This window comes from Canis lupus, chromosome 18 (assembly GCF_011100685.1).
Source record: "Canis lupus familiaris isolate Mischka breed German Shepherd chromosome 18, alternate assembly UU_Cfam_GSD_1.0, whole genome shotgun sequence".
Taxonomy (NCBI): Eukaryota; Metazoa; Chordata; class Mammalia; order Carnivora; family Canidae; genus Canis; species Canis lupus.
This window is the reverse complement of record NC_049239.1, coordinates 40,778,023-40,850,111: the sequence shown is the minus strand read 5'-3', so window position 1 is coordinate 40,850,111 and position 72,089 is coordinate 40,778,023. Positions and strand designations below refer to the sequence as shown.

The 72,089-nt window shown below is 36.9% G+C and overlaps 4 protein-coding genes and 1 pseudogene across 4 annotated transcripts; all 5 read right to left on the bottom strand.

Moving 5' to 3' along the window:
• Positions 1-18,389: 18,389 nt before the first annotated feature.
• OR4C11 (olfactory receptor family 4 subfamily C member 11) lies at positions 18,390-19,322 on the bottom strand. The gene has a single exon (XM_038562472.1). The coding sequence runs from the start codon at positions 19,320-19,322 to the stop codon at positions 18,390-18,392; it is 933 nt and encodes a 310-aa protein (XP_038418400.1).
• Positions 19,323-28,367: 9,045 nt separating this feature from the next.
• Positions 28,368-29,300, bottom strand: OR4C11D (olfactory receptor family 4 subfamily C member 11D). Its single transcript, XM_038562471.1, has one exon. It carries the CDS (start codon positions 29,298-29,300, stop codon positions 28,368-28,370), a length of 933 nt encoding a protein of 310 aa, XP_038418399.1.
• Positions 36,087-37,017, bottom strand: OR4C62P (olfactory receptor family 4 subfamily C member 62, pseudogene; annotated as a pseudogene).
• On the bottom strand, positions 54,125-55,057 carry OR4C11I (olfactory receptor family 4 subfamily C member 11I). The gene has a single exon (NM_001389030.1). The coding sequence runs from the start codon at positions 55,055-55,057 to the stop codon at positions 54,125-54,127; it is 933 nt and encodes a 310-aa protein (NP_001375959.1).
• Positions 55,058-67,499: 12,442 nt separating this feature from the next.
• Positions 67,500-68,432, bottom strand: LOC483568 (olfactory receptor 4C11). Its single transcript, XM_038562470.1, has one exon. It carries the CDS (start codon positions 68,430-68,432, stop codon positions 67,500-67,502), a length of 933 nt encoding a protein of 310 aa, XP_038418398.1.
• Between the last annotated feature and the right edge of the window lie 3,657 nt (positions 68,433-72,089).

Genomic DNA, 72,089 nt, shown 5'->3' with positions numbered 1-72,089 from the left:
TGGACACTCAACCAATGGAGCCACTCAGGCACTCCTCAAAATTTTATGTTCTAAAATAATATTCTACATAATATTGTTTCTAATCTTAATTTCTAATTGTTGCAATTATAGAAGTATGTATGGTATTTTATCTTTACACTGCATCTTGTGACCTTACTAAATGAACTAATTAGGTCCATTAGAATTTTTGTAGGCACTTAACATTTTCTGCCTACATAATCAGGTCATCTTAACATAAATCTATTTTGACAAATTGCTTCTTCTTTTCCAATCTGCATGTCTTTACTTCTTTTTCTCATCTTACTGCAGTGACTAGAATATAAGGGACAATGCAGAAAAGAAATGATGGGTGGACATGGTTGATTTGTTCCAATCCTAAAAAAAGAATTTACTCTTAAATAATATAATACTTGTAGGTTTTATAGATATGCTTCTTATCAAGCTGAAAAAATTCTTTTCTTCATTTGTTAAGATCTTCTTTTTTAGATTTTATTTATTTGAGAGACAGAGTAAGAGAGAGAGCATGAGAGTGAGGTGAGGGGTGGAGGGAGAAGGTGGCTTCTGTACTGAGCAGGGAGCCCAATGCAGGGCTCAATCTCAGGACTCTGGGATCATGACCTAAGCCAAAGACAGACATTTAAATGACTGAGCCACCCAGGTGCCCCTGTTAAAGTCTTTTTTTAATCATAAAAATCAATAGAAATTTATCCAATGATGTTTATATCAACTTGAAATGACCTTTTAATTCTTCATTCTGTTAACTTAGTGAATTACATGGATTTTTAAATGTTATATCAACCTTTTATTCCTAGCATAAATTCTACATCATCATGGTTAATTATTATTTTTAAAGCAGCATCGATGGATTTGGTTGACTGGTATTTTGTTTAAGATCTTTGAGAATGAGTTCATAACGGATGTTTGTCATTTTTTTTTTCTTGTAATATGAATTTGGCATCTAGGCAATACCAACCTCATATATTAATTGTGTAGTATTCTCTCCATTTTCTGAAAGACTTTGTGTAGAACATGTATTATTTTATTTCTGGAGCCCATACAATGCTTTTAAATTTTAGGATTAACTTTCCATTTGACAAAAAGGGCTATTGATATCTTTGTAAAGGTTGCATGAAATCTGTAGATCACTTGAGGAATATTGCCATCTTATTTTATCGTAGTCTTCTAAGCCATGAATATGAACTGTGTTTCTATTTAATTAGGTCTTCTTTAATTACCCTCAAAAGTATTTTGTGGTTTTTCACAGAAAGTCTTTCATTCTTCCATTGCAGAATTATTTATAAAATCTAAGGTATGAAAATAACCTTACTATCCATCAATGGAGAATGGATAAAGAAAATGTTCATTTGCCATTCTGAAAATGCTGGGACCCTTAAGTATTATGCTAAATCTATTCTGTTTATGTTCCATAAGTAGAACGACAAATGCTGCATGGCATGTTGCACATCTGTGTACAACATGGTTTACTGAATATTTGAAACCCACTCTTGGGTCTGATGCTCAGAAAAAAAAGATGCCTTTCCAAATATGACTGTTCATTAACAATGCACCTGGTCACCCAAAAGCTCTGATGGAGATATTCAAAGAGATTCACATTTTCATGCTAATGTACATCTGTTATATTATATGGGCAAGGATTGGTTTTGATTTTGAAATCTTATTATTTAAGAAATACATTTTGTAAGGCTATAACTACTATAGATGGTGATTCCTTGATGGATCTGGGAAAAGTAAACTGAAACCTTCTGAAAAAGATCCACCATTCTAGATGCCATTAAGAACATTTGTAATTCACGGGAAGAGATCAAAATACTGACATTAATAAGAGTTGGAAAGTAGTTGATTTAAACTCTCATGAATGACTTTGAGGGGTTCCAGACTTCAGTGGAGGAAATAATTGCAGATGCGGTGGAAATAGCAAGAGAACCAGAATCCGAAGTGGAGGATGAGGATGTGACTGAATTGCTGCAATCTCATAATCAAATTTCAACATGTGAGGAGTTGCTTTTTATGGGGGAGCAAAGAAAGTGGTTCTTGAGATGGAATCTACTCCTGGTGATGATGCTGTGAAGATTGTTGGAATGACAACAAAAGATTTAGAAGAGTGCATAAAATTGTAGATAGAGCAAGAGCGGGGTTTGAGAGGATTGACTCCAGTGTTCAGAGAAGGTCGACTGTGGGTATAATGCTATCAAACAGTATCTCATGCTACAGAGAACTCATTTGTGAAAGGAAAACTCAATCAATTCAGCAAAACTCATGGAGAGAGAGAGGCAGAGACACAGGCAGAGGGAGAACCAGGCTTTCTGCCTGCTGCAGGACTCAATCCCAGGACCCCAAGATCACGACTTGAGTCAAAGGCAGACACTCAACCACTGAGCCACCCAGGTGGCCATACAGATCGGATTTTTGTCTCACTGTGCTGCATTACAGTGTTGAATAGAATGGTGATAGAAATGAGCATTTTGTCTCATTCTTGTTGTTAAAGAGAATGTATCTAACTTCATCCCTCTAAAATAACATTTTATGTAGGATTTTTAAGAAATATTATTTTTAGTATTAGGCAAGCTCCTTTGTATTAATATATTTTTGAGTTTTAATGGCCCCCATTAAAGTTTTAATGGCCCCCTTATTCATGGCCCCCACAACATTTTTATGATGAACTTGTAAGTTTATCACATGCTGTTTCTACATCTATTGAAATATATACTTGTTTTTTCACTTTTAATTTCCAGCTTGATGACATATTTTTCAAGTTTCTAATAATAAACTATTAAAGAATATCTGGGATAAAACTTGGTGATGGAACATTGACTTTTTATAAAGTTAATTTAATATATTATTAAGATTTTTATAGTGAACCTCAGAAGGAAAAGGATCAAAGATTAATTGTATTTCCTTGTAACCATAGCCTTGCAAAATGAATTAATGATAGTTTCATTTTTACTCATTTATGAGAAACTGTAAGAGAGTGGAATAATCTATTTTGAAAAACTATGGTAAAATCTTATAAATCCATTTGAGACTGGTATTCCTTTACTGGATTATTTTTGTTTAACTCTAGTTTTACTAGTTATAGACTAGTTATCTTCTGTATTTCTTCTCCGGTTAGTTTTGTTATAATTTTTTTGTAGAAACATGTTTTTCTGTTTATCCTTTAAAATTATTGGCATTTGGTTGTTGATAATGTTTTATATTTCTCCTTTCCATTTTTACCAATAGTTATGTTATTCTTCACTAAATACTATATCTTTTTCTTTTATATTGATCCATATTGTTAAAACTTCAACTATTTTGAAAGGCTTTTCAAAGATTCAATGTCAAAATTTATTATTTCTTTTGTATTTTTCTTTTTAATTTTCACTTTGATTTGCCTATGTGTTCTCCATATTACTTTTTGATGGGCTCCTGTCTTCTAATGATATATTCTTTTTCAGATTTTCTCTTTTCTAATTTTCTAAAATATTAAAATATTCAAAATATCCAATTTTCTAATATTTTCTAAAATATTTAAGTTATAATTTTCTTCAAAAGTACCACTATTCCTATATCCTATAGACTTTGGCAGACAGTATGTTCCTTATATTTCAAGTATAGGTAGATTCTTAAATTTCCAGTGTGATTTATTTCTTAACAAACTAGATATTTTGCAAAGTATAGTTTTAATTTCCAATATTGTGCTTGTCTGTGTACTTACGTTCATATTTACCTATATGTATATCTACTTATACCTTTTATTGTACTCAGAGTTTTGTAGAATGTCACATCTTTAAATATGGTGAAGCTTTTAAAGATAATCTAATATAATTATTATATGTATATCCCATCTGTGCATACAAAATAATTTTATGTATATTCCATCTATATATCCTTGTTAGATGTATAGTTATATATTATATATACTATATATAATATATATGATGTATATATCCATATACTTTTAAGTTCTATTGTTCAGATCTTTTATACCCTCTATACTTACTGCCTTCCTTATGCATCAATAATTGAAAGAGGAAGGTTGAAATCTTCCAGTGTCAAGGTACATTCATATTTTTCTTCATATGAATTTTTTTTTTTTTTTTTTTTTTTTATTTTTTTTTTTTATTTTTTTTTTTATTGGTGTTCAATTTACTAACATACAGAATAACACCCAGTGCCCGTCACCCATTCACTCCCACCCCCCGCCCTCCTCCCCTTCTACCACCCCTAGTTCGTTTCCCAGAGTTAGCAGTCTTTATGTTCTGTCTCCCTTTCTGATATTTCCCACACATTTCTTCTCCCTTCCCTTATTTTCCCTTTCACTATTATTTATATTCCCCAAATGAATGAGAACATATAATGTTTGTCCTTCTCCAATTGACTTACTTCACTCAGCATAATACCCTCCAGCTCCATCCACGTTGAAGCAAATGGTGGGTATTTGTCATTTCTAATAGCTGAGTAATATTCCATTGTATACATAAACCACATCTTCTTTATCCATTCATCTTTCGTTGGACACCGAGGCTCCTTCCACAGTTTGGCTATCGTGGCCATTGCTGCTAGAAACATCGGGGTGCAGGTGTCCCGGCGTTTCATTGCATTTGTATCTTTGGGGTAAATCCCCAACAGTGCAATTGCTGGGTCGTAGGGCAGGTATATTTTTAACTGTTTGAGGAACCTCCACACAGTTTTCCAGAGTGGCTGCACCAGTTCACATTCCCACCAACAGTGTAAGAGGGTTCCCTTTTCTCCACATCCTCTCCAACATTTGTTGTTTCCTGCCTTGTTAATTTTTCCCATTCTCACTGGTGTGAGGTGGTATCTCATTGTGGTTTTGATTTGTATTTCCCTGATGGCGAGTGATGCAGAGCATTTTCTCATGTGCATGTTGGCCATGTCTATGTCTTCTTCTGTGAGATTTCTGTTCATGTCTTTTGCCCATTTCATGATTGGATTGTTTGTTTCTTTGGTGTTGAGTTTAATAAGTTCTTTATAGATCTTGGAAACTAGCCCTTTATCTGATATGTCATTTGCAAATATCTTCTCCCATTCTGTAGGTTGTCTTTGAGTTTTGTTGACTGTATCCTTTGCTGTGCAAAAGCTTCTTATCTTGATGAAGTCCCAATAGTTCATTTTTGCTTTTGTTTCTTTTGCCTTCGTGGATGTATCTTGCAAGAAGTTACTATGGCCGAGTTCAAAAAGGGTGTTGCCTGTGTTCTTCTCTAGGATTTTGATGGAATCTTGTCTCACATTTAGATCTTTCATCCATTTTGAGTTTATCTTTGTGTATGGTGAAAGAGAGTGGTCTAGTTTCATTCTTCTGCATGTGGATGTCCAATTTTCCCAGCACCATTTATTGAAGAGACTGTCTTTCTTCCAATGGATAGTCTTTCCTCCTTTATCGAATATTAGTTGCCCATAAAGTTCAGGGTCCACTTCTGGATTCTCTATTCTGTTCCACTGATCTATGTGTCTGTTTTTGTGCCAGTACCACACTGTCTTGATGACCACAGCTTTGTAGTACAACCTGAAATCTGGCATTGTGATGCCCCCAGATATGGTTTTCTTTTTTAAAATTCCCCTGGCTATTCGGGGTCTTTTCTGATTCCACACAAATCTTAAAATAATTTGTTCTAACTCTCTGAAGAAAGTCCATGGTATTTTGATAGGGATTGCATTAAACGTGTATATTGCCCTGGGTAACATTGACATTTTCACAATATTGATTCTGCCAATCCATGAGCATGGAATATTTTTCCATCTCTTTGTGTCTTCCTCAATTTCTTTCAGAAGTGTTCTATAGTTTTGAGGGTATAGATCCTTTACATCTTTGGTGAGGTTTATTCCTAGGTATCTTATGCTTTTGGGTGCAATTGTAAATGGGATTGACTCCTTAATTTCTCTTTCTTCAGTCTCATTGTTAGTGTATAGAAATGCCACTGACTTCTGGGCATTGATTTTGTATCCTGCCACGCTACCGAATTGCTGTATGAGTTCTAGCAATCTTGGGGTGGAGACTTTTGGGTTTTCTATGTAGAGTATCATGTCATCGGCGAAGAGGGAGAGTTTGACTTCTTCTTTGCCAATTTGAATGCCTTTAATGTCTTTTTGTTGTCTGATTGCTGAGGCTAGGACTTCCAGTACTATGTTGAATAGCAGTGGTGAGAGTGGACATCCCTGTCTTGTTCCTGATCTTAGGGGAAAGGCTCCCAGTGCTTCCCCATTGAGAATGATATTTGCTGTGGGCTTTTCATAGATGGCTTTTAAGATGTCAAGGAATGTTCCCTCTATCCCTACACTCTGAAGAGTTTTGATCAGGAATGGATGCTGTATTTTGTCAAATGCTTTCTCTGCATCCAATGAGAGGATCATATGGTTCTTGGTTTTTCTCTTGCTGATATGATGAATCACATTGATTGTTTTACGGGTGTTGAACCAGCCTTGTGTCCCAGGGATAAATCCTACTTGGTCATGGTGAATAATTTTCTTAATGTACTGTTGGATCCTATTGGCCAGTATCTTGTTGAGAATTTTTGCATCCATGTTCATCAGGGATATTGGTCTGTAATTCTCCTTTTTGGCGGGGTCTTTGTCTGGCTTTGGAATTAAGGTGATGCTGGCTTCATAGAACGAATTTGGAAGTACTCCATCTCTTTCTATCTTTCCAAACAGCTTTAGGAGAATAGGTATGATTTCTTCTTTAAACGTTTGATAAAATTCTCCTGGGAAGCCATCTGGCCCTGGACTCTTGTGTCTTGGGAGGTTTTTGATGACTGCTTCAATTTCCTCCCTGGTTATTGGCCTGTTCAGGTTTTCTATTTCTTCCTGTTCCAGTTTTGGTAGTTTGTGGCTTTCCAGGAATGCGTCCATTTCTTCTAGATTGCCTAATTTATTGGCGTATAGCTGTTCATAATAGGTTTTTAAAATCGTTTGTATTTCCTTGGTGTTGGTAGTGATCTCTCCTTTCTCATTCATGATTTTATTAATTTGAGTCTTCTCTCTCTTCTTTTTAATAAGGCTGGCTAATGGTTTATCTATCTTATTAATTCTTTCAAAGAACCAACTCCTGGTTCTGTTGATCTGTTCCACAGTTCTTCTGGTCTCGATTTCGTTGAGTTCTGCTCGAATCTTTATTAGCTCCCTTCTTCTCTTGGGTGTAGGATCTATTTGCTGTTTTTTCTCTAGCTCCTTTATGTGTAAGGTTAGCTTTTGTATTTGAGTTCTTTCCAGTTTTTGAATGGATGCTTGTATTGCGATGTATTTCCCCCTTAGGACTGCTTTTGCTGCATCCCAAAGATTTTGAACGGTTGTATCTTCATTCTCATTAGTTTCCATGAATCTTTTTAATTCTTCCTTAATTTCCTGGTTGACCCTTTTATCTTTTAGCAGGATGGTCCTTAACCTCCATGTGTTTGAGGTCCTTCCAAACTTCTTGTTGTGATTTAGTTCTAATTTCAAGGCATTATGGTCCGAGAATATGCAGGGGACAATCCCAATCTTTTGGTATCGGTTCAGACCCGATTTGTGACCCAATATGTGGTCTATTCTGGAGAAAGTTCCATGTGCGCTTGAGAAGAATGTGTATTCAGTTGAGTTTGGATGTAAAGTTCTGTAGATATCTGTGAAATCCATCTGGTCCAGTGTATCATTTAAAGCTCTCGTTTCTTTGGAGATGTTTTGCTTAGAAGACCTATCGAGTATAGAAAGAGCTAGATTGAAGTCACCAAGTATAAGTGTATTATTATCTAAGTATTTCTTCACTTTGGTTAATAATCGATTTATATATTTGGCAGCTCCCACATTTGGAGCATATATATTGAAGATTGTTAAGTCCTCTTGTTGAATAGATCCTTTAAGTATGATATAGTGTCCCTCTTCATCTCTCACTACAGTCTTTGGGGTAAATTTTAGTTTATCTGATATAAGGATGGCTACCCCTGCTTTCTTTTGAGGACCATTCGAATGGTAAATGGTTCTCCAACCTTTTATTTTCAGGCTGTAGGTGTCCTTCTGTCTAAAATGAGTCTCTTGTAGACAGCAAATAGATGGGTCCTGCTTTTTTATCCAGTCTGAAACCCTGCGCCTTTTGATGGGGTCATTAAGCCCGTTCACATTCAGAGTTACTATTGAGAGATATGAGTTTAGTGTCATCATGATATCTATTCAGTCTTTGTTTTTGTGGACTGTTCCACTGAACTTCTTCTTAAAGGGGAATTTTAAGAGGCCCCCTTAAAATTTCTTGCAGAGCTGGTTTGGAGGTCACATATTCTTTTAGTTGCTGCCTGTCTTGGAAGCTCTTTATCTCTCCTTCCATTTTGAATGAGAGCCTTGCTGGATAAAGTATTCTTGGTTGCATGTTCTTTTCATTTAGGACCCTGAATATATCCTGCCAGCCCTTTCTGGCCTGCCAGGTCTCTGTGGAGAGGTCTGCTGTTACCCTAATACTCCTCCCCATAAAAGTCAGGGATTTCTTGTCTCTTGCTGCTTTAAGGATCTTCTCCTTATCTTTGGAATTTGCAAGCTTCACAATTAAATGTCGAGGTGTTGAACGGTTTTTATTGATTTTAGGGGGGGATCTCTCTATTTCCTGGATCTGAATGCCTGTTTCCCTTCCCAGATTAGGAAAGTTTTCAGCTAGAATTTGTTCAAATACATATTCTGGCCCTCTGTCCCTTTCGGCGCCCTCGGGAACCCCAATTAAACGTAGGTTTTTCTTCCTCAGGCTGTCGTTTATTTCCCTTAATCTATCTTCATGGTCTTTTAATTGTTTGTCTCTTTTTTCCTCAGTTTCCCTCTTTGCTGTCAACTTGTCTTCTAGGTCACTCACTCGTTCTTCCACCTCGTTAACCCTCGTCGTTAGGACTTCTAGTTTGGATTGCATCTCATTCAATTGGTTTTTAATTTCTGCCTGATTAGCTCTAAATTCTGCAGTCATGAAGTCTCTTGAGTCCTTTATGCTTTTTTCTAGAGCCACCAGTAGCTGTATAATAGTGCTTCTGAATTGGCTTTCTGACATTGAATTGTAATCCAGATTTTGTAACTCTGTGGGAGAGAGGACTGTTTCTGATTCTTTCTTTTGAGGTGAGGTTTTCCTTCTAGTCATTTTGCTCAGTGCAGAGTGGCCAAAAGCAAGTTGTATTGGGAAAAAGAGAACAAGAGAGGAGAGAAAGAAGGAAAGAAAAGAGAAAGAGAAAAAAAAAGGGAAGAAAAAGAAAAAAACGAAAAAAAAAAAAAAAAAAAGAAAAAGAGAAAGAAAAAGGAAGGAGAAAAAAAGGGGGTGGGGGAAGGAAACAAATCAAAAAGCAAAACAAAACAAAAACAAAAACAAACAAACAAAAAAAGAACCACCGGGGAGTATCTTCTGATTATGTGTTCTTTAAGTCCCTTGGCTTCTCCTGGAAGTTGTCAGTCTAGCTGGTGTTCTGGGGGAGGGGCCTGTTGTGCTGATTTTCAGGTGTTAGCAGTTGGGGGAGCTGCTGTGCCCCTGCCTGGTGCAGGGCTCAGTGGGGGTTGTTTACCCCGTGAGGCCGCAGGAGGAACAGCCCCAGTGGCGGGGCAGCTCTGGAAACCTGGATTCAGCCCCCGCAGTAACTCCAGAGCTCTCCGTCCTGCTCCAACTCCCCGCGAGCCCCTTTCCGCCCGGGAAGGTCGGTGCAGCTCCTGCTCCTCCGGGACGGGGCTCTCCTGTCCTGGGGACACTCGCCCCGGCCTCAGCCCGGCTCCTCGCGGGGCCCCTCCCCCTTGGAGGCCTTTGTTCCTTTATTTCTTTTCCCCCGTCTTCCTACCTTGATAGATGCTCGAACTCTTCTCACTGTAGCATTCCAGCTGGTCTCTCTTTAAATCTCAGGCCGAATTCATAGATTTTCAGGATAATTTGAAGGTTTTCTAGGTAGTTTGGTGGAGACAGGTGATTTGGGGACCCTACTCTTCCGCCATCTTGCTCCTCCCCCTTTCTTCATATGAATTATCTAAACTTATGTATTTGAAGGCTAGATTATTAAATGCATCCATGAGAAAGGGTCATGCCACAAGAAGACAGAACCAAATGCCATAATTTGAGGATAGTATTGGAAGAGGTTATATTCAAGATGTGGATAGTTGTAGGAAAATCACAAGGAATATACAATGTCCTGGGCTAGTGGAATTGAGTACAGCTGAATACAGTAGGTGCACAAAAGTGGCAAGCAGAAGTACAAATGAACAATGAATAAAAAAATATAAAGTAAAATTAGACTTACATGGATCTAGTATGAACCCATGTGGATTGCTGCTATGAACAAAAGACTACAATTCACTCAATTGGATTTACTCAAACAATGTAAAACAAAAACAAAACTAAAATAAGGAAAATAACTAATTGTGCATCATGGCATTTTCCAAATTCTAACTGATACCCTACTATTAGATGATACCTAGTAACACAAAACAATGTATAGGATTTCAAAGTTTCCAATGGATGTAACTATTGAGAATAATTTCAAAATCTTCATGCTAATGGCAATGACTCTATGTTGATGGGTAAGATATTAATAATCTTCTATAATCTCTTTGTATATTTAACTCAGATGATGTGAACAATTAAAAAATTATATGTACATATATATCTCCAGTCTTTGAGGAAATTATTCTAGAAGAGGAGAGAGAGAAAATAGATATCCACATTACATCAGTACTATAACATTATAAAAATATTGAATCATTTAGGCAATAACCTTCCAGGGACAAATCAAGGGGTGCCTGAGTGTCTCAGGCGGTTAAGCATCCAACTCTTGATTTCAGCTTAGGTCATGATCTCTGGGTCCTGGGATTCAGTCCACCTTGTCCTCCATGGTCAGTGGGGAGTCTGCTTCCGGATTCTCTTTCTCTCTCTTTCTCCTTCTGATCCTCCCCTTGCTCTCTTCCTCAAATAAATAAATCTTAAAAAAAAAAAAAAGAAATATATCAAGTAAGACTCAAGAGCATCTATATGACCCCTCTACTAATACAGACTTTATTTTTCAAATTATAATCACAAGCACATTGGCTACTATAAGATACCTGTGGGAGGTTCCCCCCTCAGGACCCCTTCATGCTTTAATTCATGGTATTCCCAACAATGTTTTCCTGAAAGCTCCTTTGGATGCAAGATTCACAGGAGAGTCAGAGGTGCATCACATCTGTTTGCTGTTACATGGTACAGACACAGAAAGTAAAAAGAAATGCCTGAAAGATTACTTTGACATATATATTGTTTATAATATATATAAGATACAGAGAAAATAATTTTAATGTCCATAAATCTTCATTTTATAAAAATTTGATCTCATAATTTAAATTTTTAAATTCTTCCGTAATAATTTTGTTGGTGGTTATTTTTAAGACAGTACATTCAGGAAAATCTTGAGTGCAATTGATGACAGTTTTAAGCCTTTATTTGTATTTTGAAGATAGTATCTAGGTGTAATGAAAAAATAGGCACTTACAAATCATATGGCTGAAATCAATGGTTTAGAGGTAGACCTCCCTCTTAGTACTTGTGCAATCTTGGACTCAAGTTTCCTTATTTGCAAAACAAGGACAATAATACAATAGTCCCCTTTACTCATGGTTCATGTTCCATGGGGTCAGTTACCTGCTGTCAAGCATGGTTCAGAAGCAAATGATCCTCATTTGATGTCTTGTAAGGTCAAGAGTAGCTAACACTACCTCACAATGCCTACCTCATTTACCTCACTTCATCCCATCATGTAGGCATTTTATCATCTCATATCATCACAAGAAGAAAGGTGAGTACAATAAAGGTGAGTGCAGTATGATATTTTGGGAGAGAGAGGGAGAGACAAAGAATAGGGAAAGGGAAAGAGAAAAATGCACAGGGATAGTTTATGGAATTTTTTTTTCCAGAAGATTCTCAGGAGAAACTTTATAGGAGCTGCTTTGAAGGATCTTTTTCTATATTGATCTACATTTTCACAACTGATTTTTAAACATTGTAGGTTGATCAGCACTGGATCTTATGTTAAGAGATGATGAGGTTTGCACCACTGTTAAGGACACACTGTAAACCAAGAGTGCGTTTCCTATGGTTTTGATTTTTTTTATTTTTGTTCTACGATTTTAATGAAAAGCTACCCTGGGATTTATATATGTCCTCTAACTGATCATATTCTTCTGTGTAAACAAATGTTAGGCTTGGATATTCTCCATTTATATATAAAGAAGTACTTTGCTAAGCTCTATGTTGAACCTAGAACAAACTTATTCCCAAGTCAATGTTTTTTTCCTTATCATAATATAAAATCTTCATCCTATCCCCTCTGGCAGAATACAAAATACACAGTTAAAACCAGTTAATTGATGAAGAAAATTCTGATATCTATTTTTTATACAACTGTTTTTCCTCTCCAAATATTTTTGGGAGTACTCTTCTGTGGCCTTGACAGGTAAGAATTTCAATTATGTAGAATGAATAAATTTTAGAGATCTAATATATAGCATGGTCACTATAGTTAACAACGCCATAATGCATACTTGAAATAACAAAAAGGATAGATCTTAAATAAAATCTTACACACACACACACACACACAGACAAATGCACAATGGTAATTATATAGAGAAAAATAGAATGCTACTTAGTTAGATTGTGGTGATGTTTTCACATTATATGTATATCAAAATAACATTTTACAACTGAAATATATATATTTTTGTATGTCGATATGCCATCTTTGGAACACTAATGCAGGCACTAAGCTTCATTATATTCCAGAAAGCAAAAAGTAGTGAGAACAGTGAAAATGTGATATTTTAATGAACTTATTTTAAAATAATCCTTGACAGGAAGAAAATATTGGTATTGAAAAGGTTTTCCAGGTAAATAATGAAATGAAGAATTAAACCTGCATTCTTGTAACAGTTACTAGCATGTGGTACCTTTGAATACACTGAAATCAAGGAGTTTATTTATTTATTTATTTCAAAATGGATATTTAAATTCCATTTAGTTAACATTCAATGTAATAAAAGTTCCAGGTGTACAATTTAGTAATTCAACCCTTACATCAACACTCAGCTCATCACAAGTGTATTCCTATTTCCCATCATCTATTTAACCCATCCTCCTACCCACCTCCCCTCTGGCAACCATCAGTTTATTCTCTATATTTAAGAGTCTATTTCTTTATTTGACCCCTCTCTCTTTTTTTCCTGATAGTTATTTGTTTTGTTTCTAAATTCCACATAAGTGAAATCATATTTCTATGAGTTGCTTCACTTAGCGTAATACTCTCTAGCTCTTTCCTTGTCATTGCAAATGACTATTGCAGGTAAAGCTTGTATAAACATCTGGGTGCACATATCCCATTGATTTAGTAGTTGTGTATCCACAGAAATCAATTAATTTTAAAAATTCATTATATTACACCTGGCATGCCCATATTCAAGGCATGGCTTTTAATCCTTCTGGTCACTGTGAGCATCAATATTCTATTGGCAACTCTAACTTGTGAATAGACACTATTTATTGAGAAAGGACAAACAGGAAAGAAAGTGGCTTCCTTTTTTTAAGATTTTATCTTATTTATTCATGAGATACAGAGAGAGAGAGAGAGAGAGAGGGAGAGAGAGAGAAGCAGGCTTCATGCAGGGAGCCTGACTTGGGACTTGATCTTGATGCTCCTGGGTCTGCAGGATCAGTCCTTGGGCTGAAGGTGGCGCTAAACCTCTGAGCCACCCGGGCTGCCCAAGACAGTGGCTTCCTACTGCTAAAGTAGGTTCTCTCTAACTTAATTAAATAGAGACAAGCCAAATGAGCTTTTATGGATGTTTCTGGTACTTCCTTTCAATCCATCAATAGAACCCAAATTTATGTGAAATAATACGCATTTTCCCCCTCCTTTTTTCGATCGATCTATCTATCTATCCATCATCTATCAGTTTATTTATTTAGAGCCTTTAAGTATGATATAGTGTCCCAGTCATTGGGATAAACTTTAATTTATCTGATATGATGATTGCTACCCCAGCTTTCTTTTGAAGACCATTTGAATGTTAAATGTTTTTCCAACCTTTCCTTTTTTGGCTGTTGGCGTCCTTTGGTCTAAAATGAGTCTCTTGTAGACAGCAAATAAATGGGTCTTGCTTTTTTATCCAGTCTGAAACCCTGCGTCTTTGTGATAGGATCATTTAGCCCTTTCACGTTCAGAGTTACTATATAAAGATATGAATTTAGTGTCATCATAATACCTATTCAGTCCCTGTTTTTGTGGATTATTTCTTTGTGTCCTCTTTTTTTACAGGGTCCCCCTTCTTATTTCTTGCACAGCTGAAATAGGTTTGGTGGTCACATATTCTTTTAATTTCTGCCTATCTTGGAAGCTCTGTATCTCTCCTTCTATTCTGAATGAGAGCCTTGCTGGATAAAGTATTCATGGCTGCAGGTTCTTCTCATTTAGGACCCCGAATATATCCTGCCAGCCCTTTCTGGCCTGCCAGGTCTCTGTAGAGAGGTCTGCTGTTAATCTTTCCCCCCATATAAGTTAGAGATCACTTCTCTCTTGCTTCTTTAAAGATTTTCTCTTTATCTTTGGAATTTCCAAGTTTCACGATTAAATGTTGAGGTGTGGAACAGTTTTTATTGATTTTATGGGGGACCTCTCTATCTCCTAGATCTGAACGCCTGCTTCCCTCCCCAACTTAGGGAAGTTCTCAGCTATGATATGTTTTCTGGCCCTCTGGCCCTCTCAGCACTCTCTGGAACCCCAATTATATGTAGATTTTTTCTTCTGGGGCTATCATTTATTTCCCTTAACCTTTCCTGATGGTCTTTTGTTTTCCTCTTTTGTCCTCAGCTTCCTTCCTTGCCATCAACTTGTCTTCTATGTCATGCACTTTTCTTCCAACTCATTAACTCTGGTTGTTAGGACCTCCAGTTTGGATTGCATCTCATTTAATTGATTTCTAATTTCAGCCTGATTAGATCTAAATTCTGCAGTCATGAAGTCTCTTGAATCCTTTATGCTTTTTTCCAGTGACCAGTAGCTTTATAATTGTGCTTCTGAAATGGCTTTCTGACATCGAATTGTAACCCAAATTCTGTAACTCTGTGGCAGAGAGAACAGTCTCTGATTTTTTTCTTTTGTGGGAATTTCTTCCTTCTAGTCATTTTGCTCGGTGGAGAATGGCTGTATGAATGGGCTGAGCCAAGAATATCAACTACAACCTAAGTAAATTTCATCCTAGATGATTTTGCCGAGGTCAGAGACTAGAAATTTAGAACATAGATCAGAATGAAATAAAACAAAAGGAACAGTAAAATGACAAGCAAATTTTTTTAAAAAATAGTAAAAAATAAAAGGCCAAGGATCCCAAAGAAAAAGAAGAAAAAAGAAGAGAAAAGAACAAAGAGAAAAATGAAAGAAAAAAAAAGAGAGGAATAAGGGAGAGGGGGACTGGGAGATGGTGGTGGTGACGAAGGTGTAGTGGAGGGAGAATGTAGTCTACCTGAGGGGTCCTAGAGGGTGATCCTCTTGTTTCTCTGTATATTAAGTTCTGTATGTTAGAATCTACTCAGTCCCAAATTTATATAAACAGGAAATACTTGTAGAAAGCCCCAAAACTGACCACCAAAGCATCGGTGAGATAAAAGAGGGGGGCAGAATGGGAATGAGGAATCTCACAGAATGATCCAGCATGGTATACCACTTGGTTCTGGATGCATTCTGGTCATGTTTTAAATTTTTTTTTTTTTTTTTTATGATAGTCACAGAGAGAGAGAGAGAGAGGCAGAGACATAGGCAGAGGGAGAAGCAGGCTCCATGCACCGGAAGCCCGATGTGGGATTCGATCCCGGGTCTCCAGGATTGCGCCCTGGGCCAAAGGCAGGCGCCAAACCGCTGCGCCACCCAGGGATCCCCCTGGTCATGTTTTAGAAGGTAAATAACTTCCACCATTGTAGAACAAAATGAGGCAGAGAAAACAAAAAACACAAAACAAAACAAAAAAACATATCTTGTATATCTCCCAAAATTAAGTTGTACTCAACAACTTGTTGAAGGAAATCTAGAAGTGGAAAATATATCTAAGACCTATGAAAATGGTCTTAATGGTTTAAATATGAAAGTCAAAAAGGAAGAAACTTAAAAATGGTAAAATATTGTAGCTAAGGTCGGAAAAGTAAAAAAAAAAAATTGGAAATTTACAGTCTGATATACAAACGAGTTGTACTGGAAAAAGGAAAAAACAAAAGGAGGGATGCCCTCTAGTTCTATATACTGTAAATCCCTTGACTTCCCCTGGAGCTTTCCAGTGCTGCTTGGTCAAGAACTTGCTCTTCCCCTGTCCTTCCAGCTGGTCTTCTGGAGGACCAGAAGGGGAGGGGCCTGCTGTGCTGATTCTCAGGTGTGTGCATCTGGGGGAGCTGCCCTCCCCCCAATGGGTTCCAGGCTCAGTGGGAGCTGTTTATCCTGTGATGCCCCTTTTCCCTGGCAGCCCCACTCTGTACCAGGCACAGAGTAACACCAGGAAGAACAACCACACTGATGGGGGCCAGCTCTCCAGCCCTGAAGTCAGCTCCCGCAGTAACCACCACAGCTCCCAGTCCACAAGGGCCTGGATGCTCCGGGGGTTGGGGGGTGCTGAGCTGCACAGCTCCGGGTCCAACCGCGGCATGAACGTCCTCACTGTCCTGGACCTTCCTGGCCTCGGCCTGTCCCGGGGGAGCGCAGGATCCTGGGCTGTGCCCCCTGGTGCCCTGGGATCCAGGGCCTGGGCTGCTGGAATCGTGCTCCTGGGGTCCCTGCACCAGAAGGCAGAGGGTGCAGTCCCCTCCACAGGGAGCCGCCTCCTGACCTATTGGCTTCTCCCCGAGGTCCCCCGGCGCCCTCCAGCCCTTTACCGCACTTGGCCTGGGGTGTGTGGCATGCTCTCCCCTGGGGTGCACCTCCTCTGTGCCCCTCTGACCCCGGGAACCTGGGGGTTCCATTGCCCCTCCTTCGATCCTGCCCGAGTTCCCTGCTAAGCGCCTTTCCATCCCGGAAGAATCCGGTGCAGAATTTTAAATTTCCCCCTTTCTCCAGGGCTGGGATTTCCTGTCCCCGAGGCTCCCTCTGCTGCCTTAGACCGGCTCCTCATAGGGCCCCTCCTCCACTGGATTGTTTTTTACTTTTTTCCACCCTCCTACTTTGTTAGAAGCCAAAACCTTTCTATCTGTAGGGTACAGGCTATTCTCTCTTTAAAATCTCAGGTCAGATTTGTAGGTGTCCAGGATAGTTTGAAAGTTATCTTTGGAAGTTGGTGGGGCCAGGTGAATTGAGGCCCCTACTCCTCCGCCATCTTCCTCATTTTTTTCCCTTCAAACTAGGTTTTACTTTTCTGTACTTCGATCTCAGAAAATATGTTGTATCTATGGTGTATTTTAAATTCTTATTTAGTCTTGCCAGCCTAGATTATTTTGCCTCCTTCCCTCTTTTGATTACAGAATTCTCTTGGTATAGCACTTATATACCAATCACACAGATTAGCTGGATATCTCAATATCTTTGAAATAAAACACTTTAAAAATCCCATACATAATGTATCAATTATGTTAATAGCCAAAAGAAACAATAAGAAAACTATGTGTATATAGATAGAGAGATAGATAGATATAAAGAATTTACATATATTATATATTATATTTAAGGTGTGTGTGTATACATATATATATATATATATATGTATACACACACACACACACACACACATCTGTAGGCCTTTGGTTCACTTGTGTAGAACTTTTAAAGATAAACTAATGGGGGATCCCTGGGTGGCTCAGTGGTTTAGTGCCTGCCTTTGGAGTCCCAGGATCGAGTCCCATATCAGGCTCCCTGCATAGAGCCTGCTTCTCTCTCTACCTGTGTCTTTGTCTCTCTCTCTCTCTCTCTCTCTCTGTCTCTCATGAATAAGTAAATAAAATCTTTAAAAAAAATAAAAAAATAAAGACAAACTAATGATATAATGTAAGGAATTTCTAACACAAAAAAATAGTTCCATTGCTCTGAATGTGTTGAAAAGACTGTAGGATACCTTATTTGAAACATGCTATAGAGGTAATTACAAGTCATAAAATATTTTATTTATGGATGATCATTTTTGAACAGTTGTGATTATATAAATATCTTTCTTATTAATATACCAGAGTATAGACAGAGTTTTGAGCAGTATTTCCCAATCAGCAACATCAAAAGTGAGCTCTCAATAGAAGAAAGAACCAAGCTGGCAATATAAGGGAAGCTACTAGTTTAAGGGCAGAAGTACTGAAAAAAGTAAGGAAATCTGGTGTGATATATTAGAGTGTGTTGGGTAAATCAGGATACACAGTATCATATTTGATATCTGTACAGATTAAGTAATCAACCAAAGTCCTCAATTCATCTTCTGCTTTCTGAGGTAATCTTGATATGCCATAGCTTTTTCATGGCATTTTTCACTTCTGCATTCCTCAATGTGTAGATGAGTGGGTTGAGAAAAGGTGTCCCAATAGTATAAAATACGGCCACCATCTTGTCCATGGGGAAAGTGGTTGGGGGACGTGTATAAATGAATATACAGGGACCAAAGAATATGATTACTACAATGATGTGAGAAGTACAAGTAGAGAGAGCTTTTTTCCTCCCTTCCGCACTGTGGTTTCGCAGGGAATGCAAGATGACAATGTAGGAGATCATCAGAATCACAAAACTGCTTGAACAAATGGCCCCACTATTAGACACCAACAGTAGGTTGATCACATAAGTGTCCATGCAAGCAAGTTTCAGCAAGGGCTGCAAATCACAGCAGTAATGATCAATCAAACTCGGTCCACAGAAGGGCAACCTCAAAGCCAGGATAATCTGGGCTATAGAATGGATAAAAGATCCAATCCATGCCAGAACAATTAGGATGGTGCAGACCCGCCGGCTCATGATGGTTGGGTAATGTAAGGGCTTACAGATGGCCACATACCGGTCAAAGGCCATAAGGATAAGGACTAAAACCTCCATGCAACCAAAGAAATGTAGTGCAAAGACTTGAGTCATGCATTCATTGTAAGTTATGATATTTTTTGCAGAGAGTGAATCCACAATTAGTCTGGGGGCTGTGGAAGTTGAAAAGCAGGAATCAGCAAGGGACAAATAAAATAAGAAATAGTACATGGGGCTCCCAAGTGTCCGGCTGGTCTTGATGGTCACAACAATAAGCAAATTCCCAACCACAGTTCCCAAATAAAAAATGAAAAATATTACAAATACCATTTTCTTTTTCATAGGATCTTGGGTCAATCCTAACAGTATGAACTCAGTAGTACTGTTATTTTGCTGCATTATTTCAGGCAAAGTGGAGAAAATGCAGGTTAGAAATAATTAACCTGTAAGGAAACGTTCTGTGAAATGAATACTCTGTATTTGGAGGTTTAATCCATATGTTTGATCATGGAAATACCACTACCAGTGTATAGTCCCCACCATTCATTTGTTTTCTTCTGAATAAAGTGGAAACCACAACATTTATTTGCAATTTATTATCTTGGTTGCTTATGAAACAAGAAATATATCAATAACTATAGCGACCCGATTATTTAGGCATAATAAACATTAATTTACAGGATTCGGTAAGAGAAGGCATCTTTTTGAGCTGAATGTGTTTTTTTTAGTTTCTAGCAAGGACCTATTTGGATACAAGTCTACAAAATGGGGAAAACTCATCATAATTTACATAATGCGCTTTCATACTTTTTCAACATGGTAGTTTAGTTATAAAGTATCTTACAGTAAATATTCTGAACATTCAAGGAATGATGTAGAAACATTTGATAGTGTTTTCTTAATGAAACCTAAAAGAGAGAACGAGAGAGAGAGAGGCAGAGAGGACAAGAGATAAACAATATTTTAGCAGTGAATATTCAGTCAATTGGTCAGTCCATTGTGAAACGTATTTTTTAATCTGTTACTACCTCAACTGAGTTTAGTTCACTGTTACTAATTCTTAATAATTTCTGTATTTTTACAATTCTAAATTCAGTTTCTTTTTTTTTTTGGTATATATTTTTTTTTTTAAATTTTTTTTTTTAAATTTTTATTTATTTATGATAGTCACACAGAGAGAAAGAGAGAGAGGCAGAGACACAGGCAGAGGGAGAAGCAGGCTCCACGCACCAGGAGCCCGATGTGGGATTCGATCCCGGGTCTCCAGGATCGCGCCCTGGGCCAAAGGCAGGCGCCAAACCGCTGCGCCACCCAGGGATCCCTTGGTATATTTTTTTATTGGAGTTCAATTTGCCAACATATAGTGTAACACCCAGCGCTCATCCCGTCAAGTGCCCTCCTCAGTGTCTATCATAAAACATTTTACTTTTGTTTTAATTTAAAAAATATATTACTTTTTTGGAGAGATCACTGACAGAAAAAGAGAGAGAATAAACATGACTGCAGTGGAGGGAGGAGCAGAGGAATGAAGTATAGCCTTTTTCCTGAGTAGGGAGTTTGATACAGTGTTCGATTCCCAGACCCTGAGATCATATCTGGGGCATAAGCAGATGTTTAACCAAGAGAGCTACTTGGAACCCCTAAAACCTTGTACTTTTAAAATTCTATATTATTGTATTAAATTATTAGATATAATAGTAAATTATATACATACATATCAATGTATTTGTATATATATATATTCATTTATTTATATGTTGCTTTCTTGGAATAGAAGTTAGGAGAATGACCTTCTCCATAATATATTTCATTTGGGAGTTCAAATATGCCATAGTCATGCTGCATTAAAAATAAAGCTTTTAAAAACCTAATCCTTGATTGTTTATTAATCTCCTTGGCATATTACTAGTTCATACAAACTGTCTTCTGACACGGGCTGCAGGAAAAGCAAGATTCCCAGGGCCACATGAAAGTTTAAGTGTTTGATAAAGTGGGTGAGTCAGCTGTAGAGCCAATTCTGGACTCAGGGACTTTACCACCTCATGCCCCAACAACACTGCCATTCACTACAGGTTCCGCTGTAGTTTCAAGAGATGACAAATCCGTTCTTTGTCCAAATCCAGTAAAGAGGAATGAAATCTTGTTCATGGTATCTAACAATTAAGTATTATAAAAGGATTATCTATCTATCGTTCTATCAGTCCACCTATTGATCTATCATCTATCTACCTATCTACCTATCTACCTGATAGAATTATAGTTCGAGACATTTATATAGTTCACATAATAATGGAAGAGTGGCATACATGAAAGAAGCAAAATAAAGTGATTTTTATTTGTTCACTGTTGATTTTAAGCATCTAGAAAGAAGTACATATTTAATAATAAGTATTCATAAAATGAATGAAAATTTTAGGAGAATTTGATACAATCCAACACTCTTCCATCCTATTCAATACTCAGTTACCAAAGAAAAAGGCTCCTACTCCTTCCAAAGTAGAATCATCATCTCCGTGGAATATATTCTGGGACACTCAAATAGGTATTATTTCTATTTGATTATCTCTCCACCAGGAGCTGATGTCCATTTCTTTTATTCCAACTCTTCACCTTAGATTGTAAAACACTTCTAGAAAATTCTCTAAACCTTCTATCTTTTCACAAATTTAACATGTAAAAAAGTGTTAGGTGTGCACTGTAGCATTGATCAGATAAATTTTCTCTATTAAATACAAGTAAGTTAATCCTCAACACAAATCTTACCAGTTTTGATAAGAGCTTATCCAAAGGTTAGGATGTTCAGTCATCCTCTTTTCTTCTCAAGAAAGAAAAGAATTTCTCACTCATATGAGAATTAAAAAAGAAAAAAAGTGTTCTAAAATTCTGTTTGAGCTCTTTGCTGTCACTGAGGCTCAGGTTCTTGCCTGCATGCCAAAGATAAAGTTGGTCTTGATTTCATCCCACATCTTCTGAAATCCTTTCTCATTTGGAATTTTTACTGGGAAATGCTTCTCCTTTGCCTTTCCTGCAGCAGTATTTAAACAGGAATGATGCATAATATAGGAGTCTGGGGAAAGTCATTCCCTAAAGTGTCCCTTCTCTTTTAATTAAAGCACATGAACTAGGTGTGATACAGAACTTAAAATTCAATATGTATTAATAGATTATGGGGAAAAGGTGATCTCTTCTTGCAATTAAAGGTGTTTAATACGGTCATAAATAATATCTTTTGAATAGAATGAAAAACCTGTGATCACCACTAGTGGTCTAGAGTCCAGGACTTGGTATCTGATATCATTATTCAAGAAAGTGAATTAATACTTCTTAAGGAAATGGCTGATTCTAGGTTTGTGCAAGATGAATTGGAGTACCTTGTAATGCTAGAAGATAAGGATGCTAACACATACACACACATGCACAGTCACTCACAGTGTAATGAGAATATTACAAAGGGACACAAGAGCCAATGGAAAGCCCTTCCATCACCCAGTGCCAAAAACTGGAAAAAAAATATTGAGTAACACAATCAATGACACTGAATTGAAATGTACCTCATTGTTTAAAAAATCCACAAGTTGTTATTGATATAACCGCTTATATAAATAACTAATAAACCAGAGACAATTGACAAGTCTCACATTAAGAAGAGTTTCTGGGTAGCCCTGGTGGCTCAGAAGTTTAGTGCCACCTTCAGCCCTGGTTAAGTGTTTAGTCTCTACCAAGGCCCAGTAGCAGGCAAGAGCCATTTCTCAAAAGGCTAGTAGTTGCCTATAGAGGACGTCAGGAATTTGCTCCAAAATCTTAAGGGCCTGCCCTGCAGTTCATACATGGAGGACTGCCAAAGACTCTAGCAACATCCCTTTCTACCATTGACATATCAAGCATGATTAGATGTGTTGAATCATAGCACTCATGTGGAATAGTAGCTTATACCACAGAATGGACAGGAGACAGAGATATTTCTTTTTTCTGAGCTCCACTCAAACTAGCAGCTTTTTGAGTCTATAAGTAGACCAGAGTAAAATATCCAAATGAAGAACCTTTTGCCTTCCCAATCCAAGATACCTACTGGGTATTGTACATGTTTTGATTTTAGAAGTAATAGATAGACCAAGATGCACTTTCTTTTAGGGGATTTTTAGTGGATATTTGAATAATTGTTTTTTTTTAAGATTTTATTTATTTATTCATGATAGTCACAGAGAGAGAGAGAGAGAGAGAGCGGCAGAGACACAGGCAGAGGGAGAAGCAGGCTCCATGCAGGGAGCCCGATGTGGGATTCGATCCCGGGTCTCCAGGATCGCGCCCTGGGCCAAAGGCAGGCGCCAAACTGCTGCGCCACCCAGGGATCCCCTTTTAGGGGATATTTGTTTTCATTTTATTTAAATTCAAGTTAGCATATAGTGTATTATTAATTTTGGAATAAAATTATTGTGTAAAACACCCACTGATCATTAAATCAAATGCCCTCCCTAATGCCCATTACCCACTTACCCCATGCCTTGACTCACATACTGCCAGCAACCTCTATACTTGTTGTTCAATATACTTAGGAATCCCTTAGGTTTGTCTCCCTCTCTGTTTCCATCTTAATTTTTTCCTTCAGAAGAACTGTCTTTATAAGCTTTATACCCCTTGGACCATGGAAATTTCACTAAGTTTCAGTTACCTGAGTTTAAATTGTTTTTATTTTGCATCCTCTGACATAGAAATACCCTACCAATAAATCTAGATCTCTACACCTTAATCTCTAGATCCAATCAGTGTTTACATTGCACTTTGATCTCCAGATCCAATCAATGTTTTGTCATCAATATAATGGACCAGTATTGTTATCTTGTAGAGTAAAAGACAATAGAGGTCTCTATAAACTGAATTATAACAGTAGTGGAGAGTTGACACACCCTGAGGGAGGGAAGTGAAGGGTATATTGCTGGCCTTTTAGCTGAAATCAAAGTGCCTCTGGTAGACCTTATTGAAAGGGAGAGAAACGCTTGCCAGGGATGCCTTAGTGGCTCCGTAGTTGTGCATCTGCCTTCAGCTCTGGTTATCATCTTGGGGTCCTGGGATTGAGTTCCATATCGGGCTCCCTACAGGGAGCCAGCTTCTCCCTCTGCTTAAGTCTCTGCCTCTCTCTCTGTGTCTCTCATGAATAAATAAATAAAATATTTTTAAAAAATGCCAAATCATGTCCTGCATACCAGGTACCAGAGAATATGTTAATTTACTCAAGCAACAAACCACATCTGGTACAGCAGTTGCAATTCTTGGAGTCTCCACCTGGTTAAGTTATAAGTATCCACTGTCATTCTCCAAGATCCATCTATCTCTTATGAAGGCCAAATAAGTGAGTTGAATATGTATATTGTGGGAATCACTACCTCTGTATCTTTCAAGTCTTTGATTGGGGTGCTAATCCCTAGGATTCCTCCAGGGATGCACATTTGCTTTTAGTTTACTGTTTTCCTAGGTAGAGGCAATTATAGATGCTTCCATTTGTCTTTTCACCATAATAACCCTCAGTCCACATGTCAAAGAACCAAGATGGGGATACTGCCAGTTGCAAAGTATATCTCTTCATATTATGCATTCTGGAACCTCCCTTTATGGAAAGGATGCCAACATTGCATTTAAGGAGCTTGAGTGCTACCACTTGGTCACTGTTATCCCCCATGAAATAACTCCAATTGCATTGGGATTTTCCAGTTTAGCAACTGTAAAGTTCTAGCCTATAGACAACAGTGATCAGAGAGTTTTTCAAGGATGCTGGCACCAGCCTGAAAATTTATTTCTGCTGTTCATGATGAAAAGTATGTCTTCTGGATCCTCCCTTACATGATAAATCCATTCTAACATTGCAATCACCTCATGCCCTTATACCTTCCCTCTATATTAAACCAAGGCAGGTCTGACACTTATCATTTGCTTACACTGGACCCCCTTTAGAATAATGCTTTCACCACCAAGCAGAAATACCATTAGCTTTTCCTCAGTCCCACAACTACAATATTAAATCAAGAATCTCTGCTTAGTGAACCCATATCAAGAAATTTGGCTGGATGGAACTTTATGTTTCTTCCATGATTATCCAATTTCTGTCTTTACAAATTAGAAAGCACTCGGTTATTTTGAGTGTACTGTATTCATGAGTTACAGTTTGTACCTTACTGCTGGGGATTTTGGGAATCCAAAGGTGTAGGATCAAAGAGGATGGTGGGGGGGTTAAGTCATGAGGAAAATCAGCCCCTTCAGTTAGACACCTGTCTTAGAAGGGGAACCTTACATTTAATCAGGCAATGCAGTGTTAATCCTTTAGTCTAAGAAGGAGAAGCCACTTCGGATGTCAAAAAAGACTCATGTTCCTTATTCTAACCTTCTAGCAAAAATTTAAGGAAGAATCTGGGTTTTCATTCCTGACTTCTTTCTCTAATCATCATCCCATGTCAAGTTCTTCTGTTTATATACTTAAATATTAAAGTCTCCCATGTCTTTGTATTAGTTTGGGTTCCCAAATGTAGACTCTGAGATGGGGATTTTCATGAAAGTGATTTACAAGAAGGGTTGGGGGAAGCTACTACAACATAGGAAGAAGTGTGTCGTCCCAACCAGGGATTGGCTCCAGCTGATGCCACAGGAATCTAAGGTGTACACTGTGATACAGGACTGGCTCTACCTCGAGGTAAAGGGACCAGCTTGATGTCGTTGGCTGCTGCTGTGTTCCAGGATGGTGGGCATAACCTATAATTTTGTTCTGGTGCAAATGTACAGAGAAGGTAGGGGTTCTGAGCTCTGAGCTCTTCCAAGTCCAGACACACAACAGCTGGGACATTGGAGGAGTGAAGGTAGTAGATCCAGACTCAGCAGTGCCTACCACCTTCAACATCCTCACTGGCAGCACCAGAGTTCAGGCTCCATCCTTTCACACCCACATCATGACAGTAACATCCTGCTGCCACTCTTGTTCCCTTCAATCCATTTCCCACACTGATAACCCATACAGCTATCATCTCAAACTCGAATCCAGCTGCATCACTCACTGGTTCAAAAGGCCTTCCAGTGTTTGCCCCATGATATTGTGCAGTAGGCTTTAACATGATCATGAGACCCTTCTGCATCTTCCCTATTCCAGTCTCTCCAGGTTCATGTCCTGCTATTTACCCTTTATAGGTTCATTGTGTAGCACACTGCCTGGCACATAGTGAGATTTCCATGAATAATTGTTGAATGTATAATGAATTAACACCCATAGTCACACTCAATTCACCAAGATTCCTGCATACTGATTTTCATTCCCTGGCCTTTGTAATGTATTCTTTCTCCCAGGAATGCTTCTACTCCAACTGAAGTGTACATATTCACTCTGCTGACTTGATTTCCAGTTTCAAGTTCCATTTTGTATGTCCTTTCCTCTTGGAACATTTCTTGAACCTTTCTTGTATGTCCCTAATTCATCCTTTCCTCGTACTTCATGCTGCCACTACCTTATCCTTTATACCAGGGTGTTGTCATTTTCTGTTTTCCTCTGGGTTTCTCTCAGTGGATGTAAATCTCTGTGAAAACAAGACCAGGTTCCCCTCTCTTTACCACTGAAGCCCCACAACCATCGGTGTTTCTGATATATTATTCTTTGGGCTGAAGACATTGCTATTGATAATGAGCGACAGATGGATGGGATAAATGGAATATATTTATCCTGAAATTGTTTTGTGTGTAGATGGAGGCACATATTTTTAAAAATATCCTTTCATAATGAAATCTTACCACAAATTAAACTAATTAACAGAGAAAAATAACATGGACAATTCACATTCATATGATGTAATCTTGCTGACAACAGGTTCAATTTCAGTTTCTTGAATCAAGCTGAGAATGTCAGCTTCAATTTCTTTCTCGTTACACAGTGTAAGAAGGAGTTAAAACTAATTTTCAACTAATTGTTGAACACATCTAGCTAGAATTCTCAAAGTTCAAATCAAACAGAATAGGAAGACTATTCCCTACACCTCAATATTTTTGCTCTATATTTTGACTTTACTCACCTTCCTTTATACTTTTATTTTTTATACATTTATCATGCATTAGTCATTTTTCTACTTGGAGAAACTATCCTAGGTAGCAGGCAAGATCTTTATGGAGTATAAATGTATATTAAAAAGTAGAGATTCATGTCTGACTTTAAAATAATCTTTGATTTGAGTCATGGATTTTCTTCTCTTTTAAAGATTTTATTTATTTATTCATGAGAGACAGAGGCAGAGACAAAGGGAGGGAGAAGCAGGCTCCATGCGGAATGTCCAATGTAGGACTCCATCCTGGGACCTGAGGATCATGCTCTGAGCCAAGGCAAATGCTCAATCACTAAGTCACCCAGGTGTCCTGGGTCATCAAATTGTCTAATGGCTTTTCAACATAAGATGAGTGACATGAGCAATAAAATGATCCTGAAGATTACAAGAAAGAAATTAAACAAGGTATTATATTCTTCACCTACCTCTTAGTGGTTAATGGACATCACTTTTATGTCCTAAAGTAGTTACATACCAGAATATTAGAGTGGACATATTATCCTCAACTATGATAATTAAGATTGTGCAATGTTATTAATGAAACCTCCTTAGAATTTAGTTGTAGGTAATGAATTAATAGAAATAAAATTATATCTAACTCTATATATGATATAGAGTACACATATAAAATAATTTAACATGTATATGTATGCCATAGATAGTATTCTAATATATATACTAATATATATTATAATACATAACCCATATACATATTGTAATAGATAGATGATAAATAGATGATAGATAGATAGATAGATAGATAGATAGATAGATAGATAGATAGATGATAGATAGATATTATATGTGGTCCAGCATAATACCTAGTTCAATAAATGGTAGCTATTATAATCTTCTTTCTGTTATCATTGTCTGGCACTGTATCACAACGTTTAAGAGTGTGGTCTGAGAAATCATGAAGATTCTGATGTGACCCTCAGTATAATTTTATGATACTTCTCCCTTTCCATTTCCTCATCTATAAAATGAGGATAATAGCAATGTCTACATTTTGGATTGTTATAGAGACTGCTGCTCAATACCAATATATTTTTAATTTTTTAAACATTAAGATGAAACTAGTAAAACTAAGCCCCAATTTGGTAGCACTGTCCAAATATGCAAAGAGAGGGATCCCTGGGTGGCGCAGTGGTTTGGCGCCTGCCTTTGGCCCAGGGCGCGGTCCTGGATATCTGGGATCGAATCCCACGTCAGGCTCCCGGTGCATGGAGCCTGCTTCTCCCTCTGCCTGTGTCTCTGCCTCTCTCTCTCTCACTGTGTGCCTATCATAAATAAATAAAAGTTAAAAAAAGAAAAACAAATATGCAAAGAGACATCCTGAGTAATTAGGTTGATTAAGAAATCAACCAAAGTCTTCAATTCATCTTCTGCTTTCTGAGGTAATTTTGATATGCCATAGCTTTTTCATGGCATTTTTCACTTCTGCATTCCTTAGTGCATAAATCAGTGGGTTGAGAAAAGGTGTCCCAATAGTATAAAATACAGTTACCATCTTGTCCATGAAGAAGGTGGTTGGAGGCCGTGTATATATGAATATGCATGGACCAAAGCATAAGACTACTACGATGATGTGAGAAGTGCAAGTAGAGAGAGCTTTTTTCCTCCCTTCCGCACTGTGGTTTCGCAGGGAATGCAAGATGACAATGTAGGAGATCATCAGAATCACAAAACTGCTTGAGCAAATGGCCCCGCTATTAGACACCAACAGTAGGTTGATCACATAAGTGTCCATGCAAGCAAGTTTCAGCAAGGGCTGCAAATCACAGCAGTAATGATCAATCAAATTGGGTCCACAGAAGGGCAATCTCAAAGCCAGGATAATCTGGGCTATAGAATGGATAAAAGATCCAATCCATGCCAGAACAATTAGGATGGTGCAGACCTGCCAGTTCATGATGTTTAGGTAACGTAAGGGCTTACAGATTGCCACATAGCGGTCAACGGCCATGAAGATGACGACAAAGATCTCCATGCAGCCAAAGAAATGCAGTGCAAAGACTTGAGTCATGCACTCATTGTAAGTTATGATATTTTTTGTAGAGAGTGAATCCACAATTAGTCTGGGGGCTGTGGAAGTTGAAAAGCAGGAATCAGCAAGGGACAAATAAAATAAGAAATAGTACATGGGGCTCCCAAGTGTCCGGCTAGACTTGATGGTCACAATAATTAGCAAATTTCCTGCCAGCGTTCCCACATATAAAATGAAGAAGATTACAAATACCACTTTCTTTTTCATAGGATCTTGGGTCAATCCTAACAGTATGAACTCAGTAATACTGATATTTTGCTTCATTATTTCAGGCAAGTGGAGAAAATGTAGGTTAGAAATAATTAATCTGCAAGGAAGCATTCATTCTATGAAATGAATATCCTTATATGTAGGTTTTACCCATATGCTTGACCGTGGAAGTGCCACTTACCAGTGGATAATCCCCACCATCCTTGTTGGTTTCTTCTGAATAATGTGGAAGTCATAATATTTTATTCACAGTTTATTCACTTGGTTGCTTATGGAAACAAATTTATTAGTAATATTAGCGTATTTGATTATTTAGGCAAAATAAATGTAAATTTAGAGGATTTGGTAGGAGACAGTATTTTTATGAGCTGAATGTCTATTTTTATTTGATAGCAAGGACCTGTTATAGTAGCATGTTGCAAAATGGGAAAAGCTCATCATGATTTGCATAATGTGCATTCACACCACTTCAACCTGATAGTTCAGTTATAAAATAGGTTCTAGCCAATATTCTGAACATTCAAGGAAAGATGTAGAAACATTTGATAGTGTTTTCCTTAGTGAAACCTAAAAGAGAGAGACAGAGAGGACAAGAGAAAAACAATCAATATTTTAGCAATGAACATTCAGTCAATTGGTTCAGTCCATTGTGAAACTTACTTTAACCTGTTACCTTGACTAAGTTTATTTCCTGTTACTTTAACTCTCAATAATTTCTAGTCTTTTACAGTTTTAAGTTTAGTTTCTCTCATAAAAAAATCTAGTTTTTTTAAAGATGGCATTAATTTTTTAGAGAGATATAGAACAAGAGAAACAGAGCAGTAGTGGAGGGTGGGGCAGAAGGAAAAGCAGACTTTTCACTGAAGAGGGAGCTTGAGGCAGTGCTCAATCCCTGGGCCCTGAATTCATGGCCAGAGCTGAAGGCACATGCTCAACCCACAGAGCCATCCATGCACCCCTAAAATTTTGTACTTTTAAAAATCATACAATATTATATAATATTATTATATATAATAGTAATCATATATATTATAAATAGCATTCTGGAATCAAAGTTAGGAGGATGACCTCCATAATAAATTCCTTTTGGTATTTCAAAATATGTCATAATTATGCTGCATTAAAAATAAAGCTTTTAATAACTCATCCTTCTATATGGGTTGTAAATCATATTGGCATATTACTGGCTCATAAGAACTGTCTTCTGACATGGGCTGCAGGAAAAGCAAGATTACCAGGGTCAGCGGAAGGTTTAAGTGTTTGAGAAAGTGGGCAACTCAGCTGTAGAGGCAGTTCTGGACTCAAAGCTCTTTACCACCTCAAGCTCCAACCACAATGCCATTCACTACACTTAAAAGTTTGCCAGATATGTTCTTTGTCCAACTCTTCAGAAAGAGGAATGAAAATTTGTTTGTGGTTTGTAACAATTAAGTATTATAAAAGATTATCTGTCAATCATTCTATCAGTCTACCTATTGATCTATCATCTACCTACCTACCTTATAGAAATATAGTTTGAGACGTTTGTATAGTTTACATAATAATAGAAGAGTGGCATGTATTCTAAAGAAGTATAATAAAGAAGGTAATTTTTATTTGTTCATTGAAGATTTTTAGAAAAAAATACATATTTAATAGGAACTATTCATAAAATGAATGAAAGAATTCAGAGAATATCTTATTGATACAGTCCAATAGTGTTTGGTTCTATTCAGTACTCAGTTACCATTGAAAAGAGAAGCTTACTTCTTCCAAATAAATCAACTCCATAGAGCACTTCCTGAAACATTCAAATAGATATTATTTCTGTTTGCTTATCTCTTTACCTATTTATCTATTTGCTGTGCATTACTATTTTGTCTTCTTACCTTAAATTGTAAAATACTTCTAGAAAATTCCTTAAACTTTTTATCCTTCAGCAAATGCTTTCAATGTGTTAGATGTGCACTGTGGCATTGATCATATTAATTTGCTCAAAGTATTAAATCCATAAGTTAATCCCCAACACAGATCTCACCAGTTTTGACAAGAGCTTATGCAAAGGTTAGGATGTTCAGTTGCCCAATTTTCTGCTCAAGAAAGAGAAGAATTAAATTCTCGCTCAAATGAGAATTAAAAAAAAGTATTTCTAAAGTGATTTCTGATTTCTTTGATGTCCCTGAAGCTCAGGTTCTCCCCATGCCAGAAGACAAAGTTGGTCCCGGATTCATCCCGCACTTTCTGAAAGTCACTCTCACATGGAACTTTGACTGGGAAATGCTTCTCTTTTGCCTTTCCTGCAGTAGTATTTAAAAAGGGATGATGCAAAATATAGGAGTCCAGGGATTGTCATTCCCTAAAGTCTTCCTCCCCTTTTAATTAAGATACATGAGCTTGATGTGATAAAGAACTCAAACTTCAATATGTATGAATAGATTATGGGAAGATGGTGATTTCTTCTTGCAATTAAAGGTGTTTACTTGGACCATAAGTGACATCTTCTGACAAAAAAAAAAAAAAGTGATTATCTAGTGATCTAGCACCCAGGACATGGTTCCTGATACTTTTGTCCAAGAAAATGAATTAAGATTTCTTAAAGAAATGTATGATTCTAGGTCTAGGGGCAGAATATACAAGATGAATGTACAAGAAATATCTTATAATACTAGAAGGTGAGGGAGTACTAACATATGCACACGAACATATGTTCCCACTGTGCTAAGAATATGCCAAAGGGACACAAGAGTAAATGGAAAGACCTTCCAGGAAAAAAGCACTCTTCTTGTATTCTGGAAATTGGAAAGTAACCACAGGATGGGTTCAGTGACCTACTCGACCTACTGCAATATAGGCTTGAGCTAAAACTCCAAAAACACCTGTCCTGTGTAAGCATCTGCTCTAGCTGATGGGTCCACACTGTTGTTTTGGTTGACCTGGAATCCGTTTTAGGCCACAGTGTCCAGAATGTTCCTGAAAGGTTTGCTCACTTTTTTATCTCTAATGCACAATTTGACTGACAGAAAGACATAAGCTCTATTTGGGGAAGGTTAAAATAGACATTTTTAGCAATGTCCCAGGGTCCTTCCTAAAGGGGATCCAATCTCTACTTTATTCAAGGAATTTTGAGTCTATAAACTGGTTCCATCGGGGAATTGATTGCAAGGCCATGAATCCCTGCTTTCATGATTAAGTTTACTTCAGTTTACTTAACCTAGACCTTTTTTTCGCTAACATGGATCAAGTAAGACTTGTATTGGCTTCCTCTCTATTTCACTTCTAGGAGCACCAACATAACAGAGCCAACACTGTAAATCTACTTGTATCAATTATTCTGATTGCTTTTTGATTCGTCTGGCCAAGCATGCCCACCTTGCCTTTAAGGAGTTTGAGGGCTACCACTTGGCCACTGTTATCTGGGTTCAAATAACTCCCACTGCATTGGGATTTTCCAGTTCAGCAACACTAAAGGTCTAGCCTACAGACAACAGTGATCAGAGAGTTTTTCAAGGAGGCTGGCACTAGCCTGAAAATTTCTTTCTCTTGGTCATGATGAAAAGTATGTCTTCTGAACCCTAAATGACAAATTTAGGATTCTAGAATTGGAATTCTAACATTCCAATCTCTTCATGCTTTAAATATCACCCTGTATGTTAAACCAAAGCAAGTCAGACATTTCTCATTTGCTTACACTGGGCCACCTGTTGATTCATGCTTTAGCCACTAAGCATAAATACCGTTAGCATTTCCTCATTCCCCCAGCCACAACATTAAAAGAAGAATCTCTGCTTAGTGAACCCGTATCAAGAAATGTGGTTGGGTTGAATTTATTTTTCTTGGGCGATTATCCAATTTCTATCTTTACAAATTAGAAAACATGTAGTTATTTTGGTGTGTAGTTTGCTCCTCATGGAAAACACTTTGTACTTCACCTCTAGGAATCTGCTGAGGTTCATGTCTAGTTATATATAGATGCAGGATCATAGAGGGAGTTGGGGGTGAATATTGTGAAAAATCAGCCCCTTCTCTCATGTCAGCTGCTTCAGGAGGTGCATATTACATGTGCTTAGGCAATGCAGGGTTAATCCTTCAGACTAAGACAGAAAAGTCACTTCAACTGGCAAAGCAGACACAACTTCCCTGTTCCCTCATCCTCCTAGTAATCGAAGGAAGAATCTGGGTTTTCGAAAAGTTCCTGACTTCTTTCTCTAATCATCATCCCATGTCAAGTTCTTCTGTTTATATACTTAAATATTTCTTTAAGTCTCCCATGTCTCTGTGTTAGTTTGGATTCTCAAATGTAGACTCTGAGATGGGGATTTTCATGAAAGTGATTTACAAGAAGGGTTGAGAGAAGCTACTACAACATAGGAAGAAGTGTATGGTCTCAACTGGGGATTGGCTCAGCTTGATGCCACAGGAATTGAAGTTATACACTATGATACAGGACTGGCTCCACCTCAAGGCAAAGGGGCCAGCCTGATGTCTATTGGCTGCTGCTGTGTTCCAGGATGGTGGGCATAGCCTATAATTTTGTTCTGGTGCAAATGTGCAGAGAAGGTGGGGGCTCTGAGCTCTGAGCTCTTCCAAGTCCAGACACACAACAGCTGGGACATTGGAGGAGTGAAGGAAGTGGAGCCAGATTCAGCAGAGCCTACCACCTTCAACAAACTCACTGCCACCACCAGAGTTCAGGCTCCATCCTTTCACACCCACATCATGACAGTAACATCCTGCTGCTACTCTTGTTCCCTTCAGCCCATTTCTCACACTGATAGCTCATACGCCTATCATCTCAAACTCGAATCCAGCTGCATCACTCACTGGTTCAAAAGGCCTTCCAATGTTTGCCCCATGATATTGTGCAGTAGGCTTTAACAAGATCATAAGACCCTTCTGCATCTTCCCTATTCCAGTCTCTCCAGGTTCATGTTCCTGCTATTTACCCTTTATAGGTTCATTGTGTAGTACACTGCCTGGCACATAGTGAGAGTTTAATAAATAATGTTGAACTTATAGATCTATTAATACCAATAGTCACACTGTATTCACCAGGATTCCTGCATACTGATTTTCACCCCCTGGCCTTTGTTATGTGTTCTCTCTCTTAGGAATGATTCTACTCCAACTGAAGTGTACGTATTCATTCTGCTGACTTGATTTCCAGTTTGAAATTCCATTTCATATGGCCTTTCATTCTTGCAAGCTTTCCTGAACCCCTGGGTCTTTCTTGTGTGTCCGTCATACATGTTTTCATAGCACCTTGAGCTGCCACTTCTCTATCATTTAAAACAGGATGTTGTCTTTTTACTTTTCCCTCTCGGTGGACTCGCTGGATCAGAAGCTTTTTAAAGGAAAGACCAGGTTCCTCTCCATTTACCACTGAAGCACCAGCAACCATCAATGTGTCTGATATATTATTCTTTAGGCTCAAGACATTTCTGTTGATTTTGAGTGAGGGATGGATGGAATAAATGGAATATATTTGTCCTGAAGTTGATTTGTGTTTACATGGAGCCAAATATATTTCAAAATACCTTTCCTCATGAAGTGTTATCCAAATGTAAACTAATTAACATAAATAACATGAACAGCTCACATTCATATGTGGAAATCTTGCTGAAAATAGGGAGATTATCAATATAAATTATATGCTCTTTCATTGAGAATGTCAGTTTCAATTTCTTTCTCATTATAGAATTTAAGCAGAAGTTAAAACAAATAGTGGTTTCTCAAAGAGTTCTTGCTCAAAATCTCAAACTCTGAATTGAATAAAAATAGAAAGAGTATTCTCTATACTCTAGAATATTTTTCTTCTCTACATTTTATTTTTATTCACCTTCCTTTATATGCCTAAAGTAGTTAGGAAGCACAATATTACAGTGGATATATTATCCACAAATATGATAATTAAAATTGAACAGTTATTAATTAAATCTCCTTAGAATTTAGTTATAGGTAATTAATTAATAGAAATATAACAATTTTAATAATTATATTATGAAATTTAATATATGTATGTATGTAATATTTAACTTGTATATGTTTTCTATATATAATATTCTAAGATATATTATAATATACATAATATAATATACATACATACATATATATATAAAATATATGTTTTCCAGCATGATCCCTCTTTCAATAAATTGTAAGAATTATAATCATCTTTCTGTCATCATTATCTGGCACTGTATCACAGCATTTAAGATCATGGTCTGAGAAATCAGGTAGGTTCCAATTAGTGAATCTTCAGTATAAATATTTTGATACTTCCCCCCCTTTTTTTTCCTTGCCTATAAAATGGGAATATTAGCAATGCCTACATTTTGTTATTTTTGTTTTGTTTTTAAAGATTTTATTTATTTATTCATGAGAGACACACAGAGAGAGAGGCAGAGACATAGGCGGAGGGAGAAGCAGGCTCCATGCAGGAAGCCTGATGTGGGACTCTATCCCGGGACACTGGGATCATGCCTTGAGTTAAATGCAGATGCTCAACTGCTGAGCCACCCAGGATCCCTTCAATGACTACATTTTGGATTGTTATAGAGACTGCTGCTCAATACCAATATATTTTTAATTTTAAAATATGGGTGAAAGCTTTTGAATCCAGATACATGAATGCAACTAGTAAAACTAAGCCCCAACTTGGTAGCATTGTCCAAATATGCAAAGAAAGATCCTGAGCTAGGATTATTGTTCCTTTTCTTGCACCCATTTCTGCTCTTTTGAGTACAAAAATGATCCAAAGCAGTAATTTTTTTTTTTTATGTCGTAGGTATTCCTTGCTGAGATCATCCATCATGTCTGTTTGACCTTTGCCTCAGTTGAATCATTGTTGAGCTCCAGGCACATTTATTTGTCACCCACACTAGCATTCCTACTACACAGTTTCCTAATGGCATTTTTCATCTGGTCATTTCTCAAGGTATAGATTAAAGGATTTAACATGGGAGTTATTGTAGTATAGAACACTGTAATAGCTTTATCAATTGATAAAGTAGCTGCGGGTCTCATGTATACAAATATGCAGGGCACAAAGTATAGGATGACCACTGTGATGTAGGAGACACAGATGGAGAGGGCTTTGCACCTTGCCTCAAAGCTGTGGTTCCTTAAGGAGTGCAGAATGACCACATAGGAGACCATGAGGAGGAGGAGGAGGTTTAAGACACAGATGAAACCACTGTTGGCAGCAACAAAGAATCTGAGAGTGTGGGTATCAGTGCAGGCAAGATTGAGCAAAGGATTCAGATCACATATAAAGTGATCTATGACATTAGGGCCACAGAAGGGTAGTGGGATGATAAAGAAGATCTGTATGGCTGCATGAGGAAAGCCTCCCACCCACTCCACTGCCATGAGCAGGCCACATACCTGCTAATTCATGATGGTCATGTAGTGCAGTGGCTTGCAGATAGCTACATAGCTGTCATAGGCCATCACAGTAAGCAGGATGACATCAGCACCTCCAAAAAATGTTCCCCAAAGATTTGGATTATGCATGCATTGAATGGGATGGTCTTCTTTTCACGGAGTGACTCTATGATGAGTGTAGGGGTATTGACAAAAGAATAGCAGGCATCAATGAGGGAGAGATAGGCCAGAAAAAAGTACATGGGGGACCCCGATAATGGGCTGGCAGTGATAGTGACCACGTGAGCACATTTCCTACCATAGAAACGATGTAGATGACCAGAAACACAACTAATATGATTTTCTGCATCTTTGGATTCTCTGTGAGCCCCAGTAGCACAAATTCTGTCACATTGTTCCTAGTCTCCATTTTTTCATATTATGCTTAATTACATGACTTGAAAAAGAAATCCCTTATGTTAATGTAACCTTGTATTTAGTAAGCTTCCACATCTAGTAAATGTAGCAGCCTGAATTCTAATGAGTTGTGGATTCTCATGAGGTTTTGTGAGATAGCAAGTAAGTTCTGAGTTCTTGAAGATCGTCTGGGCACACTTCATCATCTGAGATGACAGAGACTATCTTGAAGGAGTCATACATACTGGAAGCTAAGTTTCAAAAGAATGATAAAGAATGGATGTCCAAGCTGTGAATGGAAAGCTAGAATTCTTTCTTTACCCTTTGGAAGTGGAGTGGAAGAATGATAAGGGGTTGGAGGATGAGTGGCTCTTGGATATAATTCTGTGAAAGACCTTTGTGTGTCTTGGATGATGTCGGCTGAGCTTCAGTAAGGGGATGTCAGCCAGAGACAGAAAGTCCAGTCACAGACCATTTCTAATAGTTGACAAGAAGTGGAATAGGGTGTTTCTTATGGGAATGTAATAAAAGTCTCCAGGAGCTATTATAAAATAAGATAATACAAGTTTTCAAAATCCCAACATATTATGCCAACTGATAATTGTATTTTTTAATGATTGATTCCTATGTGCTTGGTAATAACCTGTGTGGTTAGCATTATTTCATCCATTTTCAAATGAAGAAACATTTGCAGAGACTGATGTTCAGAATAATAATAATGATAATATCAACTAAAACATATTGGATGGTTGTTGTTCTGGTTTTGCAGAAATGTGATTGTTGAATCCTCACTATAAACCTATGAGATAATTATCACTATTATTTTATACTTCTTTTACACAGCAAGAGATATAAATGTAGAGAAGTTAAGAATCCTGCCATAGATCAAGCAGATGAAAATGGGGAGAGACAAGATTACATAAATTTTACTTGTGACCTTTTATTCCTCCAAATTTTTAATCCTTGCTTACAATGTGAGCTAGTAATCTCCTTTTGACATGACCATAATCACTTTGATGCTATTTCAGAGGCAAATGCATATGAAGCAATTTCATCAACACACACACACACACACACACACACACACACTGAAATCCCTAAATATTCATGAAAATGGGGTGCTAGTTTCATTGCAGAGCACTTTTACTTTAGCCTTTTATGCAGCCCCATTTCCTCTCTTTACAATCCTCTTACAAACATGGTTTTCCAGAGTCTCCTGCACAATGTTGAAAATGACTACCACAGTGGTTAAGTGTGTACTGTATTGGTTTGAAAATCAGAGAAACTGATTGGAATCTTGCCTTTTCCACTTGCAACTTCTTTTTCCAGGGTATAATTTTTGGCAACTTACATTCTTGTTTTCTCATCTCTAACATGAGAATGATAATATCCACATCTCAGGTGTTATGAAAATTGATTGAGGAAACATATATGAACATCTCCACCACATTACTGTGGTTACACAAAGAGCTTTCACCTAATTTTTTTACTCTGTATGCCCACTGGAGATAGGAAGAATTAGTAATTTGAGTTCAGTCAGAAAACATGCAATAATCTCTGGAAGAATTATCTCTAATTTTACTTGTCAAGAAGCCAGAAAGACTCTCGTTATGCATAGCAGTTAACCTCAGGAAAGACAGTCTCTGGTCATGCTTAGACTAAATGACTGATGATTTATGTCATCTATTAAACATATTTATGTGTAACTGTGTGTGGAGCATACTTACATTTGATTTTCATGCTCATGATTAGCCTCGAATGTTAAAGGAGGTGTCTTATGTCAAAAGAAAGTGCTTGTGTCCAAAAATTGGGTTCCATAACTTGTATAATCTGTACGAGCCTCAAAGTTTTGATTTGTCAGTTTAGGTTAATGACATTTACCAACTATCTTTTGACTAATGGATATGAGGGTATAATATTACTTTGTTTGGAAATTGTTGAAACATAATGATTATTCTATATAGAAAATACCAGTGTTTGGGATGCCTGGATGGCTCAGCGGTTGAGCATCTGCCTTCTGCTCAGGGCATGATCCTGGAATCCCAGGATCAAGTCTCACATAGGGCTTCCTGCATGGAGCCTGCTTCTCCCTCTGCCTATGTCTCTGCCTCTTTCTCTCTGTGTCTCTCATGAATAAATAAATAAAATCTTTTTAAAAAGAGAAAATACCAATGTTTAAGATGCTTCAGTGCTACTGAAAACATTACCTTAAATAGATTAGATTATCTCCATGATGTTTAGGGGTTTTCAGAAATAATTCCATCTTCAAACTGGCCTCTTCTTGGATAGTAAACTATCAGTATGAAACACAGGACACACAGACACAGACTATTTAGGTAATTCAATAACAAATCTATGGCCCTTGAGAAGGTGTTTCTCCTAATCTAAATCTTCCCTTTTAGCCTAAAGTCTCAAAATCCCTTATTGAGAATCTGGGATTTGAATTTGGAATGAATTATTTTGAAACACTATCATGAAATGACCTCCAGATGGCTCTGGTCCCATAGACAAGAGGCAAGAAATGTGGAGGAAACACTTTCAAATAAATGGATCATTTTTACTATAATGAATCTTGCTCTGGAAATGTAAACCCCCCACAATATTTTCCTCTGGCACTGCATGGATATTTAAAAGTGGTTTCCAAAAAGGTTCAAGGACCTTGGCTTAGAGCTGCTGCTTTCTCTCTCTGGAATCATCTTCTGTGATGCAAAGACTTTGTCTTAGAAGCAGGTATGCTGAAGAGACATGGTTGAGAAAAACCCAATTTTGAATAGGGAATTGCATTTCCTTTACTTGGAACACAACCATGCAAGAATCCCCTTTATTTTTGTGAACTTTTGGTTTCCGGAAAGCTAAATATCATGTGAAGAAGAAAATGACATAATTTGGGTATGGAGACCTGTGATGTTTTTAACCTGTTGACTCAGTTCACAGAGAGAATGTCTACCTCCCTAACAATATAAAAACATTTCTGGAAACCTGCTATTGATTGTGTCAGTGATTGTGTCAGTGCTAGAGCAGTGAGGGATTAATATTAGTGGAATGGTAGCCATTAAAGTCCCTGTCTCCAAAAGTTGTTTTTCATGTTCATCAGAGGGCTATGAAATTAAACAGAAGCTCTAATAGGGACCCAATTAGCAATTTCTGGTATCGTGGTCTGGTTCATAAGGAATACTAGGCAACATTAAAATTGTAGAGAGATATCAATACACAAACAGAAAGTTCTAATTTTAACCACAAGAAATGTTCCATATTCTTGTCACTTGGTATTGTTATTTTCCATGTAGTCATCCGAGGAGGTATGTGGTGATATATTATTGTGGTTTTAATTTGCTTTCCCTGATGACTAATAATTTTGAGCATTTTTTTTTCATATTATCATTGGCCATTTGTATGTTTTTTAAAGTACGTTTAGGGATGCCTGGGTGGTTCAGGGGTTGAGCATCTGCCTTTGGCTTAGGGTGTGATTCTGTAGTCCCGGGATGGAGTCCCACATTGGGCTTCCTACATGGAGCCTGCTTCTCCCTCTGCCTATGTCTCTGCTTCTCTCTCTCTGTCTCTCATGAATAAATAAATAAAAGCGTAAAAAATAAAGTATGTTTAAATTCCAGTTAGGTAACATGCAGTTTATTTTTTTAATAAAATAATTTTTATTGGTGTTCAACTTACCAACATACAGAATAACACCCAGTGCTCATCCCGTCAAGTGTCCCCCTCAGTGCCCGTCACCAACTCACTGCCACCCCCCGCCCTGCTCCCCTTCCACCATCCCCAGTTCGTTTCCCAGAGTTAGGAGTCTTTATGTTCTGTCTCCCTTTCTGATATTTCCCACACATTTCTTCTTCCTTCCCCTATATTCCCTTTCACTATTATTTATATTCCCCAAATGAATGAGAACATATAATGTTTGTCCTTCTCCGATTGACTTACTTCACTCAGCATAATACCCTCCAGTTCCATCCACGTTGAAGCAAATGGTGGGTATTTGTCGTTTCTAATGGCTGAGTAATATTCCATTGTATACATAAACCACATTTTCTTTAATATTAGTTTTAAGTGTACAATATTGTGATTCGATGCTTCCATACAACACTCAGAGGTCATCACAACTGCTCTTCTTAATCCCCATGAGTATTTAACCCATCCCCCCCTCCTTCTGGTACCATCACATTGTTCTCTATAGTTAGAAGACTGTTTCTTGGTTTGCCTCCTTCTCTGTCTCTTTCTCACACCCTCCCCATACTGGTTTGCTTTATTTCTTAAGTAACACATATGAGTGAAATTATATGGTATTTGTGTTTCTCTAATTGATTTATTTTGCTTAGTATGATTCTTTAGCTCCACCCATGTCATTGCAAATGGCAAGATTTCATTCTTTTATAGGCTGAGTAATATTCTGTCATATATATATATATATATATATACACACATATATATACCATACATATATTTTACATATATACACATATAATACATTTATATAACACACTACACACACATATAAAATTATGTCACATCTATCACATCTTCTGTATCCATTCATCAGCATTATCTACAATAGCAACATTATGGAAACAACCCAACTATCCATCAACTGATGAATGGATAAAGAAGGAGGCAAACCTTTTAATAGAGACAGTCTTCTAACTATAGAGAACAATGTGATGGTACCAGAAGGGAGGTGGTGGGGATGGGTTAAATAATCATGGGGATTAAGGAGAGCACTTGTGATGACCTCTGAGTGTTGTATGGAAGCGTTGAATCACAATATTGTACACCTGAAACTAATATTAAACTGTATGTTACCTAACTGGAATTTAAATATACTTTACTTTTTTTAAAAGCTTTTATTTATTTATTCATTAGAGACACACAAACACAGAGGCAGAGACATAGGCAGAGGGAGAAGCAGACTTTTAATTGTGTGTGCTTATATAGTTTTTTTTCCTAGTCCATGGATTGCCTTTTCATTTTTAAAAAGAAGTAGGATTGGTTAATCATATCTATGGTGGTACATTTTTAAAATTTTTGGTCTCACCATATTGTTTTCCCTAATGGCCTTGCCATTTTACATTTCCACCAACAGTGTATAAGGGTTTCCTTTTGGCCACATTCTTGCTAACATTTGTTACCTTTGTCTTTGTTTTAAATAACAATCTGAACAGATATGAGGTGACATTCAATTGTGATTTTAACTTACATTTCCCTGATAGTAATGTTGAGTACCTTTGCATATCTTTTTCCCTTTATATGTCTTCTTTGAAAAAATGACTATTTAGGCCTTTTGCCTAATTATAATTGGATTATTTATTTACTTACTTTTTATTAAGTTCTATAAATTCAATATAATTTTTTCTCTTTTATTATTTTTTACTTCTTAACAGTTATAAGTTTTGTGAATATTTTCTCATTCTGTAGATTGCCTTTCAATGTCATTTCCTTACTGTGCAGAATTCTTTGGTTTAGTGTAGTCCCATTTGTTCATTTTGGATTTTTTTTTTGTCTGCTTTTTTTTCTTTCTATCCAATCCAGGAAAAAATTTACAAGACTAATGTCAAAAATCCTTCCCCTTCTGTTTTCTTTGGGGAGTTCTATGGTATTAGGTCCTACGTTTAAGTCTTTGATTCAATCCAAGTTAATTTTGTGACTGGTGTTAGATACGTGTCCTATTTTATTCTTTTTCATGGATATACCGTTTTCTCAAAGTTACTTTTTGAAGATACTGTTCTTTCCCTATTGTGTGCTTTAGACACTTGTCAAAAATCAGTTGACTGTGTATATGTGTATGCAATTGTCTGAGTTCTTCATTCTGTGCCACTGTTCCATGTGCTGTTTTTATGCCAATATCATACTGTTTGTTTACTATAGCTTTGTTATACAGCTTAAAATCAAGTAATCTTTCTCAGGATTGCTTTGGTCATTCAGGGTATTTTGTGGTTCCAAAGAGACTAAGGATAGTTTTTTTCTCTTCCTGTAAAAAAATGCCACTGGGAATTTTGATCATGATTGGTTTAATCTATAGATAGCTTTGGGTTTTACAGACATTTTCACAATATTAATCTTTCTAATCCATGACTATAGAATATCTTTCCATTTATTTGTGTAATCTTTCATCTTTTTCATTAATGTCTTGTGGTTTTCAATGTATCAGCCTAAAATATTTAGTGAACTATTAAATATAAGCAGTGAGAGTGAACATCCTGGTATTGTTCTGACTTTATGAGGGAAATATTTTGTGGATTGTGGTTGTTTGTTTAGTAATATTTCTAAATTATTTTTCTAAAATCTATATTCTTGGGATCCCTGGGTGGCACAGCGGTTTGGCGCCTGCCTTTGGCCCAGGGCGCAATCCTGGAGACCCGGGATGGAATCCCACGTCGGGCTCCCAGTGCATGGAGCCTGCTTCTCTCTCTGCCTGTGTCTCTGCCCCTCTCTCTCTCTCTGTGATTATCATAAATAAATAAAAATTTAAAAAAAATCTATATTCTTTGCAATGCATGGTTATTGAACTGTCCCTTTTATTAAGGATGAGATATGGAGGAACATGAAAACTATTTTTATATGTTAATTTGAGTGATACAAGGAAACATGTTTAAAAATGTTTTCACTACTCCCAGGACAGAAATGTAACCAGTGGTAGGAAGACATAGAGAGACACATTTTTATTGTTGTCCATTATGAAATAAATGAATATTCATCTGGAAAATGAAAAGGTTTGCCATTATTTTTTCATCAACAAAGGCTCTAATCAAAGTCATATCTATTCCTCTGCAACAGAAAGGTTGAAAAGATATAGGAACTATAAAACTTCAGTGGTTGATAGCCAATGATGTGATCATATTAGGTAGATATAGAATGGTATAAACAGGTCTCACTCCTACTGAAACTGGGGAGAGTCTAGGTTCTAATGATTCTTGGTCATCTCTTTCCAAGGATCCAAGAGTAGAATCTCTGAGTTCTTCTGGGCTAGACCATTAGGACATTTTGTGAATGAAATAAATGTACAAAGCCATTGAAAGAAAGGAATGCTATTTCATATGCCTTGGTTCTTGGTCTTTGAGAGTAATGAATCTCTCAGCTTTTACCTTCTTAGGTATGTCAGAATAACATCTCTGGCTAGAAAGACTTTAGTGCAAAGACATGAATGAAAGAATGTTGTAAATGCTGAGATACCTGGGTGGCTCAGCGGTTTAGCGCCTGCCTTCAGCCCAGGGCATGATCCTGGAGTACCAGGATCCAGTCCCGTATCAGGCTCCCTACATGGAGCCTGCTTCTACCTTTGCCTGTATCTCTGGCTTTCTCTCTCTCTCTCTCTCTCTTTCTGTGTCTCCCATGAATAAATAAATAAAATCTTTAAAAAAAATGTTGTGGAGGAAATTTACAAAAGGATAATATTCATTTATTACACTGTTTTCTTAGTTCAAATTTAGTTCCCTTGCATCAGTTAGTAGAACAGGTAGGGCTCCTTAGATTTCATTGACTCATAGCCATTTTGTGCTCTAAGAGCATCAGGTATTATTCAGTCCTGCTGTTTCCAAGTCCAAATGCTCAGAGGTGCCACTGAATGTATAGCAATTACAAGATGAACTTGTTAAAAATACAGATTTTTAAATACTCCTTAACTATGGCCTAACATATTAGAAAATCATAGCACAGATACTGTTATCTGTTTAAAAGTCTGGCCAAATGAGTCCAGTGATCAAAGAAATTGGAGAAACACTAAACTATCCATCGTTAAAAATTGAGTAAGTAGGAGTCCATTGAGATTCCAAGCTGGGACAACAAACATGATTTTGTTGTTTCTTATCTTCAAATCTGTGAATGCATCAACATCAGAGATTATCTTTTGTTTCTTTTTAAAGATTTTACTTATTTATTCATGAGGGACACAGAGAGAGATAGAGAGAAATAGAGACACAGGCAGAGGGAGAAGCAGGCTCCATGCAGGGAGCCCAACGTGGGACTGGATCCTGGGACTCCAGGATCATGCCCCAAGCAGAAGGCAAATGCTCAACCACTGAGCCACCCAGGCATCTCCAGAGACAATCTTTTTAAAGACTATGTACAGAGGATCCCTGGATGGCTAAGCAGTTTAGGGCCTGCCTTTGGCTCAGGGCATGATCCTGGAGTCCTGGGATCAAATCCCACATCAAGGTCCCTGCATAGAGCTTGCTTCTCCCTCTGCCTGTGTCTCTGCTTCTCTCTCTCTGTGTATGTGTGTGTCTCATGAATAAATAAATAAAATATTTTTTTAAAAAACAAAGACTATGTACATATTTTAATGTACTGTACACACATATACACATACAGACACACACGTACTCTACCATAAAGACTTACCCAAGTATTGGCAGTAACTAGAATAATCAGATTTGTGCAAAAGACAATGAAGCAATAAGATGAATTATCAATGATATCTCTATTTGTTACAGAAAAACAAAGCTCAGAATGCAGTAAGTGTAGGTGAGATGTGTGTGATGGATGGCTCACTGTATTCAGTAAAACTGTTTGATTCAGCATAGGAGGAAATACGGTTTCTCAGCCATTCATTTCAATGTTGTACTTGTCCAGTTTTTTGAATCAAGTCTCCTACTCATCCCAGCTATGTTTTCTTTTCTTTTTTTTTTTATCTTTTTTTTTCATTCAGTTTGTTCAGTTTTTCCTTTTCATAACTTTATGCTAGTTGGGGACCCCTGGCTTTAGACAAGTTAAGATCAGTTAGGTAGTAGAAGCATATGAATGGGATATTAGAATTTCAATGGGGATACTAGAGGCAACTTTTTCCCATTTCCTTACTTTTTGGGTAAAAAAAAAAAAATGAGTCCTAGAGAATGGAAAACTTTCTCCCAAGAGCAGAGGATGAGAACAGGTCTTTTGTTTTTTAAGTGTATTTTATGTTTTATTTCTTTTTCATGTACATACACCTCCCCTCCATTTGGAGCCTTGCTAGATTTCATTTCTATTGTGTTTTGCAGGGCTTAGATCAGAACCCTATAGCTTAGATCTCTGTTATTTTCCTGTATTCTTTTGTGCATGCAACATATCCATATTGAGTGCTCAATATGTTTCTATCACACTACTAAATGCTAGAAAATGACCTTAAATCTTTCACAGTAGACTCTCATTCTTTAAGGAAAATGCAAACAGGCCAGAATTAGAAAGAGAAAACAAGGTTGTCCAGTATGATTCTTCTGATCTCAATTTAATAAGATCCCTCTGGCAAAGAACTTTCAGAAAATTTACCTACATATGAACTATTAAAACAAATATGACAATGATGATAAATAATACCTTAGTTGTGTAGAATGTGTTATTCTTTTCTTTGTTCCTCCAAAACCCATATGAGGTTGTTATTACTGTCTTAATTGAATCAATGAGATCATCCAGCTTAACTTGTTACTTTCAACTATTTACCATTAGCCTCTGACAAAATCTTCCTGCCCCACAGTCTTTTCATTGCATTCTTTACTTCTGTGTTTCTCAGGGTGTGGATCAGAGGATTTAACATGAGGGTGATAATGGTGTAAAATACAGCCATCATCTTATCCCCTGAAAAGGTAGTATCAGAGCAAATATACATGAAAGTACATGGCCAAGAAAATGATGACCAATTATTTTTGTCACAGAAATGTAAACATGTACCCATATTTTCCCTTGTTAATATTGCCATGAGTGTTCAAGTAGTTGAGTGTGGGTGACATCCACAGGTCTTCTTAGAACACTCTGGTATTTGAATACATGAATTTATGATCTCCTATTTGACATCAATCTCTTATATTCAAGAGGTGGTGGGTACAGTTAGAAAAGAACAAGAGGGGCACCTGAGTGGCTCAGTGATTGAGCATCTGCCTTTGGCTCAGGTAGTGATCCTGGAGTCCTGGGATTGAATCTTACATTGGGATCCCCTCAGGGAGCCTGCGTCTCACTTTGCCTATGTCTCTGCCTCTCTCTCTCTCTCTCTCTCTGTGTGTCTCATAAATAAATAAATAAAATATTTTCTAAAAAAGAAAAGGACAAAAATTAAATATGTCTCATTGTGAGACAATAGTGCTGTAAATCTAGATAAAGTGCTTAGCTTTATGGGGCTTTTGTTATTATCCCATTTGTGAAACAAGAAAATTTCAGTTTCATTGTCATCTATCATATGAACAATTCTTTCTACTATGAATTTAAGTCTATTCTGTTGGCCTGGAATAGCCATGAAACCCTGATGAAGAGGCAGAGATAAAAGAAGACAAAGCAGTGAAAGGAACTGCTGGACACTCATTGAGACCCGTTGGAATTGAAAGAGGGGAAGTGAAATATGTGTTAATTTCTCATCTTCAGACTCAATATTTGAGGATTTCTGAGGAATTATTATTAAACATCTATTAACTAAAAAAATAATGAGTCAAAGAAAAATAAAAATTATTCTCCCCTTATTTCTGAAACCAGTTTCCTGCAAGTATCTTGCAGGTATTCAAAATATAGCAATTTTATTAATTCTCTTTTTCTATAATCCTTTTTATTTTAACTTTAGAAGAAATAAAACTCATTAGTATTGTGGAGGGCTTAACTTTTATTTTTCTATCCCTTCTGAGGTAGTTTTTGTGAAGCTATCCACAAGAGAGTGATAACTTATAATTGCTTTGTGAATAATTAATATCAGGGAATCTCTGACCCTAAAACCCCAAAATCTGATAGTAATCATGTATTGTCCTTACTGTTTCTGTCTTTAAACTGCTCAAACTTGCCATTTCATAGTTTGTATGGCAACAAATTCTCCTTTCTCTACTTCGTATAAAGTCTGCTTAAAGAGAATGATGCAAAATGTTAATGACCTTGGGGAAAGCCTTTCTCCAAAGTCACCCTCCATATTCGGAACCACAAGAACTGACAATAAACTTTAATTTCAAGGTGTCTTTTCAGCTTGTTAAAAACGTTTAAAGTTTTCTTTATTTGCTAAATTTAAAAACAAATCAATTGTTGATTTAGGGGATTCCTGGGTGGCTCAGCAGTTGAGCCTCTGCCTTCAGCTCAGGACATGATCTTGGTGTCCTGGGATTGAGTCCCACGTCGGGCTCTCTGCATGGAGCCTGCTTCTCCCTCCACCTATGTCTCTGCCTCTCTCTGTGTGTCTCTCATGAGTAAATAAATAAAATCTAAAAAAAAAAAAAATTGTTGATTTAGGACCATAACATGGTTCTAAACTATTTCAGTAAACAGACATAATTGTTTTATGACTGATATCTTGTTCATGGGATTAATATGTTTAAATATATATAGATATATATTAAATATTTAATATAATGAATATATTAAAATATCTATTTTGGGGTATTTCCCGATTGAAATTTATTTCTTCTACTCTTTTGAAAGTTCTATTTGATTGGAAAAGAGTTGGTTCAATAGTGCCTTGGAGTTCACTGGTTTTCTTTTTAATTGAATCTCTGCTGATGTCTGGAGAAATTGCTGGGAAATTCACTTCTAGTTTATACTTGGGACAAATTGTTCCGCAAGCTTTTATTCTTCTATTTTTGAGTGTAAGACATCAAAGTTGAAACTTCACTACTAACATTCTTTCTTATTCCTCTCCTGTTCCTATTCTTTCCTTTCTTTTCCCTTCCTATTCTCATCAAACCTACTTCTTCTTTACATACATACATTTTGGACAAAATGCCAGACCCTTCCCACTTTCTACTCTTAGAGGGAACTCACAAGCTGTATATTTCTATCTGGTTTCACCACTTACATGGTTAATTTCTTGACCTCATTGGACCTTTTAAGAGAGAATACATATGTTCCTTTTCCAATATGTTAATAGCCACAAAGTGGGAAAATGTAGCTGTTGTTGTATTTTCTTTCCCTTTGGCCAAAGTTCACCCCACAGTGGGCCATTTGCACCTCTGTGTGACCATGACCCTGGACTCTTATTTCAGTTGTAGGAAAAGACCGAGCCCAAATTCATAGCAGAAAGCAAACTTGATGGGGAAAGTCCCTGAGAAGCTTTGGGTTCTGATCATGTCAGACAATATCTACTACCTCAGCAGCACAGGGAATATCTATGGATAGGGTTCAGAGTGCCCACATGGATGTAAGCCAAAGTCCTGTTAGGTCAGGCCCACAAGTGACTTAAAGATGGAGAATAGTTTCCATAACTCTCTTCATCTATGGTCTTTTAGTATCATGATGAAATGCAGGCCACTGCCAAGACATTTCTGGCTATAAGGAGTGCAGGAATCTGGGTGACACCTAAAAATCTGGGTATGATGCTTGCTGTGCCTCACACTAAGGTATTAGCTTATACCTTGACTTGTTGCTTGACTGAACTGGTGATATTCACCTTTATTCCAAAGGAATTTGACTCTTTCCTGCTTTACCCATGTCAGTAGGTCCTCCTGAAACTAGTCATCTTTAGAGTCACGTAATACAAGATTTGAAATAGTGCCCTCTCATCCAGTATATGTACTCCCTGGATATAAAGCCCATAAGGTAGTGTGCTTCTTTCCTACTGTTAGGAGATGTGAATAGGAAACACTTCTTTTTTTAATTAAGAGAATATCTTCACTGTTATGCCTCAAGATTCTTAAGAACTCTACCCATGTGACAGTCCCCTGAAACTTTATAGTGTTTATCTTCTATTTCTGCCTTGTGTGAACCTAGTCGGTGTGTAAACTTACTACTGCTATATATAGAGAAATAATATGAAGCAAAAAATAGTGACTTCCAACCACAAAATTTAATCCTTAAATTAGTGGTTTTATTTTTTAAAAAAGATTTTTCTTTTATTAATTTGAGAGAGAGAGAGAGAGAGAGAGAGAGAATGCACACAGAGAGGGAGAGGGAGAGGGAGAAGCAGACTCTGGCTAGCCGAGAGCCCCAGGCAGGGCTAGGTTCCAGCACCCTGAGATCCTGACCTGAGTTGAAGGTAGGTGTTTAACCACCTGGGCCACCCGGTACCTCCCTCCCCCAAATAGTAGTTTTAAATTGCGAAACAAAACTTAAAGACTTAAAAATAAAATGAATTTATTTCTTTATGATTCTACAATGTGGCCTAGATTTAGCTGGGTGCTACAGCTCCTGGTTTCACCTGGAAATGCTCCCAACGACTTAAATGGAGTATGAATGTAGTACATGGTCCAAGATGGCCTCATTATTACATCCAGCATTCTGCTTCTGCTCAGGTATGTCAGTTCTCATTCACTCTTCAGGAGTGTAGGTTGGGCTATAAAACACCATGGTTGTTTCAGAGCATTCATTGTTTCACAAAAGCAAAAGCTATAAGGCCTTTCACACCAACTTTTAGGGAATATACAACATGACTTTTATCACCTTCTGTTCATGTGGGTAAGATTACATGTGACTTATGTCACAATTTTAGCCCAGAAGAAAGCATGGAGACATAGATTCCACTTCTTTAAAATTTGAGATGTAATTAACATTATTAGTGTTTTCAGGTATACATCTTAATGATTCAACATTGCATTTATTTCAAAATGATCACAATAAATCAAGTTAGCAACCATCACCACACAGTTATATTTTTTCTTGTGATATAAACTTTTAATAACTACTCTTTGCAATTTTTAAATAAAGAATATAGTGTTACTAACTACATTCACTGTGTTGTATATTATTATATTCCATGATGTAATTTGCTTATTTTATAACTGGAAGTTCCTTCCTTTGGTACCCCTTCACCCACCCTTCCTATCTCCTACTCTGGCAACCACCGATCTGTTCTCTGTATCTGTGAATTCCATTTATTGATCTATTTTTTAATATTCCACATGTAAATGAGATCATATATAGTTTTTGTCTTTCTGTTTGATTTATTTAGCTTAATGCCCACAATGATGATGTTGCCACAAATGGTAATACTCCAAAGAAGAACATTATCTAATTTTTATGAGGACAGACATTTGAGGCTGTTTCATTGGAGCTGGACCTGTCAGGATTTCCTGACTATAATGTTTGGTTCTTACCTACATCGCTCAGCTCCAGCTGGGGCTTTGTGCTGTGCTCTAGGCACCTGGAGCATAGGCTTCTTCAGCATCACATAGAAACTTCACCTTTATTGGGCAACACTGGGCTCTGCACTTGTCTGCTGAAGCACATGTCCTGGGTATAATTCATATGACAACATTTTGCAGATTAGAAACAGATGGCCTTTTCTTAGGCCACATCCTATTTATTTCCTGATAATAAATTACAAAAAAGCCATTTGTGTGAATGATGCAAATTAAGTTATCAAATGCAATGTTGTTCATTTAACATTTTAATCATAATAGATCTAAAGTCATCATTATACAGTAATTTTAATACAACATTTACATATATTCTGTTCATCATAAATAAAATTTTAGTAATAGTTGCTTGTATGGCCTTTTATTCTATACAGATGATCACTAGACTTAACATTTATCTCTTTTTAACAGCTTTGAGATATAAAGCACAAACTATTAAATTCACTTATTTAGAGTATATAATGTAATGCTTTTTGGTAAGGAAGACTGTGAAACAATCTACAGTACCTAATTTTACAACACCTTTGCCTTCTTATCAAGAAATTGCAAACTCATTCACAGTCACTTATTCTTCTCCATCACCATCAACACAGTCCTAAGCAAATACTAATATTTCTTTTTTTTTCTAAAAGTTAGAGGACATATGAGTATATTAGCTGTGGGGTGGGTTGTAGTGAAGGGTAGAGAGAATCTTAAGCAGACTATCTGCTGAGCTCTGTGTTGTTTATAGCTTCATGTAAATTGAATCCTGGCATTTACTCATCGTACATGGTCTCTTCTTCTGGGATTTATCATACTGACATGTGTATCTTTAGTCCATTATTTTTCTTAGTTGAAGATTATTCTGTCTATCCTGAAAACTTCTGTCTTTCATATGAAGTGTATTTGTATTTAATGTAATTATTAAATTGGGGGGAATAAGTTTATCTCATTGTGGTTTACTTTTTTCCCCTTTATAACTTACTTTATTTATTTTCTATTTTCTTTTGAGGTAATTGAGTAGATGGTTTTTGTCTAATATTCCACTTTATCTTCCTCTTAACATCTTTTAAATGATAGACTCTATCTTATAGAAGAGTTTCAGGTTCATAAGAAAATTGAGCAGAAGGTATGGAGATTTCATGTGGATCTTCAAATCCTCTGATTAAAAATAGGCAGAAGAACTCAATAGACACTTTTCTAAAGACCTACAAATGGCCAACAGGTACATCAAAATGTGCTCAATATCACTCATCATCAGGGAAAGGCAAATCAAAATTATAATGAGATATCACTAAACAACTGTTAGAACAACTATCATCAAGAAAATAAATCTGAAATGTTGGGGAGGATGTGAGAAAAGGGATCCCATGTGTGCTATTAATGGGTGTGTAAATTAGCACAGATATTATGGAAAAGAGTATACATGTTCTTCAAAAATTAAAAGTAGGACTACCATCCATCAACCCTATTGTTAGGTTACATCCAAAGGATCTGAAATCACAATTGTGAAGGGCTATCTGTATTCCTAGGTTCATTGCATCATTATCCACAGTAGCCATGGTGTGGACTTGACTGATGAATCAATATGGAAAATGGGAGGTGTATATGATGCAGACTTTAAAAAGAAGAAAATTCTGCCATTTGAAACAGCATGGATGGAGCTGGGAGACTTTATGCTCAGTGTAATAAGAGTTCCAGGTATACAATTTAGTGATTCAACACTTGCATCCACATCCAGCTCATCATAAGAAGTGTACTCCTTATTTTCCATCATCTATTTAACCCATCTTCCTACTCATCTCCCCTCTGGTAACCATCAGTTTGTTCTCTACATTGAAGAGTCTCTTTCTTGGTTTGCCCTCTCTCTTTTTTTTCTTCACAGTCATTTGTTTTGTTTCTAAAATTCCACATGAATGAAATCATATTTCTCAGAGTTGTTTCACTTAGCATAATACTTTCTAGCTCTATCCTTGTCATTGCAAATAGCTATTGCAAATAATGCTGCTACAGACATTGAGGTGCATGTATTCCTTTGGTTTAGTACACAGAAATCAATGAATTTTAAAAGTTCATAACACCTCGCATGCTCATATCCAAGGCATGGCTGTTAATCCTTCTGCTCACTATGAGCATCAAAATTCTACTGGCAATTCTAACTTGTGAATAGATAATACCCCTTTACAAGGAAAGCACATACAGAGAAATAAAGTGGTTTCCTGCTGCAAAAGTAGGTTCTCTCTAACTTCATTAACTGGAGACTGATCAAATGAATATTCCTGAATGTCCCTGGTACTTTTATTCCATTAATAACAACCAACTTGAAGTGAAATAATAAACATTGTTTTCCTTCAAACTAACTTCTACCTTATTGTATTCAGTCTCAGAAAATATGTTGTATCTATGGTTTATTTTAAATTTTTATTTAGTCTTGACAACAGATAGCATTCCCTGTTTGACTAATAGAATTCTCTTGATATAGTACTTATATACCAATCACACAAATTAGTGGAATATCTCAAGACCTTTGTAATACAACATCTTAAAAATCATATACACAGTGTTCAGTTATTTTAATCATGAAAGGAAACAATAAGAAAAATTATTATAATCTTATATAATTAGATATAATTAAGAAAAAAATATATCCTTTTGGCCTTTCACATGTATGGACGTTTTAAAGATAAACTAATATTAAATGAAAATATAATGAAAAGAATTTCTTACGCAAAATATTAGTTTCTTTGCTCTGAATGTGTTCAAAGAAAGCAGGATACCTTATCTGAAATGTATATAAAGGTAATTACAAGACACAGAGTACTGGCTCTACTTTATTTATGAATACTCACTGTTAGAACAGTCACGATTGTGTATAAATATCTTTCATCTTATCATACCAGAGTGTAGACTGAGATGTGAGGAGTATCTCACAATCAGTAATGTCAGAATTGAGCTTTCAAGAAAAGAAAGAATCAGGCTGGTAATATGAGGAAAGCTACTAGTTTGAGGGCAGAAGTACAGAGAAAAAGTAAGGAAATTTTGTGTGTAAAACATTTGAGTTCTTTGGGAAAGTCAGGATATACTGTATCATATTTGATATTTCCACAGATTAAGTAATCAACCAAAGTCCTCAATTCATCTTTTGCTTTCTGAGGTAATTTTGACATGCCATAGATTTTTCATGGCATTTTTCACTTCTGCATTCCTCAGTGTGTAGATAAGTGGATTGAGAAAAGGTGTCCCAATAGTATAAAATACAGTTACCATCTTGTCCATGGGGAAAGTAGTTGGCGGGCGTGTATAAATGAATATACATGGACCAAAGAATAAGATTACTACAATGATGTGAGAAGTGCAAGTAGAGAGAGCTTTTTTCTTCCCTTCTGCACTGTGGTTTCGCAGGGAATGCAAGATGACAATGTAGGAGATCATCAGAATCACAAAACTGCTTGAGCAAATGGCCCCACTATTAGACACCAACAGTAGGTTGATCACATAAGTGTCCATGCAGGCAAGTTTCAGCAAGGGCTGCAAATCACAGCAGTAATGATCAATCAAATTGGGTCCACAGAAGGGCAATCTCAAAGCCAGGATAATCTGGGCTGTAGAATGGATAAAAGATCCAATCCATGCCAGAACAATTAGGATGGTGCAGACCTGCCGTCTCATGATGGTTGGGTAACGTAAAGGCATACAGATGGCCACATACCGGTCAAAGGCCATTAGGATGAGGACAAAGATCTCCATGGAGCCAAATAAGTGTAGTGCAAAGACTTGAGTCATGCACTCATTGTAAGTTATGATTTTTTTTGCAGAGAGTGAATCCACAATTAGTCTGGGGGCTGTGGAAGTTGAAAAGCAGGAATCAGCAAGGGACAAATAAAATAAGAAAAAGTACATGGGGCTCCCAAGTGTCCGGCTAGACTTGATGGTCACAATAATAAGCAAATTCCCAACCACAGTTCCCACATATAAAATGGAGAAGATTACAAATACCATTTTCTGTCTCATAGGATCTTGGGTTAGTCCTAACAGTATGAACTCTGTTACGCTGTTATTTTGCTGCATTATTTCAGGCAAAGTGGAGAAAGCGCAGGTTAGAAATAATGTCAAGGAAAATTATTATGAAATGAATACACCCCATTTGGGAATCAAATCTATATGCATGATTGTGGAAGTGCCAGTTACCAGTACATTATCCCTACTGTCTATGTTGTTTTCTCCTTAATAAAGTGGAAATGATAATATTTATTCACAATTTTCACATGGCTGTTTATTGAAACAATGACATATATCAATAACGATAGACACCTGATTCTTCAGGCATAATAAACATTAATTTAGATAATTTGGTATCCGAGGGTATCTTTCTGACCTGAATGTGGTTTTGTTTTGTTTTGTTTTTAGTTTATAGCAAGGACTTAATAGGTTAGAAATCTGCAAAATCAGGAAAATTCATCATGATTTACATAATGTGCTTTCACACTACTTCAGCCTGGGAATTCAGTTATAAAGTTCTTACAGTAAATATTCTGAACAATCAAGGAATGATGTAGAAACATTTGATAGTCTTTTTCTTGATGAAACCTAAAAGAGAGAAAGCGAGACAGACAGAGAGGATAAGAGAGAAACAATCCGTATTTTAGCAGTGAACATTCAGTAAATTGGTCCAGTCCACAAACATATTTTAATGTTATCTTGACTAAGTTTATTTCCTGTTATTTGAACTCTAAATATTTTCTACTTTTTTACAGTTCTAAATTCAGCTTATATCACAAAACATTCTAATTTTGATTTTATTTTTTAAAATATTTTATTCATTTGAGAGAATAATAAAAATAGAGAAGGAGAGAGAGAGAGTAAGCAAAAATGGAAGAAGGGGCAGGCTGAGAAGCAGACTTTCTGCTGAGCAGGGAGCCTAATACAGGGCTTGATCCCAGGACCCTGAGATCATGACTTGGGTCATAGTTTGATACTTAACCAACATACTCACCCAGAGCCCCTAAAACTTTGGACTTTTAAAATTAGTAAATCATATATAGTATAAATTACATCCTTGGAATCAAAGTTAGGAGGATGACTTTTCCCTTAAAATATTCCCTTTGTTAGATGAAAATGTATCATAATCATGCTGCATTAAATATAAAGCTTTTAAAAACCTCGTCTTAGCAGATGGTTTGTTAATCACATTGGCATATTATTGGTTCATAAGAACTGTCTTCTGACATGGGCTGCAGGGACAGCAAGATTGCCAGGGCCAGAGGAAAGTTTAAATGTCTGAGAAAGAGGGTGAGTCCGCTGTAGAGTCAATTCTGGATTCAAGCTCTCTACCACCTCATGCCCCAACCACACTGCCATTCACTACAGGTTCCCCTATAGTTTTATGAGGTCCAAATATGTTCTTTGTCCAACTCTTCTCCAAAGAGGAATAAAAACTTGTTTGTGGTTTCTAACAACTAGGTATTATGAAAGATATCTATCTGTTGATATTTCTATCTAACAATCTACAAATTGATCTATCATCTACGCAATAGAGATACAGACTGAGACATTTATTTAGTTCACATAATAATAGATATAAGAATGTCAAGAATGTCATATATTAGAAAGAAGAAACATAAGGAGGGTAATTTTTATCTAACTGCTGTATTTAAGCATCTCAAAAAGTATGTTTTTAATAAGTATTCATAAAATGAGTGAAAGAATTAGGAGAATTTCATATTGATACAACCCAATAATGTTTGGTCCTATTCAATACTCAGTTACCACTGAAAAGGGAATCCTACTCCACCCAAAGCAAAATCATCATCTCCAAGGAGCATTTCTTATCTTTTTCCTATCTATTCCCTCAATAGATATTATTTCTATTTGCTTATCTCTCCACCAGGAGCTGCTGTCCACTTCTTTTACTCCAACTTCTCACCTTAGATGGTAAAACACTTCTAGAAAGTTCCCTAAATTTTCTATCCATCTGCAAATGCCTTTTATGTGTTGGGTGCACACTGTGACACTGATCAGATAAATTTTCTCTGTGTATTAAATACAAGTAAGTTAATCCCCAACACAAATCTTACCAGTTTTGATAAGAGTTTAAGCAAAGGATAGGATGTTCAGTCGTCCTCTTTTCTTTGCAAGATCATTTGGCCAGTCTTTATTCAAATGAGAATTTAAAAAAGTGTTTCAAAAATTCTGTTTGATCTCTTTGCTGTAACTGAAGCTCAGGTTCTCGCCCACATGGCAGACGACCATGCTGGCCCTTGATTCATCCCACACTTTCTGAAATCCACTCTCACGTGGAATTTTTCCTGGGAAATGTTTTTCCTACAGTAGTATTTAAACAGGAGTGATGCAAAATATAGGAGTCTGGGGAAGGTCATTCCCTAAAGTGTCTCTTCCCTTTTAATTAAGCACACTTGAGCTAGATGTACTAGAGAACTTAAACTTCAATATGAATTAATAAATTATGGGATAAAGCTGATCCTTCTTGCGATTAAAGGTGTTTATTTGTTCCATAAATGACCTATTTGACTAGAATTTTAAAAAAAACTGATTATCTAGTGATCTAGTGCCCAGGACTTGGTATCTGGTACCATTATCAAGAAAGTGAATTAGGACTTCTTAAAGAAATGGCTGATTCTAGGTCTGGGGCCAGGATTGTACAAGATGAATTGGAGCATCTTGTAACGCTAGAGGGTACGGATGCTAACACACACACACGTACAGTCACTGACGCTGTAATGAGAATATGCCAAAGGGAGACAAGAGATAATGGATAGGCCTCGCCACCCCCCTCAAGTGCCAAAAGCTGGAAAAAAATCTGAGCAACACATCAATGACATTGAATTCAAATACACCTCATAGTTTACAAAATCCAAAAGTTCATAATGATAAAACCACTTAAATAAATAACTAATAAAGAGATAATAATAGACAAATCTCCCATAAAAAAGAATTCCTAATGATATTGTAGTACTATGCTCCCAAATGGCTATGAGATAACTCTCGGTCTCTTATTTGTGGGCTGTACACAGATGAGTTCCTTCTAAAAGGCACACTGTGGAATGCGGTGGGGGAGTAATTTTACAAAGGAGAAATGTGGCAACACCATCTCAACCAGGTGATCAAGGTTGACAGCAATGGTGATGAGTCACATTTAAAGTGTGCACACACTGGCATGATGTGATGCAAATGGCAGTTTGCCTCTGTGACCTTTCCTCCAATAACCATAACCTCAGTTTAATCTTGAGTGAAATATCAGACAAATCCCAAATGAAGGTTTTATATAAATTGCTAGGATAGTTATCAAAACAATAGAAGTTCATCATAAAAAAGAAAAGTTAAGGGGCTCCTGGGTTGCTCAATCGGGTAATCCTCCCACTCTTGTTTTGGGCTTAGGTCATGATTTCAGGTTATGAATTTGAACCCTGAGTGGGGCTCCACACTTAGCAGAAAGTTTGTTTTTGCCTTTCTCTCTCTCTCTCTCTCTCTTTCTCTCCCTCTGCATGTCCCCGCACTCCTTCTCTCTAAAATAAATAAATATCTTAAAAAAACAAGAAAAGTGAAAAATATACTTATCATGATCAGCGATGAGGAAGCTATAGAATTGTTGAATCATTTTACACATCTGAAACTAATATATCACTGAATGTTAACTATATTTGAAGTTAAAAAATAAAAGAACATTAAGAGAAACTGTCATGTCTGGAGCTGCTGAAGAAGACATGACAACTGATATAATATGGTATGCTGGCTGAGATTCTGGAGAGAAAAAACAGCATTGGTTAATGTAATCTGAATAAAGTATGGATGCTAATTAAGATAACGCACTCTCATCAAGCAAATTAGTTATGACAAATGTACCATACTATGTAACATGGCAACAGGGGAAACTGAGTGCAGAGCATAGGAGAATTCTGTATTATTTCCACAGTTTCCCTGTAAATATAAACCTGTTATAAATTATAAAGTTTATTGGAAATAAATGGCTTATTTCATTTAATATGTCACCAGAGTTTATCTGTGTTGTAGTATGGGTCAGAAATACCCTCCTTTTCAAGGCTAAACAATATTCCATTGTACACACACCGGAAATCTGCACAGTTTATGTCCTATATTGGGTCTAAAGACCAGAAACTACTATAAACCAGTAAGAGCCAATGTCCCAGTTTGGGTCCATAAGCAAGAGATTGAAATATAAGTGGGGTGAATGACACAGGCATGGTGATATAGCATGAGGCCACTAATGACCTTCTGAAAATATATCAGAAGGAGGATCATCTGCTTCTGAACTTCAAGTAATTGTAACCTGGGAAAGCAAAATTATATGTAAAAGAAGACTATTCTATTTGATAATGGACTGCTGCGTGGCACCCCCAAATTTATGGTTCTATGGGTCAGAAACACCAAGCTCATGATGAGCAGTTCTGGTTTCACAGAAAATCGGTGGCCTATGATTGTTTAGTCTCTACTAGGCTCCATAGCAGGCCAACAGCCATTTCTCAAAAGGAAAGTAGTTATCTATAGAGAATGTCAGGAATTTGTCCCAAAATCCTAAGGGCCTGCACTGCACTTCATATATGGGGGACTGCCAAAGACTCCAGGAGCATCTCTTTCTACCACAGACACATCAAGCACTGTTGGATGTGCTGCATCATAGCACCCATGAGTAATAGAAGCTTATGCCACAGTTTGGACCTGTGGTGGAGCTTTTTTTTTCTGAGTTCCACTCAAACTAGCAGCTTTTTGAGTCACTTGATAATAAGCCAGAACAAAACATCCAAATGAAGAATCTGTTGCCTTCTCAATTCAAAGAGGCCTACCAGATATTGTGCATCATTTTGGTGCGGGAGACGATAGATGGACCAAGATAGCTTCAACTCAAAAGGAAATCTTTTTTTTTTTTTTTTTTTGGTTTTAAATAAATTCAAGTTAGTTAGCATATAGTATCTTATTAATTTTGCGGTAGAAATTAGTGATTCATCAGTTGCCTAAGACACACAGTACTCATTACATCATATGCCCTGCCTAATGCCCATCACCCACATACCCTATGTTTGATCCACCTCATTGCCAGCAGCTCTCAGTTTCTTCAGTCTATTTAGGAGTCTCGTAGGTTTTTCTCCCTCTCTGTTTCTATCCTATTTTATTTTTCCTTCAAAAGAATTATCTTGATATGCTTTTTACTCCTGGGACCCTGTAAATTTCACTGAGTTTCAGTTACCTGAGATTTAATTGTATTTGTTTTCCATCCTCTGACACAGAAATGTCCTACCAATAAGTCTAGAGTAATTAACGTCTTGATCACTAGATCCAATCAGTATAATGTCATCAACATAATGGACCAGTGTGACTACCTTGTAGAATAAAAGATATTTGAGGTCTCCATTAACAAATTAAAACATAGTCACCCCTGAAGGAGGGTAGTGAAGGTATATTGCTGGCCTTGTCAGCTGAAATCTAACTTCCTATGGTGGACCCTACTGACAGGGAGATAAGAAGCACTTGCCAGGGATGCCTCGGTGGCTCAATGGTTGAGCATCTACCATCAGCTCAGGTCGTGATCCCAGGGTCCTGGGACCGAGTCCCATATCGGGCTCCCCACAAGGAGCCTGCTTCTCCTTCTGCCTAAGTCTTTGCCTCTATCTGTGTGTTTCTCATGAATAAACAAATAAAATATTTTTTAAAAAGAAGCACTTTCCAAATCATGTCCTGCATACCAGCGAATCTGTTAATTTACTCAAGCCATGAAATCACATCTGGTACAGCAGTTGCAATTGCTCCAATTGCAATTGGAGTCTCCACCTGGTTAAGTTATAAGTATCCACTGTCATTCTCCAAGATCCATCTATCTCCTATGCAGGCCAAATAACTGAGTTAAATGTGTATGTTGTGAGAATCACCACCTCTGTATCTTTCAAGTCCTTGATGGGAATGCTAATCCCTAGGATTCCTCCAGGGAAGTGGTATTGCTTTTAGTTTACTACTTTCCTAGAAAGAGACAATTCTAGAGGCTTCCACTTGGCTTTTCACAAAATAGCCCTTGTCCACATGCCAGGTACCAAGGTGGGGATTCTGCTAGTTGCAAAGTATATCTATGCATTCTGGAAATGGGGAAGTAATCACAGAATGAGTTCAGTGATGTACTAGACTTACTGCAAATTAGGCCTGAGCTAAAAGTTCATGACTACCTCTCTGTGTAAGCTTCTGCTTTGACTGGGGGAGCACACTGTTGTTTGGGGTTTCCTGAAATAAATTTCAGGTCACAGCCAGAGTCCAGTAGTCCCTGAAATGTCTGCTTATTTTCTTTTCTCCAATAAACAATATGACTGCTAAAAGGTCATAGGCCTCTTTGGGTGAAAGATGAAGGTAAGATTAATATATACATTTTTAGAAATGTCTCTGGTTCCTTCCTGAATGGTATTAAATCTCTACTTTATTCAAGGAAGTTTGAGTCTATAAACTGGTTCTAGTCTGGGACTTGATTGCAAGGCCATGAATCTCTGCTTTCATGATTAAGTGTACTTCTGTTTACTTAACCTAGACCTTTTTTGCTAACACAGATCAAGTAAGACTTGTATTGGCTTCCTCTCTATTTCACTTTTAGAAACACCAACAAAACAGACCAACACTATAAATCTGCTTGTATCATTATTCTGATTGTTCTTTTGATTCTTCTGTCCTTTATGGGAAGCATGCCCACCTTGCCTTTAAGGAGTTTGAGGGCTACCACTTGGCCACTGTTATCTGGGTTCAAATAACTCCCACTGCATTGGGATTTTCCAGTTCAGCAACACTAAAGGTCTAGCCTACAGACAACGGTGATTAGAGAGTTTTTCAAGGATGCTGGCACTAGCCTGAAGATATCTTTCTCTTGGTCATGATGAATGGGTATGTCTTCTGGACCCTCCCTTAAATGACAAATCCATTTTAATATCCCAATCTCCCCATGCTTTAAATCTCTCCCTCTACATTAAACCAAGGCAGATCTGACATTTCTCTTTGCTTACACTGGGCCACCTGTTGGTTCATGCTTTAGCCACCAAGCAGAAAAAATGTGAGTGTTTCCTCAGTTCCCCAGCTATACCATTAAATGAAGAATTTCTGCTTGGTGAACCCATATTAAGAAATTTGGTTGGATTGGACTTTATGTCTCTTTATTTCTGTCTTTATAATATAGAAAGTACTTGGTTATTTTGGAGTGTAGTGTGCTCCTCATGGTTTACACTTCATACTTCACCTTTAGTGATCTGCTAGGAGATCCTAGTAGTTATAGGTCTAGGAACAAAAATGGTGGTGGGGGTGCATTCTGAGGAGAATCAGCCCCTTCTTTCAGGGCACCTACCTCAGAGGGGAAGTATGAGACTTTCCTTAGGTAATGCTGAATTAATGCTTCAGACTAAGACAGAGAAGCCACTTCAATGGCAAGAAGACAGATCTTCTCTGTTCCCTCTTCCTCTTAGTAATCTAAGGAGGAATCTGGTTTTCAACCAAGACTTCTTTCTTCACCCATGTCAAGTTCTTCTGTTTATACTCTTAAATATTTCTTAAAGTCTCCCTTGTCTCTGTGTTAGGTTGGGTTCCCTACATGCCGACTGTGAGATCATGTTGTCACAAAAGATAACACTCAAAAGGAGGACAATATCTAATTTTTATGAGGGCAGACATTTGGGGCTGTTTCGTTAGACCTAGACCTGTCAGGATCTCCTGACTATAATGTTTGGTCCTGCCCTACACCCTTCAGCTCCAGTTAAGGCTTTCTGCTGTGCTCCTTAGGCACCTGGAGGATGTACTTCTCCAGCAGCACAAGGAAACTTTGGCTTTAGGGGACAGCACTGGGCTCTGCACTTGACTGCTGAGGCAGATGTCCTGAGTACAGTTCATACGGCAGCATTTTGCAGATTAGAAACAATGACCTTTTCTAATGCCGTATCTTATTTCTTTCCCAATAATAAAATTTCTAAGCGTCATTCTGCATGAAGTATAATGTTGATTATCTAACATTTTAATTATAATAGAGATCCAAGTCACTATTTTACACTAATTATAAGTATAATATAATCACTAGATTTAACATTCATCTGTTTTTAACAGCTTTCTTGAGATATAACCCACATAATATACAGTTAATTTATTTAAAGTATATCATTTAACAGTTTTCAGTACAGAAGGCTGTGAAACAATCAATACTATCTAATTTTACAACATCTTTGCCACCTTCCAAAGAAACTCCATATCCATTTGCAGTCACTTTTCATTCCTCTCCATCACCATCACCAGCAGTCCTAGACAAATACTAATCTAGGTTCTATCTTTTTAAAACATTTTATTTAGGGGATGCCTGGGTGGCTCAGTGGTCAAAACATTTTATTTGTTTATGAGAGAGAGAGGGAGAGAGAGAGAGAAAAAGAGAGAGAGAGAGAGAGACAGAGAGACAGAGAACACAAGCAGGGAGAGTGACAGAGGTATAGGAAGTAGCAGGCTCCCAACCAAGCAGGGAACCTGATATGGGGCTAGACCTAAGGACCCTGGAGTCATGACCTGAGCTCATGCCAGATGCCTAAAGACTGAGCCATTAGGGGTCTTTCTTATTATTTTATTTTTTTAATTTTTAAAGGAGCAGGAGTGTGAGAATGCATGCCTGAGCAGTGGGGAGAGGGACAGAGAAAGAAGAGAGACTCTTAAGCAGATTCCAGGCTGAATGCCAAGCCCAATGGGCCTTGACCCCATGGCCCTGAGATCATGACCTGAGCTGAAATCAAGAGTCCCATGTTTAATCAATCTAGCCCCCCAAGCACCCCACAACCCATTTTCTTTCACTATAGATTTGCTCTTCTAGACTTTTCATATAAAAGGGAGTATATAGGGATCCCTGGGTGGTGCAGCAGTTTGGCGCCTGCCTTTGGCCCAGGGCACGATCCTGGAGACCCGGGATCGAATCCCGCATCAGGCTCCCGGTGCATGGAGCCTGCTTCTCCCTCTGCCTATGTCTCTGCCTCTCTCTCTCTCTCTGACTATCATAAGTAAATAAAAATTAAAAAAAAATTAAAAAAAAAGGGAGTATATAGTATGTTTCTTTTGTAACAAGTTTCTTTCATTTAGCATAATGTTCTTAGTATGCGTTTCATTCATGTTGTGGGAAATATCAGTATTTCTTTCCTTTTTTGTTGACGAATAAAATTCCATTTTATAAATATATGTTAGCCATGCATCAGTTGATTGACATGTAGATTATTTCCCCATTTCAGCCATTATGAATAATGCTGCTATGAACATTGGTATACAGTTATTGTGTGAATATCTATTTAATTTCTCTTGGGTAGATGCCTAAGAGTAGAATTGCTACGTCATTATAATTACATGTTTAATATTTTGAGGAGCTGCCACATTGTTTTCCAAAGTGGTTGTAGCATTTTACATTACCACCAGCAATTTATGAGAATTCTACTCATGTGGAATTTACAAAACAAAACAAAAAATTGAATATAGGGGAAGAAAGAAAGAGGGACAAATAAAAAAACAGGCTCTTAACTATAGAGAACAAAATGATGGTGACCAGAGGTAGAATACTTTAATTAACCCACAAAGTTCTGTCATGCTTCTTTTAGGTTAATTCCCTCAAGGCAATTATAATCTTGATTTGTATCACTCTGTGTTAGTGTTTCCTAATCTATAACTTCATGTAAATTGAATCACAGCATTTACTCATCGTGCGTGGTCTCTTTGTTCTGGGATTTATCACACGTGTGTATTACTTTTCTTAGCTCAAGATTTTTCTGTCTATCCTGACAATTTCTGTCTTTCAAGTGTAGTATATTTTCATTTAATGTAGTTACTAAATATTTTGGAATGAGTTCATCTTATTGTAGTTTATTTTCCCCTTTATAACTCATTTTATTTCTTTTCTATGTTCTTTTGAGCTGATTGAGTAGATGATTTTGGTCTAATATTCATTTTTATCTTCTTGACATATTTTTAAATAATAGACTTTATTTTTTACAAGAATTTCAGTCTCACAGGAAGTTGAGCAGAAGTTATGGAGATTTCCTTTATCTCCTCTGATCTATAAATAAGCAGAAGGACTGAATAGACATTTTCCAAATATGTACAAATGGCTGACAGGTACATCAAAAGGTGCTCAACCTCACTCATCATCAGAGAAAGGCAAACCAAAATCAAATTGAGATATCACTTCACATCTGTTAGAATGAATATTATTGGGAAGACAAGAGATCAGAAATATTGGTGAGGCTGTGGAGTAAAGGGATCCAATGTATACTATTGATGGGTATGCAAATTTGTACCACCATTATGGAAAAGAGTATAGAGGTTCCTCAAAAAATTAACAATCCTACTGTTGGGTTTATATTTAGAGGATCTGAAATCATGAAGGGCTAACTTTATTCTTAGGTTCATTGCATCATTATCCACTGTAGCCATGGTGTGGCTACAACCTCATCCTTGACTGATGAATCAATATAAAAAATGTGAGGTGTATATGATACAGACTTTATAAAGAAGAAAATTCTGCCATTTGAAATAGCATGGATGAAGCTGGAAGGCTTTACATTAAGTGAAACAAGCAAGACACACAAAGAGAAATACTGCATGATCTCATGTATAGATGAAAATGCTATAACTCTATTCATAGAAGCAGAGAGTAGAATGGTGGTTACAAGGGGCCAGGGATTGAGGAAATGGAGAGATGTTGGCACAAGGTTTCAAGGCTTCAGTTATGCAGAATGGATAAACTATATAAAAAAGATAGATGTGCTAATTAGATTGTGGTGATGTTTTCACACTATATGTATATCAAAAAATCAAGTTGTACACATGAAATATACAGTTTTTTTTAATGTCAGCATGCCAACTTTGAGACACTAGTGCAGTGACTAAGCTTCATAATATCCCAGAAAGCAAAAATTAGTGACAACACTGAAAGCATGGTATTTTAATGAATTCATTTTAAGATATTCTTTGGCGGGAAGAAAATATTGGTATTGAAAAGTTTTTTTCAGGTAAATAATGGGGAACAGAATTAAAAATGAAATGGAATATTATAACAGTTATAAGGATGTGGTATACTTGAATACACTGAAATCAATGGAATTTATTCCTTTATTCATTCTTTTATGTATTTATAAAAAGGTTTTATTTAAATTACATTTAGTTAACATACAGTGTAATATACAGGTGATTAAATATTTACAGAGGACATACAGTTCACCACAACAGGTGTACTCCTTAATCCTCATCATCTATTTAACCCATCCTCCTACTACCGCCTTTCTGGTAACCATCAGTTGGTTCTCTATAGTTAAGAGCCTGTTTCTTGGTTTGTCTCTTTTTCTTTCTTCCCCTATATTCATTTTTTTGTTTTGTTTTGTAAACTACACATGAATGAAATCACATGGTATTTCTCCTTCTCTGACTGACTTGTTTTGCTTAGCATAATGCTCTCTAGCTCCATCTTTGTCATGGCAAATGACAAGATCTCTTTCTTTTTTATTTCTGAGTAATATTCCATTATATATGTAATCTATCTATTATCGATCTATCATCTATCTATCATCATCTATCATTTATCTACGTATCTATCTACGTATCTATCTATCTATCATCTATCTATCATCTATAAATGCCACATTTTTATCCATTCATCAGTCAATGGACACCTGAGTGGTTTCCATGATTTGTCTACTGTTGAAAATGATGTTATAAACATTGGGGTGCATATATGTCTTTGAATTAGTATTTTGGTTCTCTGAAATCAATGAATTTTAAAAGTTCATAATACAACCTCTGGTATGTACATATTCAATGTATGGCTGCTAATCTGCTCTGCTCACTATATGCATCAAAATTCAATTGGCAAGTCTAACTTAGAATAGATACTACACCTTTGCTAAGAAAGTACAAACATAGAAAGTGGCTTCCTACTGCAAAAGTAGATTGTGTCTAGCCCCATTGACCACAGAAGCCAAGTGAGTATCTCTGAATGCCTCTGGTACATTCTTTTACTCCACTGGTATGGAACTTTTTAAAGATAAACTGATGATATAACTAATGATATCATTATATAAATATATAATGAAAAGAACTTCTTAACACATAAAGTTAGTTCATTTGCCCTGAAAGTGTTCAAAAGATAGCAGGATACCTTATTTGAAATGTGCTATAGAAGTAATTACAAATCATAGAGAACAGACTATACTTTATTTATGGGTACTCACTGTTTGAACAGTTGTTATTGTATAAATATCTTTCTTCTTATCAACCAAAGTGTAGACTGAGATGTGAGGAGTATTTCACAATCAGCAATGTCAAAATTAAGCGTTCAGGAAAAGAAAGAATGCCTGGTGACAATATGAAGGAAGCCACTAGTTTGAGGGCAGAAGTACAGAGAAAAAGTAAGGAAATTTTGTGTAATGTAGAAGAGTTCTTCAGGAAAGTCAGGATATACTCCATCATATTTGATATTTCCACAGATTAAGTATCTACCAAAGTCCTCAATTCATTTTTTGCTTTCTGAGGTAATTTTGATATGCCATAGCTTTTTCATGGCATTTTTCACTTCTGCATTCCTCAGTGTGTAGATAAGTGGATTGAGAAAAGGTGTCCCAATAGTATAAAATACGGCCACCATCTTGTCCATGGGGAAAGTAGTTGGGGGGCGTGTATAAATGAATATACATGGACCAAAGAATAAGATTACTACAATGATGTGAGAAGTACAAGTAGAGAGAGCTTTTTTCTTCCCTTCCGCACTGTGGTTTCGCAGAGAATGCAAGATGACAATATAGGAGATCATCAGAATCACAAAACTGCTTGAGCAAATGGCCCCACTATTAGACACCAACAATAGGTTGATCTTATAAGTGTCCATGCAAGCAAGTTTCAGCAAGGGCTGCAAATCACAGCAGTAATGATCAATCAAATTGGGTCCACAGAAGGGCAATCTCAAAGCCAGGATAATCTGGGCTATAGAATGGATAAAAGATCCAATCCATGCCAGAACAATTAGGATGGTGCAGACCTGCCGTCTCATGATGGTTGGGTAACGTAAAGGCATACAGATGGCCACATAGCGATCAACGGCCATGAGGATGAGGACAAAGATCTCCATGCAGCCAAATAAATGTAGTGCAAAGACTTGAGTCATGCACTCATTGTAAGTTATGATTTTTTTTGCAGAGAGTGAATCCACAATTAGTCTGGGGGCTGTGGAAGTTGAAAAGCAGGAATCAGCAAGGGACAAATAAAATAGGAAAAAGTACATGGGGCTCCCAAGTGTCCGGCTAGACTTGATGGTCACAATAATAAGCAAATTCCCAACCACAGTTCCCACATAAAAAATGGAGAAGATTACAAATATCATTTTCTGTCTGATAGGGTCTTGGGTTAGTCCTAATAGTATGAACTCTGTTACGCTGTTATTTTGCTGCATTATTTCAGGCAAAGTGAAGAAAATGCAAATTAGATATAATCTGCAAAGAAAAAAATATTATGAAATGAATTTGGAGGTCAAATTTATATACTTGATTATGGAAGTGCCACGTTCCATTTTATAATCCCTTTGTATTCTTCTGAATAAAGTGTAAATCATGATATTTATTCACAATCTATTCACCTGATTGCTTATGGAAATAATATAATATATCTACAATGAAAGAGTACCTGATTCTTCAGGCATAATAAACATTAATTTATGAGGTTTGGTTTGAGAAGGTATCTTCTGAGCTGAATATCTTTCTTCATTTTATGTCAAGGACCTGTTAGGGTAGAATGATGCAAAATGGGGAAAATTTATGTATGATTTACATATTCCGCTTTCACATTACTTCAACCTGGGAATTAAGTTAACAAGTATCTTCTATTAAATATTCTGAATATTCAAGGAATGATGCAGAGCATTTGATAGTGTTTTCCTTAATGAAACCTAAAACAGAGAGAGAGGGAGGGAGAGAGAGAGAGAGAGAGAGAGAGAGAAGAGAAAGAGAACAAGAGAAACAAACAAAATTTTAGCAGTGAACTTTCAGTCAACTGGTCCATTCTAACATGAAATTTATTTTAATAGGTTACTTTGACTAAGCTTATTTCTTCTTACTTTAACTCTCAATAATTTCTGTTTGTTTGCAGTTCTGAATTCAGTCCTTTTTAAAAAATATTTTCATTTATTTATTCATAAGAGACACAGAAAGAGAGGCAGAGACACAGGCAGAGGGAGAAGCAGGCTCCATTCAGGGAGCCGAATGTGGGACTCGATCCCAGGACCCCAGGATCATGCCCTGAGCAGAAGGCAGACATGCTCAACCACTGAATTACCCAGGTATCCCTTTAAATTCAGTTCTATCATAAAACTTTATACTCTTTAAATTATACTATGTTGTCCAAAGTTGAATTCTTCATCTCTTTCAGTATTTTAATTAGTCTTTCCGCATAATTTCTTAACACAGAAGGAGAGACTGAGATTAAAATAAAGGATAAATTGAGAACATTTGGCATAAATCAAAATAGTCTTTCAAACTTCATGTTATTTTAAACACCAGGGTTTAGAAAATGAGCTAAGGAAGCTTTAAGTCATAGCTGGAACTTTTCAATAGAATTCTTGGAATCTATATTCTTGATTGTCCCGTAACCTGACATGAGTAAGAGAAGGTAGAAACAGGAAGGGAATTAACATTTGTTTACATATACCAAACAGTGGAAAAGTCCTTTTCTGTCCACATCACATGTATTTTCCAAATAGTAGCATAGTTAAATACATAAAGGCCAAGTCATTTATTTACAACATGTATTTCAGACAAATGCATAATTTTCTCAAATATAGATGGATTTCAGAAATCAATCTTTAAAAATACAGTGCATAGGGGCCCCCCGGAGGCTCAGTCAGTTAAGCATCTGACTTGATTTCCACTCAGATCATGATCACAGGGTTGTGGGATCGATCCCTACAGTGGGCTCTATGCTGGGCATGGGGCCTGATTAAGATTCTGTTTGTCCCTTTGTCGCTTCCTCTGCTTGTGCTCTCTCTAAATAAATAAAAAAATAAAATATTTTTTAAAAAACAGTGCAAATAAAAATTGGCAAAAAAGATTTCTTTTTTTATAATAAATTTATTTTTTATTGGTGTTCAATTTACCAACATACAGAATAACACCCAGTGCTCATCCTGTCAAGTGCCCCCCTCAGTGCCCATCACCCATTCACCCCCACCACCCTCCCTCCTCCCCTTCCACCACCCCTAGTTCGTTTCCCAGGGTTAGGAGTTTTTATGTTCTGTCTCCCTTTCTGATATTTCCCACACATTTCTTCTCCCTTCCCTTATAAAAACCGATTTCAAAAGAAATTCTTCTTATTAAAAATAGTGTCAAAAGGTACTAAATTTCATTCATATAAAATACATTCAAATTTAAATTCTAATTTTGTATCTTTTCAACAAAGTGACCTTTTTAATGAATGTTTTTCAACAAACAGTACTGAAAATGATGTGGGAAACAACTGAGCCTGCACACTTTTGGTAGTTGTTTAACGGGGTGCAATCTCTTGGGGAGTGATTTTCAGCATTAATGATATTTCAGTGTCACATAGACACAGGTCTAGTGATTCCATTTGCTCCAAGTAATCTCACTCACAGGCACAAAAACAATCATAGCAGTTCTTTCCATGTTGGCAAAAGGTAAGAAACAACTTCAATGCCCATCATGAAAGAAGCTAAATGAAAAAAAAAAAAAAAAGAAGCTAAATGAATCAGGGACAATATTTTATACAATCATCAAAAAAGTCAAGTGGATATTTATGAAATGGTTTCTAAAATATGTTGTAAAGTGATAGAGTTCCAGACTGTATGCAGAGGGTGCTAATATTTTCAATAACAGCAGAATAATATATCACACACACACACACACACGGACTCAAATCAATTAATTTTATTTAAGAGAGTACTGAGATAGCATAATAGTTGTGGCCTCAGGGTGAGGAAATTGCATTTTGAAATTAAAATTAGGAGGATGACTACCTTTTAAAATATTCCCTTTGGTAGTTGAAAATATGTCATAATCATGCTGGATTGAAAATAAAGTTTTAAAAAACCTCCTTTTAGTAGATGGTTTGTTAATCACATTGGCATATTACTGGTCGATAGCAGCCATCTTCTTACATAGGCTTCAGAGACAGCAAGATTCCCAGGGCCAGAGGAAGGTTTAAATGTCTGAGAAAGAGGGTGAGTCAGCTGTAGAGGCAGTTCTGGACTCAAGGCTCTTTACCACCTCAGGCCCCAATCACACTGCCATTCACTACACGTTCCCCTGTAGTCTTATGAGATTGCCAAATATGTTCTTTGTCCAACTCTTCTCCAAAGAGGAATGAAAACTTGTTTGTGGTTTCTAACAATTAGGTATTACAAAAAGATATCTATTTATCTATCCATCTATCTACCTATTGATCTATTATCTATCATCTATCTATCATCTATCTGCCTGATAGAGATATAAATTAAAACATTTGTATAATTCACATAATAATAGAGATAAGAGTGGCATACATTTGAACTAAGGAATGCAAGGAAGGTAATTTTTGTCTGCTCACTGCTGAATTTAAGCATCTAGAAAAAAGTACATCTTTAATCATAAGTATTCATAAAGTGAATGAAAGAATTAAGATAATTTCTTATTGACACAACCCAATAGTGTTTGGTCCTATTCAATACTCATTTCCCATTGAACAGGGAAGCCTACTCCACCCAAAGTAAAATCATCATCTCCAAGGAGCATTTCCTGGAACACTCAATAGATATTATTTCTATTTGCTTATCTCTCTACCAGGAGCTGCTGTCCATTTCTTTTATTCCAACTTCTCACCTTAGATTGTAAAACACTTCTGGAAAACTCTCTAAATTTTCTGTCTGCAAATGCCTTTTATGTGTTAAGTGCACACTGTGACATTGATAAGATTAATTTTCTCTGCATATTAAATGAAAGTAAATGAATCCCCAACACAAATCTTACCAGTTTTGATAAGAGCTTATGCAAAGGATAAGATGTTCAGTGGTCTCCTTGTCTTCTCAAGATAATTTGGCCACTTTACTCAAATAAAATTAAAAAAA

Coding starts and splice junctions, on each gene's coding strand:
- OR4C11 (XM_038562472.1), bottom strand. CDS start 19,322: ATGCAGCAAAATAACAGTACTACTGAGTTCATACTGTTAGGATTGACC.
- OR4C11D (XM_038562471.1), bottom strand. CDS start 29,300: ATGAAGCAAAATATCAGTATTACTGAGTTCATACTGTTAGGATTGACC.
- OR4C11I (NM_001389030.1), bottom strand. CDS start 55,057: ATGCAGCAAAATAACAGCGTAACAGAGTTCATACTGTTAGGACTAACC.
- LOC483568 (XM_038562470.1), bottom strand. CDS start 68,432: ATGCAGCAAAATAACAGCGTAACAGAGTTCATACTATTAGGACTAACC.